This window comes from Gopherus flavomarginatus, chromosome 4, assembly GCF_025201925.1.
Source record: "Gopherus flavomarginatus isolate rGopFla2 chromosome 4, rGopFla2.mat.asm, whole genome shotgun sequence".
Classification (NCBI taxonomy): Eukaryota; Metazoa; Chordata; order Testudines; family Testudinidae; genus Gopherus; species Gopherus flavomarginatus.
The window spans coordinates 190629605-190701693 of NC_066620.1; positions in this window are offsets into that span (position 1 = coordinate 190629605).

The window sequence follows — 72089 nt, forward strand, 5'->3', positions numbered from 1 at the left end:
CAAAAATAGTCATAATGTTAGTGAATAAGGACTCCTAATTTGGTTTGCAATGATTGTACACTTTAAGTGAAAATATTAATAAACTTTTGGGGGAAGCCCAAACACTGTATAAATGTGGCTTCCATCCTGGATGTGGTACTTCAGATGTGATCTTTGCATGCTGGCAAATTCAGGAGATATATTTGAACAGAATCAGGACCTATATTTCAACTGCCTGAAAGGGGATTCCAAAGAGGATAGATCTAGACAGTTCTCAGTGGTACCAGATGACAGAACAAGGAGTAACTGTCACAAGTTGCAGTGGAGAGATGTAGGTTTGGATTTGGGGAGGGGAGGGGAGATTTTCAATAGGAAGGTGGTGAAGCACTGGAATGGGTTACCCAGGGAGGTGGTGGAATCTTCTTCTTAGAGATTTTTAAGGTCGGGCTTGACAAAAGCTATGGCTGGTATGCTTTAGTTGGGAATTGGTCCTGCTTTTAGCAGGGGGCTGTGACCACACACACACACTCTTACAAAGGCCTTTGACTGTGTAAATTGAGATGGCCCGTGGACACTATCCACATGATTGATTGCTCTGATAAGTTTGTCAACATTATTAAATCTTTTTATGCAGGAATGCTGGTTTATGGCCTTACCAAGGCTATTTCTCATCTCCTTTTGTTGTCACCAGTGGAGTAAAACAAAGCTGTGTTCTTGTTCTGACACTCTCTTCAGAATCCTGTTTATAGTTTTAATAGATTGTGGCATTTATATGTAGTACCATATGGACAGAGGTGTCTTGAATCTACATTGTTTGCAGGAGAAAACAAATTATGAAGCCAGTTATTCATGCATTACTGTTCACTGACAGTGCTTTATTTGCCCATAACCTCAGGGGCATTCAGTTGCTCACTGATTGCTTTGAGTGTGCAGCAAAGTGCTTTGGCTTCACTATCAGCCTAAAGAAAAGTCATTGTTCAACCTCAACCAGAAAAGACTATAGTTAGTCCAGTTGTCTGTCAACAATGTACCATTCAAGGTTGCAAACCAATTTTGCTACCTAGGCAGTGCTAACTCGGCAGTGCTAACTCAGGAGATGCAGTGATTGACGAAAACATTGATGTGCATTGGTGCAGCCAACAATTCCTTTGGAAAACTTCAGCATAATTTCTGTAATAAACACAGCACAAAAATGCAAACAAACATTGGTGTTTATCAATCCATCACAACATTTCTCTATTGCTGTGATATATGGACTACTACTCAACACCACATCAAATGCTTGGACCAATTCCACCTATATGTCTACGGAGGATAATGGAAATTAAATGACAAGACTTGGTGCCAAACACTGAGATCTTTGAGTGCTGCAACTTCAGGCAAGCGTTAATAGTGAGAGCTCCTATGAGATGGTGCAGTCACATGGTCAGTGGATCTGACAGTAGAATACTGATGGCTGACTTTTATAGCAAATTGCAGACTGGAACTCTGGAACTCATTTTAGGGGCTGTAACTTTTATGTTGAAATGTTTCCACTTAGTGCTCCCTTAAAGTTTAACAATTTAGTATTAACACCCAACAAGTTGTCAAGTTCAGGACTTTAAATTGGTTATAGAAAACGTATGTGGTAGAAGGCTAGTAGGTGACCCTCTGAATGATAAAAACAAACTTTCTATTAGAAATGATTTCTTAAGCAAAGAGGCATGCGATTACCACTTCCACAATACTATTACACTATTTCATCTTTGAGTGCAAGTATATCAATGGGTGATCAGTCCACTGACAACTGAGTGAGTACATCCTTATAATCCAGGAACCTAATAGTATCATTTTTATGTTAACTGTAGTGTCCCAATAATTTAGCAAGGCCACTCCTTTTATGATCCATTAAAATCCTAACATTAAACAACACTTACCAAATTAAATTTCTACCACATTATTATCTCTTTACTTAAATTATGTACATTATTAAAATGTCTGTATCAATGTCCTTCCCATACTATCAATAGAGAATTCTCAAACGCTCATTAAAAACATTGCCAATTATAACCACAACATAACCTTGGCTCATGTCCTTCATAACTTCACTTTTAAAGTCTCCAGCTTATCTTTATCTTTCTCAAACCTAGCAACATCAATTTTCCCATACACTTTGGCTAATTTAGGCCCAAATCGTAATTTAAATTTAACATAGGCTTCAGTGCAGACTAAGCAAATGCTGAAAAGACACTTTCAAGGCCAACTTCCAATCTTGCAATGTTGACCTCAATACCTGAGAGCTCTTAGCTCATGACATCATCTGGTGACAGCAGCTCTGCTACCTCAGACTGAAAGATTTTGAGAGCTTGCAAATTGCTGCAAACAGGGAGAGACATGGGGTATAAAGCTAGAAGTAGAACTCTTGGATGAGGCTGAAGGACCAAAATTTGTCTAGGGACCCATCTCAGGGTCCACAATAAATTACTGTGGCTCATCTGTCAAACTCAACAGGAGACTCCAATATCTTTTAACTAGCTAGCTATACGTTCAGAGGACTCCTATAATACTCCAGCTGAGGCTGAATCAGTGCAGACTAGAGCAGAAGAATTACTACTTGTGCCTTGCTTACAACACTCCTGCTAATACAGCCCAGAAGGATGTCTGCTTTTTTCACAACAGCATTACACGGTTGACTCATATTTAACTTGTGGTCCACTATGACCCCCTGATCCCTTTCTGCAATATTCATTCCTAGGCAGCAGTCACTTCCCATTTTGTATGTGTGCAACTGATTACTCCACTTAAGAAGGAACACTTTGCATTTGTCCTTATTGAATTCCATCTTATTTAGTTCAGATCATTTTGAATTATAATCCTATCCTCCAGAGCACTTGCAACCCCCCCTAGGTTGATATCATCCATAAACTTTATAAGTACACTCTCTCTAAATCATTGATGAAAATATTAAACAGAACCAGACCCGAACTGATCCCTGTGGGACCCCTACTCATTATGCCCTTCCAGCATGACTGACTGAACCACTGACAACTACTCTCTGGGAATGGTTTTCCAACCAATTATGCACCCACCTTATAGTAGCTCCATCTAGATTGCATTGCCCTAGTTTTAAGGTCCAGCTTGACAAAGCCCTGAGTGGGATGATTTAGTTGGAGATTGGCCCTGCTTTGAGCAGGGGGTTGGGCTAGATGACCTCCTGAGGTCCCTTCCAACCCTCATAGTCTAGGATTCTAAGACAGTGTCAAAAGCCTTACTAAAGTCATGATTTACCATATCGACTACATCCCTCTTATCCACAAGGCTTGTTATCCTATCAAAGAAAGCTATTATGTTGGTTTGACATAAGTTGTTGTTGACAAATCCATGCTGACTGTTACTAGTCACTGTTACTTACTACTAATCAAGTGTGGAAAATTTTAAGACTTCCCAATCCAAACTGTGAACATGAGCCCTAAGAAAAATTGAAAAACCTCCAACCACCCTCTTTCCCCCACCATAACCCCTAATCCTGAACAGACTTGGATTTCTTGTTAGATGTAAATTGGGTGGGTTGGTTCTTTTTAGTGTGGATTTTTTCCCAGGAGATGTTGTAAACAGGAGGGCGTTAATGCAAAATACCAAGCTAGGGAGGTAGGTGGGGAGAGAATGATTCTGATGGCATTAGTATGAGGAATTTACCAGATAAAGGAACTAATAAACTGCAAATTCCACTTTTCATTAGCACTTAGCATTGGTTGTAGGATTAGCCCAAAACAGTTTTAACTTCTGTTGATGAAGTTGGAGATGATTTTTCGCATAAACAAAGTGAAATCCTGTTGAATATTTGTCCTGAAACCATACTGCTGTCTGTATAGCGACAAAAAGAGGCTAAAATAGGGAAAACAAGTCAAAAATTACTTAGATATATTACACGTCTTCAAGTCACCAGAGCCTGATGAAATGCATCCTAGAATACTCAAGGAGCTGGCTGAGAGAGGTCCTCAGTTATTAGCAATTACCTTTGAAAAGTCATGGAAGATGGGACATTCCAGAAGACTGGGAAAAGGGAAAATATAGTGCCCATCTATAAAAAGGGAAATAAGGACAACCCAGGAATTTACAGACTAGTCAGCTTAACTTCTGTACCTGGAAAGATAATGGAGCAAATAATTAAGCAACCAATTTGCAAACATCAAAAAGATAAGGTGATCAGTAACAATCAGCATGGATTTGTCAAAAACAGATCTTGTTAAACCAACATAATAGCTTTCTTTGACAGGGTAACAAGCCTTGTTGATAGGAGGGAGGTGGTAAATCTGGTATATCATGATTTTTGATATTGTCTTACATGACCTTCTCATAAACTAGGGCAATGCAATCTAGATGGAGCTACTATAAGGTGGATGCATAACTGGTTGGTGGGAAAACCATTCCCAGGGAGTAGTTATCAGTGGTTCATAGTCAAGGTTGAAGGCCATGTCAAGTGAGTTCCAGAAGGATTGGTTCTGTTCAATATCTTCATCATTGTTTTAGATAATGGAATAGAGAGTACACTTATAAAGTTTGTGGAAGACACCCACATCTGGGTGCCACATTTCAGGAAAGATGTGGACAAATTGGAGAGAGTCTGGAGAAGAGCAACAAAAATGATTCAATGTCTAGAAAACATGACCTATGAGGGAAGACTGCAAAAAATTGGGTTTGTTTAGTCTGGAAAAGAGAAGACTGAGAGAGAACACAACAGTTTAAGTATGTAAAAGACTGTTACCAAGAGGAGGAAGAAAAACATTTTTTCCTATCTTCTGGAGATGCTACAAGAAGAAATGGGCTTAAATTGCAACAAGGGTGGTTTAGGTTGGACATTAGGAAAAACTTCTTGTCAGGGTGGTTAAGCGCTGGAATAAATTGCCTAGGGAGGTTGAGGAATCTCCCTAGACAAACACCTGTCAGGAATGGTCTAGATCAGGGTGTCACAAGATTATTACATGGGGGCAGGGTTGCAAGCTGCCAGCCTTCACCTCCACCATCTATAATGGTAAATATAAAGAAATGGCTTTAATTTATGAGGGGGGAGGTCATACTCAGATGCTTGCTGTGTGAAAGGGGTCACCAGTACAAGGTTTGAGAGAGTCTAGATAATACTTAGTTTTGCCAGGAGTGCAGGGGACTGGACTAAATGACCTCTCAAGGTCTTTCCAGTCCTATGATACTATGAAATCAGAACAGTGACAAAAACTTTTGACTGCCTAGATTTAGTATTGTATTGCAGCAGAATGAAGCTGTGTATAGTAGTTTCTTCTGCCACTGCTGCGCCTTCTGTCTTATTTTCCTAGGTCTAATCAAGTGGAAATTCTAAGAGCCCATAGATTTCTACAAAATGAGTAGAGAATAACCCAGTGTTCTCTCCATTCACACTCTCAATACAAAAACACATTCTAATTCTAAGCCTGTGTGTGAACTATTCTAGAAACATAATAGCATCACTGTTTATCTACAGGGCTACTGCACTACCTCTGTTTAACTCATTATTTTGTAAAGCCCTTGGTAATACCCAGAGTTTAAAAAGCCCCAGGAACCATTTAATGTTGTTGCAGTGAATGTGAAAAAATGATACACAATTCCAGACATGTTAATTTTTCTTCCTCACTTTTGTCATTCTAGGTTATGGGATACCTAAATTAACTAGAAAAACAGTGATCAGGGGATAACTGAAAACTGTCACCATTTTGGACACTCGAGTAGTATGGATACAGTAGCTCTGAAGACTTTTGTCCCCAAGTGGTGTGATTAGTCATTGACACACATCTAGCTGGAGATCCCATGTATGCTACAGACATGCAGCAGTAAACCAAATAGTGTGGGTGGCTTTGTGTTTGTGGTTTTTTTGTTTGGAGGGAGGGGGCAGGGGGATATTATTTACAATACCAGCACCAAAGAAGAATGCAGTTTAGAGCACAATCGATCGGTTACCTTGCATTAGAGCTCCTGTGCTGCATCTGTATTCAGCTTTGGGCACTGAAATCACCATAGTAATATGTATGGGTCTTTTGCAGACATTATGAACAAATGCATAGTCCTTCACTCTAATCTAAGTGAGACCAATAGGGGGAATGATGATGACCAAGATGGAGGAAGAAGAAGAGCAGCAGATGGATTACAACAAAGCTAATGGGATACAAGTTTCAAAAGTGATTAATGGTTTTGGGTGCCTAGATTTTTTTTTAAAGTTATCTCAAACTAAGCATCTTAAGAGACTTCTCAGAATTGTTACCCTTCTAGATATCTCAAGTTGGGCACCTAAATATCCAGGCTGCCAAAGTCATTAGTAATTTTTGAAAATGCTGGGCACTATGATTCACATTAGGTGATGTAGAAAGTTTGCACCTTCCAGATGTTTTGTTTTAATTCATTTGCATTTGTTTTCATTTTGATCTGAGAATGAGGTAGGACTAAGTAGGTGGAGGTCCTTAGTGAGAATTAAGGTGAAAGGAGTGGGTTTAGAGTAGGGTGACCAGATGTCCCAATTTTTATAGGGACAGGGCTGATATTGGGCTTTTTCTTATATAGGTGCCTATTTACTCCCCCTGCACACACACCCTACCCCACCCCGTCTGGATTTTTCACACTTGCTATCTGGTCACTCTAGTTTACAGAGGGAATTTGAGGGACGTGAAGGATGCTTGGGAAAGTGAGAACTTGATCCCCAAAGCACATTGAAATCAATAGGAGTATTTTTAACTGCCTTCAGCAGGCTTTGAATTAAAGTCCAAGGAACGAGCAAGCTTAGAAAAGTGGGGAGTTTGCCAGGTCCAAGATGTGAAGTAGGAAGTAATAAAGACAGAGATGAAGGCTGTTCATTTTAACTTTCTCCTTACATTTCCCTCCATACTTATTTTTGCATATTCTGTGCTTCTGGAGAATGCAAAAAGTGAAGAAGGGTTGTTGTGGCAATATTTTGAGCCCATTCTAAAACAAGAAAGCACCAGATATATCATGAGGGAGTCTCTCAAGAATAGGCTATCAGCTTGGTTTTCCAGATCCCATGCACTTGGATATCTCAAATATGCATCCAGACTTGAAGGTGACTAACCCAACTGAACCTTCAAGCCTTTAGCTCACAAAAAATCCAGGTGACAACGCAGGAATGAAGCACTATATGTAAATGACCCCATAGAGTTTGATATTGATCTCATGAATGACAGTATAAATCAGGATTAACTCCCATGAAGTCATTGGAGTTACACTAATGTAAAAGATGGATGATCAGACGTGTGTGTGTGTGTGTGTGTATGTATGTGTGTGTGTGTGTGTATATATATATATATATATATATATATATATATATATATATATATATATATATATATATATATATAATGGCACATCTAGATGGAAACAATGCACAGCCAGCTAAGGTGTGAATCTACAGTGCATTAGCCTGCTGTCCACTACCCATCCCTGCAGACCCTGCTGTACGCCACAAGTGGAGCAGTTAAAATCACACTGGGGAACTGTTAGTGTGCGATAGCAGCGTCCACACAGCCTGCTGCATGTGTGTGGATGGTGAGTGCACTGTAGATTTACAGGCCAGCTTGCCGTGAACTGTCCAGACAAGGCCATACTCTACCAGCTTCATTTGCATTTCTCAAACTTAAAATGGAAAGTTGGGTGGATGTTTGTTTCCAAAGCATGTACAACATTTGATAATTATTAGTGCAACTCCAAGTAACTCACCTTACATTTATCCCTTTGATTCCTTTTTCAATCTCATCAACTCAAGGTTTATCAGAGCTGTGTGCTTTCAATGCTTCTTTAAAGTGCAGAATGCTGGGCGATGAGAGAGCATGACCTATCCAAACTGCCTTCATTCCATACAACCTGCCTCAGAAAAATCCTCTATTTTTTGTCCCAGAACAATCTCAAACCAAGATCTATTGACTCAGCGCAGCCGAGAGGATCTGAGCACAATCATTGCCAGGAAGCGTTGGAGATGGATCGGTCATGTGCTTTGGATGGAAACTGATTCCATCAGCAGAGTAGCAATAAGGTGGACACCTAAAGGCAAGCAAAAATAAGGCCACCCGAAACCAACGTGAACACCCATGGAACCCAAGCTGAAAAACCTGGGGCACAGCCTGGGAACCACTGAAAGACTTGCCAGAAACAGACAGGAGTGGAGGAGCTGCTTCACCACCCTAAATGTCAGAGGCATAATAGAAACATGATGATGATTTTCTTTTTCACTGTTAACCTGCTGTCCTCTCCCCATTTATCGGAAGCTGCATCCTATCAATTCCTTGAAGGAAAGGTTGCCAAAACCATACCACTCATTTTGGAGAAATTAGGGTAGACAGTGTTCAAAATTAGGCTAGCTTGAATCATAGGTGCCAACTCCATGAGTGCTCCAGGGCTGGAGCATGCACAGAAAAAAAACTAGTGGGTGCTTAGCACCCACTGGCAGCCAGCTTCTCTTTCTTACCCCCACCTCAGCTTCTCCATATGCCACAGATCAGCTGTTCCATGGTGGTAGGAGGCTCTGGGGGCAGGGGGAGTAGTGGAGATGGGGTGCTCTCAAGGGAGGGGGCAAAATGGAGTAGGAAGAGGTGTGGTGGAGGGAGGTTGGGAAGAGATGGGGGCTTGGAGGAAGAGGGTGGAGGTGGAGACCAGAGCAGGGTTTGAGCACCCCTGAAGCAAGGAGGAAGCTGGCAGTTGTGGTTTGAACCCTAATTATGGAGTAGCTACCACTGCTCCAGAATACAGTATAATTTCCTCTTTAGTTAGTACTTCATGCCAACTAAATTTCATTACATGAGCCAAATCATATATGTGTAGGCCATATGCCCTATCAATTTTGTGTCCAGATTGCATGATTTAATAATTTCACTGGGAGATGTGGATGGTTAAATGAAGGTCAGCCTTTTTACACCATCAGTTTCTAACAGAAAAGCACCAGCTTTACTCTAATTTCTCAGAATTATCATAATCAGATTATTCCACGAATTTACATGGTTGACTTTGTTGCTTTAATTGGTCTAGGTTACTAAATCTAACCATATAGACATCAATACTGGATATTTATTATGAAACGAAGTAAAAATAAATACTAAACTTCAGCATTGTTTTTCCTACTGTGGCTGCAGAACCTGTCTGCCCATTCAGTGATGCAATATATGTGCTAAGGTACATTGTATTGTTACTTGGCCACTGGGATTGCACTTGGACTGAAAAATGTGAAACCATATGCATTTAGTGGGTATAATAGACTGCTTTGTGTGTAAATTACATGTATTTGGCTGCAACCTGCCAGATAGAACGCTTAATCTAAAAAAAAAAAACCTAATAATCGCAAACCAGAAATTCATCACTGTAACTCATTTATGTGGTGTATATTATGAATTAAAAAATGAACACTGTAGGAAACTATATATAAAAATCCCCCTAGGTTAAAAAAGCTATCCAGTGGTTCATAAATTAACAGCTGAACAACTGTGATATTGATGGATTGTATGCACAAGTTGCAACTGCCCCGATAAAGTGTGTGTGTGTGTGTGTGTGTGTGTGTGTGTGTGTGTGTGTAACAAATGATGGAAACCCAGTTTAAAAAAGCATGTGGCTATTGAAATTCATTTTTTCAGCTTGGGAATCTTGCGTTCCTTTCTATAAGGAAAAGTGAGCACAATTAAACATCAGTAATTTTCAGTTTGTAAGGTCTGAACCTCCTTTTACTGAAGTTAGTAGCAAAATTCTGCTCTGCTTGTATGGCAGCATGAGCTGGCCCTGATAGTAAATTCTAAAGCATAATTTGTAGCTTACTTATACAGACGAGGCTATGCTATTTGATGGCATTGGCTAAGAGCTCCAGCCTAACATAAGACCCAGTAGCTTATTGAAAGAAGTTAATTCCAAAGTGGGGGAGGGATAGCTCAGTGGTTTGAGCATAGGTCTCCTGAACCCAGAGGTTGTGAGTTCAGTCCTTGATAGGACCGCTTAGGGATTTGAGGCAAAGCCAGTACTTGGTCACTGGCTGTACTCAATGACCTTTCAGGGTCCTTTTTAGTTCTCTAAGATAGGTATATCTCCATATAAAAAAGCAACAAATAAATTAATATAAACAGGCATCATTCTATGCAAATAGTTTGTGGGGCTAAAAGAGATGGGAGTTAGGCAGCTATGTACCTTTTGTGAATCCCACCCCAAATCCTAAAACTCAGCTGGCTTGGGTGTTGCTAAAACTAGTTTCTGAGTCTGGACAGGAGTAATGATCCACACTGCTCCTACATGAGGTTTAGCTCCAGCAAGTCACACTATTTGTTGCCCTACTGGGCATAGCTATCCCAACTAGAGCTAGTCAGAAAAAAATTGGCCAAGCAGTTTTTCATCAGAACTTGGTTTTGTGAAAAATTTCAAAATTTTTGTTTTTCATCTTGATTTGGGATGGAAAAATTTCAGCATTTTGAAATTTGTTTGCAGGTTGGAAAATCTGTTTTCTGACCAGCTCTAATTCCAACCCCTGAACCCATCCCTGGCCACGTCTAGGCATTCTAGTTCAGAGACTTCACAGAATACAGGGTTGAGTGCACAAGTTTTCTCTACAGCCTGCTTTCCCCTGAGCAAAGATAACTTGTTAGGGCCTTGCATACCCGTGCAATAAGCCACAAGACTTTCATATACATTTTCACCTCCAATGTTTAACTTTTTTTCAAAGATAATGCCCTATGCATACTACTAAAAGCTGAACTGAGAGAATGATTGCACATACTTGATCTTACAAACCTGCACATACTTAATTTTACATGTGATTAGTCCCATTAATCAAAATTGGATTATTCATGTGTGTAATGTTACCCACCTCTATAAGTGAGTGCAAGATCAGGGCCTAAAAATCTGTCATATGAAAGCTCTAACCCTCGCAGAAAGGTCATGCTGCTTTTGATAAACAGAAGTGAATGATATCAAGAAACCTGAGCTAATCCAATTCATGGACATCTGGGGGGGACAACTGACAAGTCAAGTGAGGATTTAACAGAATTAAAACTGTCTCATTCCTAAGACTATTACACTTGACACTTTCTCCCTTCATTCTGAAGTCCATGTGACAATTCTGATGGCGGTTTCTCTTTGGATGTGCGAGTAGTGTGTACAGCAGATAATTCTAGTGACATTTAAATATCCCTGTGAATTTTTGCCAGGCTCTAGATATATGAAAGGCATGTAAATAGCCTCACAGTATCAAAGAAGTCAGGATACAATATCAAACCATAGGTTCATCTATTCTAGCACATTACTCCCAGCAGTAGCCAAGGTCTACAACCTCTGGAACCTACCTGCCACTGAGTCTTAAAACCCCCAATGAGCTATCACTTATCTAGGTACTTACATTCCCTAGGCTCCTATATTTCCACTCGTGAGAAGTGAAAAATTGCCTAGATCCTGATGCCAAGCTGCTTGTAGTCCTAGCCTCAGTACTATTCTTGAACTGGGTGTTTCCCCACCTCTTCCCCTAGCAGGGCCTAATCTGGGATGCATTCTCAGACCATACCTACCAGTTCAAGTCTTGCACAAAAGACAGCCAGGATGACCAGATCTAGAATTTTGGGGGTTGGCTGGCTGCATGTATCCCAGAAAACACAATAACCCAGTATTTAGAGAGCTTCCTTGGGCTGTGGGAGACCTGGATTTCAATCTCCATTCTGTGTGGTTTGGAGCAAGGAGTCCAAGTTGGCTCTCCCATATTCCAAGTGACTGCCATAATACCCAGACTACTGGTTATACTGGGGAGGGGCTTCTGCAGAAGCTGTTCCACTTTGTATAACTAGCTAGATAAGCATTAAGAACAAATGTTCACAGAGAGAAATTGACTGTATAGCCAGGTTGTTGCAGTGCTCACCTGGTAGGTAGGAGACTCAGGTCCATGCATTTGAAAACAAGTGTCCTACATTCCTGGTGAGTGCCCTGCCCACTGCGCTATTAGTTACAATAGGGTCGTTGCTCTCTCTCTGTGTGTGTGTGTGTGTGTGTGTGTGTGTGTGAGAGAGAGAGAGAGAAAGAAAGAAAGGATTGACACTTTAAGGAGCAGGGCTTAGGTTATGCCTCTGTCCTTGGTGGCCTCCCCACTCAGCCTGCTGACTTCTATGAACTCCGTTCCTAGGCACCTAACTCCTACCCATGCATTGTATATGGAACTTAGGCATCTAATTTGGGGACGAGGATTCCAGTGGGGTAGCAGGGCATTTAAAAATGTAAGTGCTGCAATGCTGAGTAATACTCCTAAGTGCTGTTGTGGCTCTAGTCCCAATATTTCATGCTTCAGTAGGTCTCTCACATATATATGTGCTGCAGTTAGACAGATTTGCAGTTACTGTATTATCCTTAAATAGAAAATTACTTCCTGACTCCTGCAGGTGATTGCATTACATTTATCTAGAAATTATTTGCTCTTTTCTAAAAATCCATCCCCAGTTTTGGTTTGTTGTATACAACTCAACCAGAGGTTGGTAGGGAAAGAGTTAACTCTGAGTACAGATGCAAGATTTCAGGGCTTTTTCCAGCAGCAAGGAATTAATTTCCTCAGAATCACTTAAGAGGGATGTGCTGTGAAAAAGCTGGATGTTTTGACTTGGAGACAATGGAGTATGGTCTCGTAAGAGGTTGTGAGATGGGGAAAAATCTAGTAGGGTGGTTTCTGCTTCCTTCCACCTCAAAAGATGACTGGAGTGAGTCAAACTGAGTCCTCTGCTTTGGTCCTGGCTACAGCAAGCCAAAACCTCATGGTTAATAGTTTCAAAGAGAACTAGTGATTTTGGGCGTCTTCAATGTTTGGATGCCCAAGATGAGGGCCCTTCAAGGGACCTAATTATCAAAACGACTATTAAAATAGCCCACTGACAGTGACTATTAAAAATACTTTACAAAATTTCCTTCTGTTGACTTCAAGTGCCCTTTAAGTTCATTGATTTTCTTTTGTTCTTTATAGAATGGTGATGCAATGCATAAAAAGGGAGGATTGATCACTTCTCACTATGCTGTTTAAATGACTTATGCCCTTTCTCTTTTCCTTTCTATACAACTATAAGTAATTCATATTTAGCAAGTCAGTGTGTTAGATAAAACTTTCAATAAGACTTAGGTATCTAAAGTCACTTTTAAAATGGGAGTTAGGAGCTTAAGTCACATAATGACTTTTGAAAATGTTACCATTGTGTCTCAAAATGCACATCGCAACTAAATGGTCTGTTAAACAGAGGATAAATGATCAGGCAACAAGAAAAATATGGGTCCATTTTGTAAAAGATGGGGGCAGACAGACTTATCTGCAGCTAAGTTTTATAGTTCAATTGTTCTGTGACATGCAATATTGATAAGTGGAACTTATGTTGGATGTCACAATGGTCTTTAATGTATTAGACACCACTGATGCATTTCTATAAGACTTTTGTCTTATGGCTATGTGATGGAAAATTCTAAAAGACTCTTTAAAATGAAATGGGTGCTCTACTCAGTTGTGAACACCATACTAATTCAGATTCTCCTCCCCATGTAAGAAATAAACCCTCCCGATTTCTTCTTTCTCCTCCCTCTCCCAACCAAAACCAAAAAAAGTGAGAGAGTGAGAGATGGACTAGAACAGGTTCACTGACAGGTTCAAACCTTTGTGGTAGTACATTCACCAGCAGTAACTTTAGTAGTTACACCATGTTACAGGGCTGAATTTAGCTCATAGTGTTTGTCAGATACAATTAAATTATAGGAGATTACTACAGCTTTGGTTATATGTTCATATTTTTATTTTAATAATGCCATTGGTGTGTTTAAATGCTTTAAAGACAGGAACAGACCTGCAAATTACTCTTTATCAAATGCCTGAACCATACCAAGCGCAACTGCTTTCAGTGAGGCTCTGTGTAAGAGAAGGAGTCTGCATGTGCGAATTAACTTGTAAGTCCATTCTAACTAGACAACACGCTCGCACAAGGAAAGAGAATGGGATGCAACAAAAAAGGGACTGGGTGGAGCTGTTTGTCTTGTTAGTGCCATGAACTTTTATTTAGATTAGTTTATAAGGCTATGTCTACCTCACACAAGACTGGAAGGGATTAAATTGGCTAGGTGGCCAATAACTCCAAAGGCTTTATTGGGAGGAGGAGCCAGGGAGCAGGGAATTGATTGAAAAGAGGCTCAGCTGGGCAGGAATGTGGAGGAGGGGAATTCATAAATCCATGGAGCAGACAGCAGAAAGGAGCTTTAGGGGAGTCGTCAACAGTCACTGTCTGAGAGGAGGAAGCTTGGGTTGGCAAACCAGGTAGGGAGAGCCAGGAGATAGAACTGCAAAGTAGGCAGGAGTACAGGAGAAGAGCAACATGGTCTGGGAGTGAGCAGGCCACTGTTGCTAGAAAGAGGATCTGTGGACTGGAACCCCCTGTAGAGCGCCTGGCCCAGGTTCCCCTTCCAGCCACCGGAAGAGTGGCATGGTCAGAGTAGTGAAGAGAAGACTGCCATTTTGTTTAGTGGGACTTTGATACTCTTGGAAGTGGAAAATGTATGTGACTTGTGTGGAGGGCAGTCTCAAAAAGAAGGCTGCAGTTCCTGGAGTGAGAGGGGCCATTGGGCAAGACTGGACAGGGGAAGACACTCCCAGAAGGTGGTGCAACACTTGTCAGAGCTAATTTTCAGGGTGGCCTGGCCAGGAAGAGTCTCCACTAATTGTAAGTAGACACCATGATGGTATACTTTAGGGAACAGGAAAGAGAATCTGTTATCTACCTTGTTAATATTTATTTCAAGAAATAGGAATAATGAGGTGTAAAGGACTTGATGTGAAAATACTCATTTTCAAGTCCTCTATTAACTATAAAACTTAATTTGAACTGATTATTAGCAAGTTCTGAATGTTTTCTGCATTGCCTAGGGTTTCTAGGGCCTCTTCATAAATAATTGTCTTCTCAAAGAAATCCTTGAGCTCTGCTGAAGTTCAGTACCAGGGAGGATAGTTTTACGTTGTATTAAAAGATAAAATAGAATGAAGATTGGAAACATGCAGACTAATGATGGGTGTGTGAACATTCAGAATAGTTGAGATGCATGTGCTTCATGGGCAGGTGAACATAGAGCTTTGGACTGATATATATTCTAAAATTGATAGCACTTGGAAAAGTAGCATTTCTGGCCAGGGGAGGAGAGGAAATGGGAAATTTTGATGATTTTCATTTTTATTCTAGGATGTCCTGCTTCTTGAAATTTATCTTCACCAGAATAAAAAAAATCCAATATTGGATCTTTTGCTAAAAATGAAAGTGAAATGGATATTTTCCACTCAGAAATACTATTCTTTTCAAGTGGAATATCAACAAAAATGTGCAGGCTTAAAAAAAACAAAACAAAAAAATCCCCCTAGTTTTGCAGAATTGAGGAGGAGGAAACGAGTACCTCAGCGTTCTGAGATTTTCAGTTTTATGGGAAATACTTTTGCATAGACCTAATCTTGAAGAAACTGACTCTGCCCTACGTCCACCAACCCACGGCACTCTGGAAGTCTAGGGGTCTACATGTGAGTACTGATGTTTCCTTCCATAGGATTCCTTGTATTATCATAAGACCGGCCATACTGGGTCAGACCAAAGCTCCATCTAGCCCAGTATCCTGTCTTCGAACGGTGGCCAATGCCAGGTGCTCTAGAGAACATTTAATCACCAGATGATCCATTCCCTGTTGCCTATTCCCAGCTTCTGACAAACAGAGGCTAGGAACACAATCCCTCCCCATCCTGGCTAATATCTATCAGGATCTATAATCCATTCTTATGTACCAGTTCAGGTTTATGAGAAACAAGGCCAGTATTTAGGGCTTGATCCAATTACACTGAAGTCAGTGAGAGTCTTTCAATTGCTTTCATTATTTGTTGGATCAGGCCCCTTGAGGTTTATCAAATCCCAAATATTTCATTATTCAGTCCAGTGATCAAAATCTGAGAGCTTAGTTTAAACTGATGGTGAGGATGTTGTAATACATTCTCAAGGACATTGCACTCTTGGACAGGCTCTGCAGATAAATCTCTCTTGCTGGGGAACGTCTATGTATGAAAGCTAATAAGGAAATTGGAAATGCCAACAGAAAATGTTTAGTTACTACCTACTGAAATGTAGACTTTTTTCTATACTGAAAGAGCACACTTATAACCAGCTGATCATATTCACCATCTGGTTCCAAAAAGGTGCCAAGCTAAGGGAGATCTGCACTTCAAACATCTTTCAGAATGGAAGTTGTTCATGCATAAATTAATATAATCCTCGCTTTTAGAATTGAGAACATTCTATTTGCCATGCTCTGAGAACTCATTCTGATTTCGCTTGCCTTGAACTGCAAACCAGGTAAAAATATAGATAATAAACAGAAGACATTTCCTACTCTTTTCATGAAATGCCATTAGCACTTCCTAATCAGCAGGGCTTTTGCTTAAACTGGTTAGGATTTTTTCATGAAATGTATTTTTCCATCAGAGAATTCTGTTTAATAAAACAGAAACTTTTTTGTGGAAGCTTAACATTTGTTGGGAAGGTTTCCTCATGTCCAGGATGGAATTCAGGTCACAGAGAGAGACCCATCACAGAACAGTCAATGGCCCAGTAGAGAGAAGGGGCTATGGAGCAAGTCTCTGTCTGGCCCAATGAATATTTAATTATGTATACAAAGTGGAACAGGTCCAACAGGAGAACTGACTTTATAGTCCAGTGGTCAATGCACTCACATGGGATATGGAAGACCTAAATTATAGTCCCTCTTCTGCCTGATTGAGTAACGTGCCCTCATCACTGGACTATTGATTATTTTGGTGTCTTTGTATCTCGCTTTTTTTACACACACAAATTAGAATGCCACAGTTTCATCCCCATGCAGAACAAAAACAAATGCTAAAACTTCATATTTTTGTTTTTGAAAATGGAATTATTGCTTTCCAGACAGCTCTGGTCTCCACTGTCATAAATCTGAGGTACTATATGGGTGCAAGAAGTGACTGGAAATTAGTCTATAAATTTTTATTCTTGTGCAAATGATCTTACATTTATTGGTAGCTTCCTACATGTATTATACAGTAGGTGGAGAAAACAGTTCTTCACAAATAGATACAACGAGGAAGTGCAAAACCCACTGTGTTGTAGCAGAAGTGAATTCAGAGATTCTTGTCTTCTTCCTTTAGGATCACAATGTGATTTCTTTCCGCCCACTCTGTTAAAAGTGGGATGTGGCTGGAGGCAGAATCCAAATGTCTGAGCCAAAGTCAGAAATCAGAGCTGGGTTATGTGGAGTGAGGTAAGGCAGGAACAAGGCTCGGTCCGGAGCAGGGCTGGGAATAAACACTTGATATCACAGCCATGGACAAATGCTCTGAGCAGCTTCCAAAATGCTGCTGCTGGGCTTAAGAGCTGGTCTGCTGACTCTTCCAACCAATCAGGTGGGGCGTAGCCAATTAGGCATCCCACTAGTGGCCAGCTGTGCACTTTCTGTTGCCTGGAGACTGGCTCTGCTGCCAGCCACGCTTCCTGACACTTTCATAGGAATCCAGTGTTGTCTGTTCTGAGAATTGTCTGAAAGGCAGCATCTCTCTGATAGCTAACACAAAGAACATTAGCTAGTGGAATTTCTTAATATTTAAGATTCATTTATGTAGCATTGTTCATAAATTTCTAGGTTCAATAAAGATGTTTTTTTTGTTATGCATTGCAAATAGCTTCCTGATTTAGCAGATCTTAACACTGTCCTAATACTATCAATCAGTGTTATGTTAATCCAGCAATTATAGCCTTATCTATTTCAGTGTATGGCCATAAACTAAACTGGAATGTAAGTGAGCAACTTTTGGCTACAAGTGCTTGGACTCAATGAAAGGGAAATCCTCCGAACACTTATGCACACCAGTAACTTCATTCATCTGAGATAAATTGTACACACGTTTACAGGATTAGAGCCTGGGATTGTTTGAAGGATGATGCAGAGAGCTGCTTTTAAAATGACGAAGAGAGAGCTGCTAGAGAGAGTGCTATTCTGATCCCTACTAGTCCTTGGAAACCTTTTCTTTTATTTCATAAAATAGCATTTTTTAAGAAAGTCCAAAAGGATTAGATGCGGTTCTTCAGTCATAACCCATTTCAATACAACATCCCAGCAAGTCATACTTTTATAAAAGCAACATCTTCATCCATGAAATCTTAAACTTTCTTCCTACTGGATGCATGTTGCTTTACAAAGTGTGCAATTATGCCCATTCATCAAAGCTAATTGACAAGTCCCAGGGCTACTATACATTTGCTGCTTGTTCCCTTGTATTGTTAACTGAGATTCTTAGTGTTGGTGGACTCAGTCAGTAAAACAACAAGCAAAGGGGAAAAAAAACCATCAAAAAAGTGATGCCAACTCTTAAAAGCTTTGTGATGTTGAGTGTTTTGTCTTAAAGCCCCAGCTCCTGGAGTGTCAGCTTTTTCTTTCTTTTTTTTTAAGTTTCTAGCCTTTAGAGTTTGCTGGAAAAAAAAAATTCGGTTCACTGGGTGTCATGTTTTAAAGGCTTAACATCCAAAATCAAATAAAACTTAAATGTTAACCAAAAAAAACAAACCCTCATGGTACTCTGTGGCCTGACTCATGATCTTTGGATGCTCAGGATCAGTAATGCTAAAAAAAGTTCTCAACTCTATACTTAAGAATCATTTTCGATAGCAGTCATGGAGTACCAGAACCTTCAGGAGGAATGGAGAGGTTTCTTTTTTTCATAAAATGACTGTTTAAAGTACATTTACTTTATACTATCTTTAAAAATTAGGAATCAAATTACTGGTAAGAGAGTGACTATGCAAAGGAGATTACACAATGTTAATATGGGAGTGATTATTCTAGTCATTGTGACATGTTTCTGAGCATGCCCAGTGTGAAGGTAGGTGTTTCCAAAAACCTATACTGACTGACAGTTGAGTACTCATGCATTTGATAGATTTGCAATACCTTTTTCCCTGTCAACCTGGCTTCTAGCTCCTAAACTCTGCATAGTTTAAAATGTTATCTTGAACTCAAGATGGAAAAATTATTGAAAAGGAAACTACAGGTAAATGGATCAATGACTGTTTTTAAGTAACAGCCTGAAATGTTTCCAATTTCCCCACAGACTACATAAAAATAATCTACAGCAGAAGCAATGAGATTCTTCCATGTCATAGTCCAAAGGACTTGTAGGTATAGAATGCCTTTGTATGGGAAGAGGGGAAAAAAAGGATTTGCCACAGTTTCTGGACAGGTCTGAGAAAGATTGTGATCCCATTCAAATGTTGTTGATGACACACAATTTTTCTTGTACTCCATATGAGCTAGTGCACAATGGACTGACTTAGAACACAAATATGTGAATTTGGGGAACTCTTGTGGTTTTTAATATGAAAGGCTTCTACATGGAGTGTATATTAACTAAGTAAGACGAAAACAACTGTGGGAATCCCTACCAAAATGCAGGATGGGTAAAGAAATAGAAGGTGATTATCTGTATTACATTGTGTGGGGATAAAGTAAAAGACAACTAGATTTTTCTGGTAGCGTGTGCCAGGTAAATGTGGGGGGAAATGCCCAGAACAGGTAGAGTACAATCCAAATGATGCCCTGAAGCAGATTAAACTAGATGCATCTGTAAGCAAGTAGAGCTACTGTGTAAATCATAACTTGAGCTTTATTTTACAAATATTGATCTAAATATTTATATATCACAAATTATAACCTAGGCATTAGAAAGCCATCGAGCAAGGCGTTAAGTATCAGCCAGCCATAAAATGTGCTGTTAGCGTATCATATATACTAAGGAAATGCAGAAAACATTCAGAACTTGCTAATAATAGGTTCAAATGAAGCTTTCTAGTTAATAGATGACTTGAAAATGAGTATTTTCACATCTCAATACCTTTACACCTCATTATTCCTATTTCTTGAAATAAATGCCAGAAAAGTATTTTACCTACATCAGTCTTACCAAGAGACCTTTCCATATAGCTAAAGTAGAGATAGTGACCTTTCTCTATGTTAATGCCCGGTGCTCTGGCAGTTTTATGGTATTTATCCCTATTGCACAGACTAATAATGACAAGTCAGGCTGGCAACAAGCTTTGGAACTAAGTGGACAAAATTGTTTATGTATCATTAGTGCAAATGCAATATATGACCATTTTGTACACTATATCACCAAAATTGTAAGAAACAACATTATGGGGATATTTCTTCAAGACACATATGGGCTATCTCAGAGATACCCATTCAAGCAAATCTAGATATTTGCAACAGAATGCTGTTTTTTGTCTAGTATTTTTCAGAAATAAAACAAATATTTATATTCCTCTTGCTATTTAATAATACATGTTAACTTAAAGTAATCAAGTTCAAGGCCAGCAGGGAGTACTAGATCATCTAATCCAGAGGTTCCCAAACTTGGTTCATGGCTTGTTCAGGGTAAGCCCCTGGCGAGCCGTGAGACACTTTGTTTACCTGAGGCCTGGTCTACACTACATGTTTAAACCGAATTTAGCAGCGTTAAACCGATTTAACCCTGCACCCGTCCACACAACGAGGCCCATTATATTGATATAAATGGCTCTTTAAACCGGTTTCTGTACTCCTCCCCGACAAGAGGAGTAGCACTGAAATCGGTATTGCCATGTTGGATTAGGGTTAGTGTGGCCGCAAATCGACAGTATTGGCCTCTGGGCGGTATCTCACAGTGCACCATTGTGACTGCCCTGGAAAGCAGTCTGAACTTGGATGCACTGGCCAGGTAGACAGGAAAAGCCTCGTGAACTTTTGAATTGCATTTCCTGTTTGCCCAACATGGAGCGCTGATCAGCACGGGTGGCGATGCAGAGCCAAATCCAAAAAGAGCTCCAGCATGGACCATATGGGAGTTACTGGATCTGATCGCTGTATGGGGAGACAAATCTGTTCTGTCAGAGCTCTGTTACAGAAGACTAAATGACAAAGCATTTGAAAAAAATCTCCAGGCTATGATAGACAGAGGCCACAGCACAGTGCTGTGTGACTAGCGTAATGGAAAGCCAAATAATCAAATGGACACTCGTGGAGGGAGGGAGGGGGTACTGAGGACTCCAGCTATCCCACGGTCCCCGCAGTCTCCAAAAAGCATTTGCATTCTTGGCTGAGCTCCCAATGCCTAAAGGGTCAAAAACATTGTCCCGAGTGGTTCAGGGTATATGTCGTCAATTTACACCCTCCCCCCACCCCCCGAAAGAAAAGAGGGGGGAAAAAAGTTTCTCGCTTTTTTCAATATCACCCTATATCTACTGCATGCTGCTGGTAGACGGAGTGCTGAACACCAGCATCCCCTTCCTGGTGGATAGCAGTCATATTGTACCGTCTGCCATTATAATCATCAGCCCGTGAGTGCTCCTGGCTGGCCTCGGTAAAAATGGGAATGATTCCCGGTCATTCCTGGCAGATGGTACAGAACAGCTGGTAACCGTCCTCATCATAGCAACTGGAAGCTGAGCTCTATCAGCCCTCGCCCTTTCATGTCTAAAGAGAAAGTCCAGGCAGTACAGAATCATCATAGCAGCTGGAGGCTGCCTCCCCCTCATTTTATCTCACTAAAAAGTCAGTGTTCCTTATTCCTGCATTCTTTATTACTTCATCACACAAATGGGGGGACACTGCCACGGCAGCCCAGGAGGGTTGGGGGAAGAGGGAAGTAACGAGTGGGGTTGTTGCAGGGGTACCCCTTAGAATGGCACGCTGCTCATCATTTTTGTGGGATCTCTGGGGCTCTGACACGGAGTGGCTGTGCTCTCTGGTTCTCTAGTACACTTGCCCCATATTCTAGGCAGGACTGACACTATTTTTAGACAAAACATAAAGAAGGGAATGACCTGGGGCGTCATTCCCATTTTTGTCCATGTGTCCCCCGCCGACCTCAGTGAGGCCAGCCAAGAGCACCCATGACAGCAGCAGATGGTATAGAACGACTGATAACCATCATCTCATCGCCAATTTACAATGGCATGGCAGACGGTGCAATAGGGATGGTAACTGTCTGCTACCTTGCAAAGGCAAATAAATGCTACTGTGTAGCACTGCAGTACCGCGTCTGTTAGCAGCATCCAGTACACATACGGTGACAGTGACAAAAGGCAAAATGGGCTCAATGGTTGCCATGCTATGGCATTTGCCAGGGCAATCCAGGGAAAAAGGGCGCGAAATGACTGCCGTTGCTTTCACGGAGGAAGGATTGAGTGACGACATTTACCCAGAATCACCCGCGACACTGTTTTTGCATTGGGATCTCAACCCAGAATTCAAATGGGCGGGGGAGACTGCGGGAACTATGGGATAGCTACAGGATAGCTACCCACAGTGCAACGCTCCAGAAATCGACGCTAGCCTCGGTACACGGACGCACACCGCCGAATTACAAAACCGGTTTATGTAAAATCAGAATAATCCCATAGTGTAGACATACCCTGAGCGTCTGCAGTTACAGCTGCTTGCTGCTCCCAGTGGCCATGGTTTGCCATTCCTGTCCAATGGGAGCTGCGGGAAGCGGTGGCCCGTCCCATGCCGCTGCTTCCTGCAGCTCCCATTGGACAGGAATGGCAAACCACAGCTGCTGTGAACAGCCGTACCTGTGGATGCTCAGATAAACTAAGCATATTGCGGTCCGCCAGGGGCTCACCCTGAACAAGCCATGAACGAAGTTTGGGAACCCCTGAATCTGACCTCATGAAGATCACAGTCCATCACCACCACACACGCACTAACTCCAACAGTGGAACAACTTTTAAATAGCCTTTTTTTTCAAAGCATGTTGTTATGATGAACATTTTTACCCTCACTTTACATATGAAGAAACCAAAACACAAACAGGAGAAATTACTTGCCTAAGGTCCCTCAACCAGCAGCTAATAGAACTGGAACTATTCTTGCTCTCCTAACTCTGTGGGGTGCCTACAAAGGCTGAATCTATTTAGCCAATTTCTCCTCTCTTAATTTAGAGGGTTGGAGAAGGCAGGACCCATATCTAGGAAGGATAGTCTTGCGCTGGCCTGCATTGTTCTGCCACAGACTTCCTGTATGACCTTCCAGAATTCACTTTGTCTCTCTGTGCCTCCATTTTCCATCTATAAAATGTAGAAAAGTGCCATTTACTCACCTCACAGAGGTGTTGAAGATAAGCACATTAAAGTTTGTGAGGTGCTCAGGTGGTAATGAGGGCCTGATAAGTACCTATGATGCAGAGAGTGAAATCACCTCTGGTTATGCCATTGTAAATCCTGTAAGGAGCTTTTGTATATCTTTAGAATAAATACCAGATATTAACACAGTCAGCAGTATGAATCTTCTCTGTAAAGCACCTAGCATGTGGATGGAGCTATATAAATTAGTTGTCATCAACCTCATCACACAAAATAAAGTATATTTGTGAAATGTTGTTACAGTGGTTACAGTGTAGCAAATGAATGGTATTTTTTTGTGGGTAAACAGTATTAAATTGAAACCCATAATACCATAGAACTTGGTTGTCAGAGTAATATATTTTGGAAAAGACTCCTGTAGAAATGAGGAAGGTTGATACTGCATGATACAGGCTTCTGTGCCATTTATCAGTGAGGTTAGTGAATTTTATAATGATTTAATGTAGGATATGTCAGCACTGGGCACTGGGGGTGTGATTCTCAGATCAAGATGATATATTAGCACTAGCTTTCATCAAACTAGTGGGTTAAAATAGAATGTAGTCACAGCAGCACGAACACAGGCTAGCCACCTCGATTACATACTCCTCTGAGACCCTAATCACATACTTGGGCAGCTAGCTTGCCTGCTGCTTGTGCTGCTGTGGCTAGGTGCTGGTTTTTAGTATGTTAGCTCAATGAGTGCTAGTGTGAGTGTCTACTCAAATTGGGAGTCACACTCTTAGCTCCAAGTGTCACTAGACCCCACAATGCAATGGTTCTTTGTTATAAAATATACTAACCGCTTGAAGTATAGAGTATGAAAAGTAAGATCTCAGTGTTTTCTGAAAGGTCCTGACGTCCGTTAGCTGGTGGTAAAATGTAGGGTATTGTTGTGTATTTGGTTGTCATGGTTTTTGTTCCTATGGCAACTGTGTTAGATTATTAGGGGATAGCCCAGCCAGCTTCGGCCAGTTAGGCGAGCTCTGTGTCTGTAAATAAATGGTAGTTTTGTTAGCTGTCTGCTGTCTGACCTCAAGTGATTTCTTCCTAAACCGGCTGTCCCCAAGGATATAACAAGTGGCGACGACAGATGGGATTCCGGTGCTGCTCCAGTAACAGAAGGAAGTAGAAGTCAAGGTAAAGAACAAACAAACAAACAAAATAACTTCTTGTTTGCACTGACTGTGAAAGTAAAACTAAAAATCATGGCTACTCTGACCAGGCCACTGGAACCTTTTGTGAGAATATAGTGCAGTGGCATGTGTATACTGAGTGTTTTGAGCTTTTTGTTATTGCAAATGACATTACAGAAGAGAAGAAGGTGCCAATATTCTTAAGAGTTGTAGGGGCTAAAACCTACTCTCTGCTATGCAGCTTACTACACCTGTTAAGCCTGAGACTAAATCTTACAGTGACATCGTGGAAATCCTGGGGACCCATTTTTCCCCAAAACCACTGGTAATTGCTGAAAGATATCGGTTCCACAAAACAGACCAAAAAGAAGGTGAAACAGTTGTACAATTTGTAGCAATTTTAAAAAAGCTAGCAGAACACTGTGAATTTAAAGCGATGTTAAATGATGCCCTGCCTAACAGGTTAGTGTGTGGCCTTTATAGTGAAGCTATACGGAAGCGCCTACTGACAGAGGCTCAGCTTACATTACAGAAGGCTGTTGATATTGCTGTCTCCATGGAACTGGCTACAAGGGAGGCGCAATACATTGGTGCATCCCCTAGGGTGCAAAAAGTGTCACAAGAATCTACTCAGAAAACTGTGCAGTCAAGAATGTTACCGCTGTGGTAAGCCAGGTCACCAGGCATCAGAATGCTAGTGTAAGGACCTGGTGTATCGACACTGTGGCAAAAAGGGACACATTGAGTGTGCCTGTAAACAAAAGAAAAAGAGGCCTGTGGTCTGGCCGACAAAAAGAGGAACCCTGCAAACCCTAGAGCAGACCCAGGATGATCAAAGTGACACTTCTTCGCAAGAGGAAGTGCCACTGCATGTTTTGTCTTTGGCGGTGGGCTCACATGAATACTGGGTAATCCCGTTGTTGGATGGCAAACCTATACGCATGGAACTGGACACCGGTGCAGCCATCTCGCTGGTCTCCCAGACTGTGTATAAAGAAAAGCTACAGCATCTTCCGCTTAAGGCAACAAGAACTGTTCTGAAGACGTATATGGGAGAAGCTGTGCCCATGTTGGGCACTATTGTTGTTAAGGTGGAGGTCAATGGACAGGCTGCTAAATTGCCTCTGTTTTGTGGTGAGAGGTAACTACTCAGCCTTAATGGGTAGGACTTGGCTTGGGAAAATTCAGCTGAACTGGGCAGAAGTGCACCAGATGACTAAAGAAGAAACCCGTCTAACCTCTATACTAAGGAAACATGCTGCTGTTTTTGGAGATGATTTGGGAAGTATGAAGGGAATCACTGTGACATTGAACATTAAACCTGATAGTCCACCAAAATATCTGAAATCCCAAACTGTTCCATATGCCATCAGGCCAAAAGTTGAAGCAGACATGGAGCGCCTGGTCACCAATGGAGTCGTAATACCAGTTACCCATAGCTCATAGGCCAGTCCTATCCTTCCAATAGTGAAGAAAGATGGCTCTCTCTGGGTTTGCAGTGATTTTAAAGTCACTGTCAACCCAGTGTTGTGTGCAGAGCAATATCCGCTTCCCTGCATCGATGACCTCTTCGCAAGCCTGGCTGGGGGACAAAAGTTCAGTAAGATTGATCTGAGTCAAGCATATTTACAGATGCACGTCGATGAAAAGTCCCAAGAGCTGTTGACTATTGTGACTCAGAAGGGGCTTTATCGATACTGTCACTTACCCTTCGGAATAACGTCTGCTCCCGCCCTGTTCCAGAGGGCTATGGACCAGATCTTCTGTGGCTTGTCAAGAGTTCAGTGCTATCTGGATGATATCCTGGTCACTGGAAGGAATGAAGAGGATCACTTAAAGAATTTAGAGGCTACCTTACAAAGACTGGAAGAGTATGACCTACGAGTTCGCAAAGACAAGTGTAAATTCTTCAAGCCCTCTGTTGAATATTTGGGACACATCATTGATTCTGTAGGTCTTCATAAGGCCCCTGCAAAAGTTAAAGCTATTGTGGAGGCTCCCCCACCTCGAAATGTAAGCCAGCTGCGCTCGTCTCTAGAACTACTGAACTATTATGGAAAGTTCATCTCACAGTCAGCCACACTGCTAAAACCACTTCATGAGATCCTGGGGCAGAACAAGGCCTGGAAGTGGACTGAAGCCTGTGATGTTGCATTTAACAAAGCTAAAGATGGCTTGCTAAATTCTGAAGTTCTAACTCACTTTGATCCACCCTTACCCCTACAATTGGCCTGCGATGCCTCCCCTTATGGAGTGGGAGCAGTTGTGTCACACATTATGCCTTCAGGAGAAGAGAGACCTATTGCTTTTGCTTCACGCACTCTAAGCAAAGCAGAAACTAACTACGCCCAAATCAAATGTGAGGCATTAGGAATTGTTTTTGGAATTCGAAAGTTTTTATCATTATCTGTTTGGGCGGAAGTTTACTCTTCTCACAGACTATCGACCTCTAACATCAATTTTTGGACCCTACACAGGCATTCCCCCATTAGCTGCTAGTCGTATGCAATGCTGGGCATTGTTACTTTCAGCACACACATATGAAATCAAATATCAGAAATCCACTCTGCACGGCAATGCAGATGGCCTCTCAAGGTTGCCTTTGCCGGTCAAACATCAAGATAGTGCCCAAAAGGAAATCTTCTACTTTGAACAGGTAGAGAATACACCCATCACTGCTACTCAAATAAAGAAGGCAACTCGCGTTGACTCAGTATTGTCCCAAGTTATGGACCTGGTGATGCATGGAAAATCTCGACAAACCTCTCCGGTCTCACCTGACCTTGTTACTTATGTGTCCAGGAGGACGGAGTTATCGGTCCAATCTGGTTGTGGGGGAGATGTGTCATTATTCCACCACCACTGAGATCACAGATGTTAGAATAGCTACATTCCGGTCATTGTGGAATAGTGCGCATGAAGGAAATTGCACAAAGCTATTTTTGGTGGCCTGGATTGGACAGTGCTATTGAAGAGGAGGCAAAAGCTTGTATGTCATGTCAGAGTGTGAGGAATGTACCCCAGTGGGCACCCCTACACCCATGGGACTGGCCTGAAAACCAGTGGCAACGTATTCACATTGACTTTGCTGGCTCCCTTGAAGGAAGCATGTTCTTGGTGGCAGTAGATGCCCATTCTAAATGGCCAGAAGTCTCTATAATGCAGTCCACTACTGCAGAGAATACTATCCAAAAACTACGGGGACTCTTTAGTCATTTCGGTCTGCCAGAACAACTTGTGAGCGACAACGGACCGCAGTTCGTCTCTCCGGAGTTTCAAAATTTTATGAAGGCAAATGGGATACATCACATCACGTCAGCACCATATCATCCATCCACCAACGGATTAGCTGAAAGATTTGTGCAGACAATGAAACACGCTTTGAAATCAGCAAGGGGACAACACTCCATTCAAAAGTGTCTGGATACCTTCTTACTTTCCTACAGAAACACACCTCATGCTACGACCCAGGCATCCCCGGCCTTTCTAATGATGGGACGACAGCTGTCACTTGCTTTGATCTGCTGAAACCTTCTGAACCCCGACAAATTGTGCAACATCAGCAGCAATATCAAGTCATCAGACGGGCACCCAGAGCAAAAGACCGAACCTTTAGCCCAGGACTGCCAGTTTTGGCTCAGAATTATACTTCCAGAGCTAAATGGGACCCTGCAATGATCATCACTCAGACAGGACCTGTTTCCTACACAGTCCGGACTGCAGAGAATCTTATCTGGCAGCGACATGTAGATCAGCTGTTGCCAGGTCATGCCAGTCCTCAGGACACATCTGCAGTTGAGTGGTCTGACTTCACCTCTTCCGATGAGACACTGAATCACGAATTACCTGTTCCTGACTGTTCTCCTCCATTACTGCTGGCAGCTGAGATACCCCTTTGCCCAGCACGAGCTGATACCACCTTCTCACCTGTTCGTGCTGCGGACCCTGAGCCCATGGAAATTTTGGGTACAACAACACCAGAAGTTCGCCGTAATCCACCTAGAGACAGGTCTCCTCATCGACTGGATCTTTAGCTAGGGCGAACCCACGGTTATGGGGCAAAATAATCTCCAGGGTTTAGCCGGGAATGGAGGCAGTCCACCCTCCTTCTCTAGTCTAGTGTGTGTTTTAGTTAGGGGATGTTCTTATTAGGAGGGGAGGAATATGTTGTGTATTTGGTTGTCATGGTTTTTGTTCCTATGGCAACTGAGTTAGATTATTAGGGGATAGCCCAGCCAGCTTCGGCTGGTTAGGCGAGCTCTGTAAATAAATGGTAGTTTTGTTAGCTGTCTGCTGTCTGGCCTCAAGTGATTTCTTCCTAAACTGGCTGCCCCCAAGGATATAACAGGTATCATCTGTTTTTGGGGGGGAATAGAAATACTTTTACACTGTTCAGGAATGTTCAGGATAGAAACAAAGACTGAGGTGCTCAGATCCTGTGGTGACGAAGGCCATAGAAGTACCAGAGATGATGACTTAAACAACAAACCAAGTTTGACTCTGAGCAGGATATTTTTGCTGCTGTTCCACATGAGTAAGGATTGCAGAACTGGGCCCTTAATAAAGTATTTTTAAAACATGATTGAACTATTTTAACTTTTTTCTTTGACCAAGAGTTGTATTCTTTTAGCAACTTGACAATGTTGTGTGTGTATATAACAGCTAAAGAAAATTTCTTTTGTATGTTTAAGCAGACTTTTCAAGCCATAGATGATATTTGTCCATTTAAAATTTAGATGAGTAATACCAAAAAAGACATACTTTTTGCACATCTAGTAGAGTATATTGGCTCTTTAAGGCTATTTCTGGCTTCCCTGTTCCAAAAGTTTTGGAGTGGACCTGGTCATGTGAATGGCAGAGGCAGATGCTGTGAGAAAGGAGGTTGTCCTGAGATAATAATTAGGAGGCAAGAAAACAGGCTACTGTTTCTTTAAGAGCCCAGGACCAGGAGCCTTGTCATGCAAGCTAGGACAAGCCTCGCAACCAACCAGGACTAGCGAAGCAGGGCGGCATTTAATCTGTTTTTTTTTTCCTTATAATGAGGGAGACACTAGCAGGAGAAGGACTGTTTGCTTGCAGACCTCTCCTGGGCAAGGGGAGAAAGGACTGAAGTGTTTTGACCTGGCCTCCTAGGGTATGTCTACATGGGGTACATGGTATACACAGTAGATAGAAACCTGCAACTGGTCCATGCCATCCAACTGACTCACGGGGCTCAAGCTGTCTGATTGCTGTGTAGAATTCCAGGCTCAGGCAGGAGTCCAAGCTTTAGTACCCTGCAAGGTGGGAGGGTCTCAGAGCTCAGTTTCCATCCTGAACCCAGAAATCTACACAGCCATGTTGACTGACAGAGGCCAGCCATGGCTTTTTCTTTGTTGTGTAGACACTGTACCCCAGAGGAGATGTCTGAGAGGAAAGAAGCTTATTATAAAGATGCCATTTTGAGTTCTGTTTGCTTTGAAAAACTTTGTTGCCAGTCTCGGTAAACTCAGGCAAGGTTAATTTAAATGGGCCAGCTGGGAGAAGCTCACTTAAGGGCCGCAGTCCACTTTAAAATATTTGACACCATGCAGTAGTGCATCTATCTGGTTTAAAACATACCACACACCTAGTGTGGTTGTTTATCCCTGTGCACAGGGAGTGTAAAATGCTCTGACTCTAGTTTGATAATGGAGAAGTCAACATTCTTGTACTTGCTAGACTACAGCAGTACTTAAACTCAGAGCACAAAGACCACTATTTTCCATGCCCCCTACTCTGCGTAGAAGAGAGAGAGAGCTCCTCCTGGCCTCGACCCCACTCCTTGCAGACCCAGGCAAATTACTTCTATATGTATATTCTGTTTTGCCATGGTTTATCCTAAACTGACAGTTGTTATATTTATATTTTCCATAAATAATACATTCTGATTTCAGAGCCTATTATTGTTTCTGAAGAAATGTTAAATGAGAGTATTAGAGGTTTGGAATTACTGAGCTATGAGACCCTCAGGACCTCTACAATGCAGTCTTACAAAGCTAATCCTATACAGCATTAAATTGCTCTAGTGTCCTTGAGAACTTTGAATTTCAAGTAAGCTAATTCATGACCCTCATTTAAGTGCACAGATCTGCTACTTTTCTGATTTAATATAGCTGTCTTATTACCAGAAATGGGCACATTTCCTTTATTTTACGTTAAAGACATCAATATCTATATTAAAATGGATTGTTATTACACTCCATTAATCTAAAATCAATGTGATATATACCAGACTGACATTGTTTGGTTACAACATGGCCTCCTTCCAAGTGTATTTCTGCCGGCTAGAATGTTTTTCAGGATATTTTTTTTTAAGCAGAATAGATGGATCTGGGTCTCAGAACAGCAAGGATTGTTTCTTTGATATTTGTTGTTTCCTTGTGCACCACGCTAAAAAGTCAGTCATAAGCCAAAAATGCTTCTTTACTGCTATATTTACTATAAACATCAGAAAGTTGAGTTTGATATTGATTAGTTAGTGTTATGCTTTTACATCTTGGAAACTTATTTTCTCAACAACCAATAATAATAATTTGTATTACTGTAGCACCTGAAGGCCTTTAGAGCTTTATTACTATTAGGTGCTTTACAGACATATAGCATCATGAGATGGTTCTTACTGTAAAGATCAGAATTTGGCATACCTTTTCATTGGAAGGCCCTGTGGCCTAGAATGCTTGTTTCCATATAATTATTTGTACTGTAGTAGCAACTAGGGAACCTAATCAGGATTAGCATCCATTTCTGTGAGGATCTCTGAAAAAAATATAGAATGAGAATGTCGTTGCCCTGAAGAGTTTACAGTCTAAATAGAAAAGAAATACAAAAGTGTATGGCAAGGGGGTGATTCAAGCATATATCTTAATCTCACCATCATTCCTTAGAAATAAATCTTGGTTTTTCAAACTTCTTTTAGTTTTTGTTAGTCTGCCCCAGTTCAACAAGGTACAGCCCAGTTCTAGCCGTGTCAGTCCCAGGATATTAGAGAAAAAAGGTAGGTGAGATAATATCTTTTATTGGACCAACTTCTGTTGGTGAGAGAGACAAGCTTTCAAGCCACATAAAGCTGCTTCTGGTCTGGGAGAAGTGTCATAGCAAAATGCAATGTGGACCAGATTGCTTTGCATCAGCAGTTAGAACATATTATAAGAGACTATTCAAGGTAATGGTCAGTTAACATCTCTGCAGTCATAGGACAAAAGAGGGGGTTAGAGGGTTACAGATAGTTTGTAATAAAACAAACATGTATTGAGTCCATGATTTTTAGGCTATGTCATGCCAACAAATCCTGGTTGTCAGCAGGGAGGATCAAACTGGGGATCTCTAGAGCTTAGTGCATAAGCCTGTACAGCATGAGCTGAAAGCCAACTGGCTATTAGCTAAGGCTGTAGAGCAGACTCATTTACCTCTAAGTGGTCTCGGTGCCACTATATGGGACAGAACACCACATCCAGGAGGTGTGTGGGTTACATCTACACTAGCAATTTTGTCTGTAAAACTTGTCAGTTGGAGGGGTGGAGGGCATGTTTATACTTTAAAAAAAAAAAAAACCACCACAGACAACATATATGTTTTATCACAAGACGCTCCGGTGTGGACAGTGCTATGTCCGCTGGAGAGCTCTCTTCCATTGGCATAGAGCGGCTACACAGCAGACCTTACAGTGACGCAGTTGTAGTGCATTGGCTGTGCTGCTGTAAGGTTTCTAGTGTAGACATAGACTTAGTGTCTAGAAGAATTATGAATTTAAACTCCCAGGCTCATCTTTTGAAAGTGTTATGCAGGTTTCCTTTGAGGATGAGAACTGATAGGTCAGATATAGAGTGACTGCTTTGTGAAAAGTGTACACCCACAGGTGATAGGAGGTTTCTGGCTTATTATCCTGTGTGAATTCATTCAAGAGCCTAGTGATTTGTCTGGTTGTTGGGGCATTTAGTGCATCAGATGAGATACACCACATGTTTTGATAGGCATGTTTAGGACCTATGGATCTTGAAAAGTGTGTTTTTGGGAGGTGGGGGAGTATTGGGCAGTGGGGAGATATCTGTAGGTTTTGCATCCGTTCTGACAGGATCTGGTGCTGCTGTGAGTTGGTGTGTCTTGGTCTATGGAGAACTTACTTTTGTTAATGAGTTTGGAGAGGTTGGCAGAGGTTTGTTTTGAAGGCCAGAAGCAGGGGTTCAGGAAAGATTTTTTTTTTTTCAGAATGGGGTCCGCACTGAATATTGGTTGTAGTTGTTGTTTGATAACCCCAATGGGATTCAGTGTGGAGTAATAGGTGACAACAAGGGTTGTGAGGTCAGAGCGGGGGCGTTATTAGTAGTCCAAATTATTTTGATGCAACTATTCAGCTGCTTAAACAGGGGTGTTCTAGAGTATATGTATACCATGCTAACCCAGCAACCAAAGAGTTTATACAGGCACTACCCACCGCTGCTGATTTTGCAGCCTCACAACAGCTATAAGGATTAAAAGCACAGGAAAACAGAAGGGCGGAGTGATTACCAGACAAGTAAGCAGGCTGAAAAAACAAGCTTCTTCCAGCCAACTACTGAAGAGCCACCCAGACACACTAGCCCAGAAGGGGATGAACTGACCAACAGGCTGGAAAGCCTGCAGAGAGATCCAAGGGAAGGTAGGAAGGAACACAGGGTATTATCAGAGTTCAAGAACCCTGATCCTACTTATCTAGTCATGGGCCCTGGGCTGGATCCCAGTGGAGTGGGTGGGTCTGAGTTCTGCTACTAACCCCTTGTTGGACTTGGGACTGAAGAAAGGGTTTCCAGACTCTTGGGCACCAGGAATAGACTGACAGCCCTGCTAGTCTGTGAGCCCAGGGGTATACCATGCTTGGCCAGAAGGGGCATCATGGCTTTGACATACCAGCCTAGGCCCATTTATCTTAAGGTATGTAGAAGCCCACCTCCCCTTGAAATCAGTGGAATCTGGACCTCAATCTTTCTTTTTCCTCTGCCAACAGCCATAGTACCTTGTGCTGTGATCTTGCAAGAGTTCTTTTTGTCAGATTGAGCTGGGTCAGTGACTTCCAATATGTAGGCAGAAGTTAAGGAAAGTGGTGTTGGAAGATTAGTAGTTGGCAGCAATCTTTCCTTGGAGTTGATTCTGAGCCATCATTTTTAGCATGATATTACAGAATGCTGTGCTGATGTAGGTTCTGTCTTCCACGTAAGCTGAATGCTGAGCCTCCTTACTACTTGTGGTAAATAAATATCCCATTGTGCTTTCTTTTAAGCAGAGTTAAAGTTTAGTTTGGCCATAGTATAGCTTGAGTAATTCCATTCTGCCAAGCTATACTCCCTCTGCAGCTTCAGGAGATATGTTGTTCTTCAGCTGCATGAGTATTGGTGCTAATAATACCCTATTAAACAACGACCACATTCCACCCAAGAGAGAGCTACATTTCAGTAGAGGTTGATGTGATCCCTCCCTGTGTACACTTTGCTCAGTGCTTGAGATGCTCTTAATATTATAAGATTATTTAAACATGAAAAATAGCTTCCAATTGTTTTTGTTTTTTAATTTGATTACCAGTAACTCAATATATTTCCTTTGGCTATTTGCCAAGACACATACTGTACACTGAAATGTAATCCTTCTGTTATGTTGTGGAGAGATTTATTTTTTCTAGTGACGGATGAATCCGTGTGTTAATGCAAAAGTAGGAATAAGAGCAATACACTGTAATCTTATACATTTTATTTCTCTCTGGAGAGACAGGTATGGTGATGTACCTTTGGTAAAATATGGGGCCTTGCAGGATTGTGTCCATTAAAATAAAAGATTGGTGATGTGAGTCAAGTATATTCTTGATATGATCTTGTTTACAAGAAATGTACATAAAGTGGGGTTTTAGAATCCGCATTGCAACATCTAACCTTTAGGTACCCTGTCACCAAATGGAATCCAAAGTCCTGAGTTAGACTTTTATGCATTGTATAAGGAGCCTGGACTCCTAAGAATTGGATTCACAGAAACCAGTAAGCTGAATAAGGAGCTGCCGAACTGGCCAATAGGGAATGCTGAGGAGTGGTTCTGAGCTTTGCCCTTTGAAGGGAGCTAGGTGGGAGTCTCAGCCATGAGCAATCTTCTGGAGTTAGGCATCAAAGCCAGGTCAGTCCTTTCTTGCCCCCCCACCTCCCAAAAGAGAGGAGCAGTTGCCATCTCTCCCTATATTCCAGTGGATATAGAATGTGAGAGATCCCCTTCTGCTTGATGTAAAGTGGGGAGTTGGACCCAGATCTCAAATATCCCAGGAGAGTGCTCTCATTACTGAGCTGTAGGGTATTCTGGGGTGGGTGTCTCTGTCTCTCCAGTTGAAGCTGTTCCACTATATATTAAATACTTAAATATTCAATGGGTCAGACATAGTGAGAACAACTCTGTAGCTGATGGCTGGGGTACTCATCTGGGGCGGGAGCCTGGGTATGAGTCCCTATGACATGTCAGGCAAAGGAGGGATTTGAATCCAGAGTCTCCACTATCCTGGATGAGTGTCTAGCTACTGGGCTGTTGGATAAAAGGGGGCAGTAGCATTATTAGCGGCTATGTTTTGTGCAGTGACTGCTCTGGTAGGTCTGCTCTAAGCATGCCTACCAGAGCAGGCCTGGCTGGGGAACACCTAGCTTGAGGATCTTGCTGGGGTTTCAGCATGAGCTAGATGCTATGTGTCAAGACTGAGAAAACTTTGTGCATGCCCACTGGCAGAAATTCAGGTGACTCTATCACTGTGAACTTAAGCCTGTGGTGTGACTTAACAGCCGTGTGGGAGTTAAGGATTTAATTTTTTTGATTTTAGGGCATAAACTGGCAGTTAAGCACCTAAATCCCTTTGTGGATCTTCCAACAAACAGCAGCTTTCAGTTTACTTGCTCAGAAATCCCTAAATCTGCCACCCCAGTACATTTTGTGGCCAAATATAAGCCTCTCTGCTGCCTCTCAGGGTAATTCATAATCTTTTTGTTGCTGTTCTCCCACTTCTACACAGGGGTGAGGTTGGCATAACTATGTCTCTCACAGGGGTGGATTGTTCACATCCCTGAGAGATGTCAGTTTTCAGTGTAGACCAGCCCACAATCTCTTGCTGCACTGCAGATTAGGATGACTCACAGGTCCCACAATTTTAAACAAGTCAAATGGAATAAAAGGGACTTAGCTGTTACAAGTCTTATTGTCACGGCACCGAACTATTAGGCATCTAGAAAATCACAGGAATAATAGTGTAATCCACTATTGAGCTATGAGCTAGGCACCTACTCTCCGTATACAATGACTGGGGAGAGAGAGGTGTCTTAAGGTATGTCTATACTACCCACCGGATCGGCTGGCAGCAATCAATCCAGCAGGGATCAATTTATCATGTCCAGTCTAGATGCGATAAATCGATCCCCAAGCACTCTCCCGTCGACTCCTGTACTCCACCAACCCAAGAGGCGCGGCCAGAGTCAATGAGGGAGCGGCAGCAGTCAACCTACCGTAGTGAAGACACTGCAGTAAGTAGATCTAAATACGTTGACTTCAGCTACATGTAGACCAGGGCTTAGAGCGTGAGTACACATGCCATTGCAGCAAGCCTCCTAGCCTGCTTCAACAGATGTGGGCTTGTGGGACTCATGCCAAGTGCTCTAAAAATTGCTGTGTAGACAGTGCTTTGAAGTTGCAGCTCAGCCTCTGGAGCCTAAGGAAAGGAGTGGGCTTGTGGGCTGGGCTGGCGCTTGGGACTCTAAAGCACTGTCCATACAGCTATTTTTAGAACACCATGGTGAGCCATGCAAAACCATATCCATCTGCCAGGACTGGGAGGATCACATACAACCAGACCATTATCCATAAAGCCAGCAAGGGAACTGCCTACCATGGCCAATGGGGGACACAGCCCAGAGAGATGTGCGCTAAGCCCTGACCTTCTCTGAGAGAGGTGTCCAAATCCAGGTAGCAGGAAAGAGAACTGGTTGTGTTCTTGATCCATGAACTGAGGAAAAATAGGCACTTGGTTGTCTAAGTTGTGTGGGACCCAAAACAAAACAGTTGGGCGGGGTGAGAGAGGAGGTGAAGGGAACCTCTTACAACCCTTAACCCAGAGGGTAGGGTACTCTCACAAGATGTGGGTGCCCCATAGTTCAAGTTCCCATTCCAACTGAGGTGAGTGCCCTATCCACGAGGCCAGTGGTGCCCAAACTTTTCCTGTCATGCCTCCCCTTATCACTAATGGAATCTGTCTGTGTCCCCCTTCCATTACTGCACAGACCAGGCTTGCTCAGCAGATGAGCTTGGGCTAATGGCAGAGCTGGGGGCAGAACTGGGGATGGAGGAGGAGCTGGGACTAGAGGCAGAGATGGCCTGGGGATCAGATAGGGAATGAGGCCAGAGCTGTGGCTGGGGGCAGAGCAGAGAAGAGGTAGGTGACGCTCCCTCCCTGCCTGCTGTAGGGGCTGGCTTGGGCACTGCTGCCCCCGTCCCTGAATGTTCCTCTGTTCCCTGCTGGGGGGGACACACCTCACAGTTTGGGGACCACTACACTAGGCTATGGAATGTTCTGATGTGGGGCTCCCTCCAACTCTCCTGTTGAACTTGTTGAACTTTAATAAAACCATGGAATACTGAAATATGACTTGGGCCAGCAAAAGAATTAAAATTACCTAGTACCTTAGGTCATCATCCTCCTCCCCCTACACCCTCCAGAGGGTTTGTGTTAACTTGAGAAGCCTGATCTGATAGATGTGCATAAGGCTGCATTGCACATGCTTAGAGGGAAAAAACTTAAGTGCTGATTAAGTTTGGGCCCAGGATTAGGTGGCAGCCAAGTAGATTTGTCAATCACAGTGGTGCCTAAAATGTCACTTAGACACCTAAGTACGTTAATGGATCTGTGTTTGGGCCACATCCACACTTGATGTAAATCAACATAGCCTGGTTTACAGAAGCTGAGGATCTAGCTGTCTGGGTTAGGGGATGATTGGGTTAGGGGATGATTAGAGAATTTAGCAAATATTTGATTTAAAATAAATAACATCTAATTACATTCCTGCATATTAAAGTTGTGTGTGTGTGTGTGTTGAGTTTAGTCCTCACAGAATTTAGCACTGGCTTGAGCCATGCTTAGTGTGGACAGGAGCTGTGCCAAAACCCCTCCCTCCTGACCTGCAATAATTGTTCTATTCCAGACTTCATTGAGAACAATGGCAAAATCCCACTAACGATGCAGCCAGGATTAAACTGCTAGTATTTAGCAAAAATGGGTACAACGCACAGAGTAACTAATATAATCCAAGCTTTTTCCTATAGCTCAAAGGTATGTAGATCTCACATGTTGGTTTGGGCCATTCTCCACTATTTGATGTCTCCCCCTCCCCCCACTCCATGAATATTTACTTGTATTTCTCTAGGCTTCCAAGTAAGAGTTTGGCAATATTCTTCTCAACTTGCTTGCCTTGTCTTTTACATTTATTCTTATTGAAGTGCAAGAATTATATATAAATAAATGAGTGGATGTCTAAACAGTTAGGCTGCATTTACTGCATATGTATTACAGTAATCAGACAGAGGCTTTACACTGAAATACAAAAGAGGTGTATTTGTTGTAATGGGGGGAGAGAATAAAATATTAAATCCATGCTTGCATATCCATGCTCAAAACAAACAAAATATGTCTGTCTGTCCTTTCCACAAGTAGAGGCAAGAGCCTCTCATTTTATCTGGGATAATTTTTTAACCAGACTAGAATCAGTTTTTTGCCTGTTGGCAATGCTTTGTAGTTTGTTTATAATCAGCTAAATTTTCCAGAGTGTGTTGTGTTGAATTAATAATTCTACTTAATAATAAATACTCAGCATGCAGATAACATGCTTCAATACTTAACAAAAGTGGGTAAACATTATTGGCCCACATTTTAAAATGGCCTCAAATCTTAAATGCTTTGCTTTATACATCTAGGACCTGAGTTTTCAGTGATGCTCAGGACCCAGGTGGAAAACTGCTTGAGATAAGCACTCTGGATTTGACTTGTGGGTTATTGGTAAATTCCATTAGATGCTGATGCCCAGAAAAAGTCCGTTTTTATACTAGAATCTGGCCTATACGAGTTGAAGGTTGTATCTTTTGGATTAATTGATTCAGGGGCTACCTTTCAGAGGCTTGTCAATGAGAAGCTGCAGGGTTTACAGACCATCAGGGGCCATGTACATGGCTTGTCTATCCTTAGTGACTCCTGGCAAGGCTACTTGAACTATATGGAAACTGTATTGCAGAAGCTTAGAGAAGCCAACCTCACTGTCAAGGTGTCCAAATACAAGATGGGTGCTGCAAAGGTACCTTATTTAGGACATGACACGGTGGGAAATGGGTTTCTTTGACCCAATTCTTTAAAACTAGAAGCCATTCAGAATTGGCCTGTCCCACAAACCAAGAAGCAAGTCCAATCCTTTATCAGTCTTGCCAACTATTACCAGAGGTTAGTAGAGGGGTTTAGTGACATTGTTGTCCCCATAACAGACCTTACAAAAAAGGACAAGCCAGGCCAGGTGATGTGGCCTGAAGCCTGTGAGAGAGGCCTCAGGGACATTAAAACTGGGTCTGTAGACAAAGCTGCTTTTGTCAGCTGCAATTTCAGCAAACCCTTTGTGCTATGTACTGATGCTTCTAATATTGGGCTTGGGGCAGTGCTAATACAGGATGTGGTTCTTTGGTAATCCTTGAAGCACTAGATGCATGAACTGGTAGAGTCTGTCCCTAATGAGCCCAATGAAGTCTGCAGCTTGTAGAATTCTTTTTTGTTCACTTATTCCTGGTTATTAATCTACTCTACATAATTTAGGCACTGCAGATCTTTATAGCCTTTTTTAGATATTTCAGATGATTAAATAACACAGCAGTGAGCATGGAATTAAAGCCTAGTCAGTTATATGTTTGTCTACATAATTATCTCTGAAGTTATTAGTAAAAATATACTGTTTGAGATACTGAAAATATGGGTTTAGAATTCAAACCCTTCTTAGCCTCATTATTCACATCAGAAACACTGTAAAAACAGCTTCACTTTTGGATTAACATATTGTGCATTCAGCTCTCATTGCTCCCTGTGCAGTCAAATTATCACATGCACCAATGACTCATTACCAGTACAGATGATTGCACCCAATACATTAAATTCATAAATTTGCCAAATGTGTGTCTTGTTGGTGCTTTTTGTTGTTGTTGTTTGTTTTTTTTTTCATTTGATTAGCACCAGGAACTCCTGAGTTCTAATCCTGGCTTTGACACATTCTGTCCTTGGGTGAGTCAGTTAAAGAACTATATCTGCCTCCGTTTCCTCTTCTGTTAAATGTGGATTATAATAATACTTATCTAACTCACGGGCACAATTAGTTAACATCTGCAAAGCACTTTGAAGATGAAAAACACCTATATAAATATTATTATTTTTAATTGCACTTAAATTGATGTTTGGAGAAAAAAGTAACCTCTATCACATCTAGGTTTTTTTTTTTTACTGAACTGTTAATTGTGTTTAGCAGCTGATACACTTTTACACTTTTTCATGCTATAATTTGACAGCTACTTGGCCTTTTAAAATATTTTAGGGGGAAATTTTTATAACAGGAAATTAACTACAAAGCTTTAATTAGCATATATGTACAACTTATTTTTGCAAATGGGCTTTGTGTTGTAATTTATGCATCTTGAATTTTCAATATATTACCAGCAGAGAACCATTTAGCACCTGCTGAATAGTATTTAGCTTGAACAGAATCAAATTATAAATAACAATGAGCAAAAAAAAAAAAGAATTATAGAACCTTTCGTTCAATCAAGATGGAGAGCTGAACTCACAGTCCAGTCCAACCCCATCTGAAACAGTTGACATTGAGCAGTTGAAACCATGGCTGGCCCCCAAATGTATCATTATTTATTTATTTATTTGTGTTTGTAATCACAGCACCTAGTAATCTGTCATGGACCAGGACCCCATTGTGCTAGATTTAACCTGTGTCGTGGGCAGGGAGAGAAACACAGAAATCTTGGTTTCATCCAAAATATAGACCGAGTGTATTCATTGGTGACTGCCTCATCTGCACTTGGCATAAACATACCCTATCTCCAACCTGCAGATGCTGAAATCTCAGCACTGAGATTGAAGTGTGGAAGTAAGGGAGAAATGTGAGCTTGTACGTCACAAACTGCATTGGGCTTTGTAGGTGAAATTTCAACACTTTGAAGCACACCTTGAAATGAATGTGTGACTGGGCTCTCAGGAGGGCCACACTGGGATTGTTCAATTAGGGCAAACTGCAAAGAATGGGGCAGACAATCCCCAAAGCTAATGGTTATTCTAATACTTCTAATACAAAATGTTTTTTAAGTACATCAGAAGCAGGAAGCCTGCTAACCAACCAGTGGGGGCCCCTTGACGATCGAAATACGAAAGGAGCGCTTAAAGACGATAAAGTCATTGCGAAGAAACTCAATGGATTCTTTGCTTCAGTCTTCACGGCTGAGGATGTTAGGGAGATTCCCAAACCTGAGCCGGCTTTTGTAGGTGACAAATCTGAGGAACTGTCACAGATTGAAGTGTCACTAGAGGAGGTTTTGGAATTAATTGATAAATTCAACATTAACAAGTCACCGGGACCAGATGGCTTTCACCCAAGAGTTCTGAAAGAACTCAAATGTGAAGTTGCAGAACTATTAACTAAGGTTTGTAACCTGTCCTTTAAATCAGCTTCGGTACCCAATTACTGGAAGTTAGCTAATGTAACACCAATATTTAAAAAGGGCTCTAGAGGTGATCCCAGCAATTACAGACCGGTAAGTCTAACGTCGGTACTGGGCAAATTAGTGGAGACAATAGTAAAGAATAAAATTGTCGGACACGTAGAAGAACATAAACTGTTGAGCAATAGTCAACATGGTTTCTGTAAAGGGAAATCGTATCTTACTAATCTATTAGAGTTCTTTGAAGGGGTCAACAAACATGTGGACAAGGGAGATCCAGTGGACATAGTGTACTTAGATTTCTAGAAAGCCTTTGACAAGGTCCCTCACCAAAGGCTCATACATAAATTAAGCTGTCATGGGATAAAAGGGAAGGTCCTTTCATGGATTCAGAACTGGTTAAAAGACAGGGAACAAAGGGTAGGAATTAATGGTAAATTCTCAGAATGGAGAGGGGTAACTAGTGGTGTTCCCCAAAGGTCAGTCCTCGGACCAATCCTATTCAACTTATTCATAAAATGATCTGGAGAAAGAGGTAAACAGTGAGGTGGCAAAGTTTGCAAATGATACTGAACTGCTCAAGATAGTTAAGACCAAAGCAGACTGTGAAGAACTTCAAAAAGATCTCACAAAACTAAGTGATTGGGCAACAAAATGGCAAATGAAATTTAATGTGGATAAATGTAAAGTAATGCACATTGGAAAAAATAACCCCAACTATACATACAATATGATGGGGACTAATTTAGCTACAATGAGTCAGGAAAAAGATCTTGGCGTCATCGTGGATAGTTCTCTGAAGATGTCCACGCAGTGTGAAGAGGCGGTCAAAAAAGCAAACAGGATATTAGAAATTATTTAAAAGGGGATAGAGAATAAGACTGAGAATATCTTATTGCCCTTATATAAATCGATGGTACTCCCACATCTCAAAGACAGATGTGGTCTCTTCATCTCAAAAAAGATATGCTGGTACTAGAAAAGGTTCAGAAAAGGGCAACTAAAATTATTAGGGATTTGGAGAGGGTCCCATATGAGGAAAGATTAAAGAGGCTAGGACTCTTCAGCTTGGAAAAGAGGAGACTAAGTGGGGATATGATAGAGGTATATAAAATCATGAGTGATGTGGAGAAAGTGGATAAGAAAATTATTTACTTATTCCCGTAATACAAGAACTAGGGGTCACCAAATGAAATTAATAGGCAGCAGATTTAAAACAAATAAGAGGAAGTTCTTCTTCACACAGCGCACAGTCAACTTGTGGAACTCCTTACCTGAGGAGATTGTGAAGGCTAGGACTATAACAGCATTTAAAAGGGAACTGGATAAATTCATGGTAGTTAAGTCCATAAATGGCTATTAGCCAGGATGGGTAAGGAATGGTGTCTCTAGCTTCTGTTTGTCAAAGGATGGAGACGGATGGCAGGAGAGAGATCACTTGATCATTGCCTGTTAGGTTCACTCCCTCTGGGGCACCTGGCATTGGCCACTGTCAGTAGACAGGATACTGGGCTAGATGGACCTTTAGTCTGACCCGGTATGGTTGTTCTTATGTACTTATCCACCAAGCTAGCCACAAAACAGCTTTTATAATACTTTACTGGTTACCCAGAAGCCAAAACACCGTTCCCTTAAAGTAAGCTAGCCTATAGGCTCCCTCTCAGACAGCCAAGTGAAATATGATGAAGATTATTGAAAATCTTGTTCATCATATAAAAAGTTCTACCAATCCCAGTGGATTGGACACATTACCCACCAAGTTAAAGAACACTTCAGATCTTACCCAAATACATGCTTACAGCCTATCTGTTAGTGTCTAAAGGTTTGATGAAAACTAAAATGATTAGGAGACTGGAGTTATTTAGTCTGCAGAAGAGAAGAGTGAGGGGGGATTTGACAGCAGCGTTCAACTATCTGAAGGGAGGTTCCAAAGAGGATGGAGCTAGGCTGGTCTCAGTGGTGGCAGATGACAGAACAAGAAGCAATGGTCTCAAGTTGCAGTGGGGAAGGTCTAGGTTGGATTATTAGCGAAACACTATTTCACTAGGAGAGTGATGAAGCACTGGAATGGGTTATCTAGGGAGGTGGTGGAATCTCCATCCTTAATGGTTTTTAAGGCCCTGCTTGACAAAACCCTGGCTGGGATGATTTAGTTGGTGTTGGCCTTGCTTTGAGCAGGGGCTTGGACTAGATGACCTCCTGAGGTCTCTTCCAACCCTAATATTCTATGATTCGAAGATTTATTTATTTAAAAAAAAAGAGAGAAAAAGGTGAGAGTTAAAATTGGTTAAAAGAATCAAATACATGTAATTGAAAAGTTCTTGGATCAGGCTTAAAGCAGTGATGATAGGAAGGTCTATCAGGTAGGGATAAGCCTCTTTTATGGTCCATTGTGAGTGAAGTGTTCTCTGGTGAGTCATTCAACTTGAATAGTCCCTTTGCAATGTGCTAGAAATAAGATGTGTTCTGGGTGTGACCACAGGAGTGAACACATTTGAAATTCAGGTACATAGTCAATAGTCAGAATTTCAGACAAATTATACAATCATACAAATAGGATAATCAGATTCCACAAACCATAACTTTTTCAAAGTCCCCTTCCATGACATACTTTGCACAGGCTTTGTTGCAATTGTATAACAGTGGTAGCAACAATGAGCTACATTGTCATATTTTAATCTTGTAATGTCACAGAACAGAAAACCAATTTGCAATCTAGTGTAATATGCACTAACTGACCTGCAAAGCAGGTTGCTGCTTTCTATGATAGCTCTAGTTTCTGAGTGGTCCTTAGGATAACTCTAGATTGCATTCAGTGACCCACTGTAAAGAACACAAAAGGACTAGTGCCAATGGCAACCAAAATCCTCTGTCCACAGAATATGTGCAGCAGGGCACAGCGCGCTACATAAGTCTTTCTGTTCTGAGGGTTGATGACTACACTTCAAGTTGAACAATGCAGTTTTCATACTTATCTTTGCTGAGGCTGCTAACAGGGATGTTAGGATATTTTTTGAGCAGCCCTTCATTAATGAATGGAGGGCTCCAATTTGGCTCACATATGCTATTTTCTTCCTTTATTCCTAAAACTTTAGATAGTTTTCAGTAGTGCATTTTAGTTACAATCCACTTTTTTCATATTTTCTCTAGTGAAATATTTAGGGACTTAAAATAATGTGAATGAATTGATAGATTCATAGAATTAAAGGTAGAAGAGATCATTAGATCTAGGCTGACCTGTATGACACAGGCCATAGAACTTAATCCAGTTATTCCTGTATTAAGACCAGTACTTTGGATGTGATTAAAACATATCGTCCAGAAAAGCATCCAGTCTTGATTTGAAGACTTCAAGAGAGGGAGCATCCTTGAGAGTTTGAGTGGTTAATCCCACTTACTGTTAAATGTGTGTGCCTTTGAATTTGCCTGTCTTTAACTTCCAGCCACTGTTTCATGTTATTCCTTAAACTATAAAATAGTGTATTAATTATCATTATTATTACTATAAAACAAAGGTCGGCAACCTTTCAGAAGTGTTGTGCCGAGTCTTCACTTATTCACTTTAACTTAAGGTTTTGTGTGCCGGTAATACATGTTAATGTTTTTTTAGGTCTCTCTCTATAAGTCTATATTATATAACTAAACTATTGTATGTAAAGTAAACAAGGTTTTCAAAATGTTTAAGAAGCTTAATTTAAAATTAAATTAAAATGCTGATGTTACGCTGCTGAGCGGGGCCTGCGTGACCCTGGCTGACAAGGGGCCGGCAGCTGGGACCCCAGACCAGGGGTGCAGGTGGGAATGTGTGGGGGGGTGTGCAGGAGCTCCCGTTTGGTGCTCAGAATGGGGATGTGTGGGGGTGTATGTGCAAGAGTCGGGGCATGGGGTGTGGGGTGTGCAGGAATCAGAATGGGGACTGGAGGTGTGTGAGGGGCTGCAAGAGTCAGGGTGTGGGATGGCTGGGTATGTGTGGGGGGTGAAGAAGTCAGGGCTGAGTGTGTGGGGGGGTGCAGGTGTCAGGGCAGAGGGCTGGGGTGCTCCCAGCACCCTGCCATGAGTGGCTCACAGTAGGGGGCTGGAAGGGATATGCCTGATTCCACCCCTTTCCCCAGGGCCACATCTGTCCCCACCTCTTCTCTGCCTCCTCCCCAGAGCAGTGAGTATGCTGCGGCTCCACTCCCCCTTCCCCTCGCAAGGGTGATCAGCTGATTGTCATAGGGAAGGAGAGGAGGGGGGCAGGAAAGCAGCAGGACCAAGCTTCTGCCCCCTACTCCTGCAGAAGAGAGCGATGGGCAGAGGGGCTGAGTGGGGGCGGGGCCCTGGCAGGTAGCAGCATGCCATTAAAAACCAGCTCGCATGCTGTCTTTGGCATGCATGCCGCACGTTGCCGACCCCTGCTATAAAACATACACAGGATTTTTGCACAGTGTAGATCAGACCTGTCCTCTATGCAGAGGTACTTACTGGGCAAATAAGGCAAGAAAAACAAAACTAAAAATTCCATTTCCTCTCCTCTTTGTATGTCTGCCTTGATCATCACAATCTAATGGGATCCTGTTCTTGTGCTCTTGCCCCAGTATTATTTTACTGCAAGAACAGGCTTCATTGTTATACACTATTGTTAAACTGGTGTGAGTGTTCTCTGTGCCAGTCTTCAGCAGCCTGATTCTCAGTCAATGTAGCTTGACTGGATTGTATCTTAAAAGAATTCACTTCAGGGTGCCTCTGAAATGTGTGCTACTAAAGAACACTTATTAGTGGTGGATCTGTTTGGTGCAGATTAGCCAGGACAAATTGCAAAGCGTTTGAGCTGTAGCCCCAGTCTCTGAGGGCTTGCCTTCTTTAAACTTCAAGACAAGCCAGAGTTTGCAATGTTGTAGTGTAGTGTAACCTTGGGTATCCTTTAGGGGCTTCAGGCTGTCATATGAAGTAACTCTTAGAAATGCTAAATATTTTAAGATCTACGCAAGATCTAGTCATCAACCTGACCTTGAGCTTCTTACGGCCTTATTGACAACCTGTCAGTTGCTGCTATTTATTTATTCCTGATGTCGTTTTCTGCTGCTAGCCCTCAGCAACAAATCATCTATGGGGAAAATTCAGTTCTGGTTTCTTCACTTTCTTGCCTGAAGAGATTCTTTGTTCCTTTAATTTATTTTATTCTCCTTATACCCACTCCTTTTCCTTATGGGCAGTTTCTCTCTTGATCTGTCAACTTTCTGCCTGTCTTACCTTTTGTGTGTGATGCTCAGACTACTGCTGTTTCACTCTTGGTGTTGTGGCACCCACCCCAGCATCCAGGGTCATGCATGTTCACTGGCTTGATTTCAGCATTCTACCAGAAGCTCCCTTTGTGCAGCCATCTCACCAAATACATGTATTTACACAATGTATTAGAGTTGTCCCCTAGTGAGCTCTTCTCCAAAAGGCTTCAACATTTTCAAACACAAAGCATACAATTCTCATCCAAGCTGGCCTGTTCTCATTCACGTTATACACACTCCACAACAGAACATAAATAAAATAAGGAAATACTGGAAGCAAATCTGGAAGGAGGTCAGGGCGTGCAATGCTGTAAATATGCAGAGAACAGCAGTTTTATATTAGTGTTTAAACTGACATTGACTGTCCTGGTAAGAAATGCAATCACAAGTTATTGGGCTTGATGGTGTTCACTTACAGAGCAGGGAAGAAAAATTCCCACAACTTCAGGAATCACTCTGAAATTCTATGGTCTATTGTTATGCATGAGTTCAGAGTAGGGTGACCAGATGTCTCAATTTTATAGGGACAGTCCTGATTTTGAAGTCTTTTTCTTACATAGTCTCCTATTATCCCCCACCCCCATCTCAATTTTTCACACTTGCTGTCTGGTCACCCTAGTTCAGAGAGTTAATAATAGTGGTCCTTTCTTACTTTAAAATCTAGAACTCTATGGAGGTTCTCATTCAAAGTGGAAAAACAAATTAGGTGGAAATATTTAACTCCCTTTAAAACAAAAGAACTGACTTTTAGAAATTTGATCACTTGAGAAAAGTTCCACTACATAGTCTTGTCATATTTTACATTAAAACATTGCATACTCTGGACCGTTGGCAGTTGCAAATACAAAGATGCACAAGGCACAGCCAGTGGTACATCAGCACAGTGAGCAGCAGTTTGCGGCAGCAAGTCTTGGCACCTGAGTCAACATACTCGAGCTTACGCTGTGGCACTACTCATAGCTGTGTAGATGTTGCAGCTCAGGCTCTGAAGCCCACTCAGTCCTTAGGCTCCTGAGCTGGAGTTGTACGGTCTACACAGCTGTTTTTAAGCACAGCAGTGTGAGCCCCATGAGTCTGAGTCTGTCAGCCCAGGCTCTGAGACTCTGACATGGACTGCCACCCTCTGCGCAGATGTAACCCTGACTTCAAGGAACTAAATAAACACATTCTTGAGTCTGATTACTCATAGAAGGGACCATTATGATCATCTAGTCTGACCTCCTGCGCAACGCAGGCCACAGAATCTCACCCACTCACTCCTGTAACAAACCCTTGACCTATGTCTGAGCTATTGAAGTCCTCAATTAGTGGCTTAAAGACTTCAAAGTGCAGAGAATCCTCCAGCAAGTGACCCATGCCCGATGCTGCAGAGTAAGGCGAAAAAACCCAGGGCCTCTGCCAATCTGCCCTGGAGGAAAATTCCTTCCCTACCCTAAATATGACAGTCAGCTAAACCCTGAGCATGTGGACAAAGCCAGCCATACACCCAGGAAAGAATTCTCTGATTAACTTGATGTATGTGGAAGAATCCTTTAAGTTTCATTTGTAGCAACAGTCCAGGGATGCCTTCCTTGTAAGCCGCTTCACAGCGACTCACCCTTAGGACACAAAGCTGCTGGGCTCCCCAAGATATCTAAAATTATGTCAGTTGATGTTTAAAACTATTTTGCCAGGTCCTCCTTAGAAACAGATGTGCTGATCTAGTCATTATCTTTGACACACCTGCAAATGAATTACCAAAACATGCTTATTTCAGATTTGCAGTTTCAGAGGGGCTAGTCAAGTTCTTGTTTCTATAAAACACATGGCCTAGAACCTGGAGAAGTAGTCAGAAAGCTGAATTACATTCAAAATTAGAATTCCAGCAATGTTACCAAAACTCTGGAACATGCCAGACAGTCATCAAAGCTAGAGAACTGCTTATTTTGTATTATTAATGAGGTTCACTGGGTTAAACTAATTATATTTATGTACTGTATTACAATATCCAAAGTTCTCAAATTACCCGCAAGTAATTTAATATAGCTGAATCATATGTCTACAAGCACTGATTGTTAAATTTGCATTTTCCTCATTGAATATGAGGTTACACAGTGTGATGTGATGGAAATAGACTTTAAAATAAAATATCATTGGAATGTCAAGTAGATGCACACAAGGGTAATGTATTGCCTCAGTGCTTCACATGAAAGATTCAAAACTCTGGTACACCAGTGTCCCAAAAATACCCATATCACAGATGGAATAGGTAACATCAAATGGCCTGCCTTGTAAGCCACTTCACAGCAACTCATACCTAGAACATGAAGGTGCTGCACATACTAAGATACCTAAAATTATCTCAGTGGAGGTTTTAAAACTATTTTGCCCAGATCTTTCTTAGAACAAGGACCAGTTCAATGAGAGCAGTTATCTCCATCCCCTTCTATCCCAGAGGGGGGGTCCACAGGAAAGTCTGTCTATGAGAGGCAGATCTTAGAATTTTCCAGCACACAGAGGGAGCACATCAAGTTCTGTGGCCCATCAAGGGGGTATAGCGTGCTCCTACCTGTGCACCTGACCAGTATTTATCATGAGGAAGCTACCATCTTAAGCCTTGATGTTCCTTGATCATTTAAACTCCCTACCTAATTACATCAAATTACAGTTTGTTAAGGAGGGATGGAGTGGTGTTGATGAAATTGTCACTAAAATGTTTCCTGGTTTTTGACCACTATAATAATTATGCAATTGTATAGATATCTTTGTTTGGGGAGACTTTGGCAAACCGGTAAAGTGCCTAAAACCACTATGGCTTGTTGTTAAAAAGCAACCTAGTCAGCAAGCTATAAATTGATCATTCAGCAATCTCGGCTTGAAGAAGGCAGGAGGGGAGGGGGTTTTGGGTGCCATGGAAAGGGCAGCTTGACCCCGAGTCCCTCCTGTTAAGAATTGTGTTGAAGTTGCTGCTACATGCATTTTAAAAAGAGCAGGAATGTTTATTGGAGTCTCAGAGCTGCAGACTCTAGAAAACCCACACCTGATTAATCAATAGTGAGAAGGAACCTCTTGCTTGAAACTGCTTACTTAACAAGGTTTCATTAAGGGACATGTCATTCTATGAGTAATGTATAAATAAGAGGAAAAAGCTTGAGATAGTTGGACTTGTTTGGGGACTCTTTTGGACTCTCCCTCTGGATACATCTTGCAGTCCCCACCAGCAGACGGAAGATTTGGCCACTGGAAGCCTTCCGCTGTGTCACTCAAGAGCCACACTCAACTTTGGTAATTATCAAGAGTTGGGGGTGTTTTACTAATTTGTTGCGAACGTGTGTAAGTGCTTGAGACTAAGTAAAGCTTAGCTTTAAGTGAAAGCACTCTTGTGTTGTCCTGTTTGTGCCAGCCATCTATCAGTCGGACGGCCGTGTCTCCCCTGATTTATTTCCTGACACCACCTCGCACAGAGTAAAGTTACCAAGAACTTTGGGTTGACAGAACCCCGGATAACGTGTTAATGACAAGACAAATATAGGGCTGAAAGACTAGTGGGAAAGAGTCCCATTGACATCAGTGATCTTTGGTTTACTGCCGTAACAATTTATACATGAACTGTTTAAACCTTTGCCATATTCCTCCTTCTTGGATCTGTATAACTCTGATCCTCTCATGCTAAAGCCATTCTTGCCCTCCCACCAAGTTATGCGTAACTCCCTACTTTTCACTAGCAATGCCAGCCTCAATAGTGGAACTGATTGATCAATCAGTAAATTGTTGAAACAGTTTTCTATTGGAAAATGCCATTTTGATTGGAACCATTTTTTTTCCACAAAATTGTCTAAACTGTAGTGAAATTTGTTTTAGAAAAAAATTCGAAAAATACAGTTTTGAAAATGGCCCATTTCAATATTTTTGCAAAAGAATTTAACAAAATTTCAACTCATTTTGACACACATCAAAAAATATAAAAAAGTTCAAAATGAAATGTTTTGATTGGCCCCAAAAAGTTTTGTAAGAGGAATTTCATTTTTCAAAAACAATTCAAAATTGTGGCTTTTGTCCAAGCAATCTCTTTCCTTCCTCACCATTCTTTATATGTGGCTCTTATTTCCTAAGCTGTCCTGCAAGGCTACTACCCTCTGAAACCCTTCTTGAAGATCCTTCTCTTTCTCACCCAAACACACTTTTAAAATCAGAAGGGAAAAAATAAGAGAACAAAAAACTGCAGCAATTGTAAAAAGAAAAAAGCACAAAAAAGGACTCATTTCTTGTGGGCATCCTGTTGGAATTTCCTCTTGGAAAGAATGTTTATTCTTTGTATATGAGCAGCTGTTAGTACTCCTTTCTTGCATGGGTGTCCATACTAGTTCTTGTTTTTAACCAATGCCAAAGGAGCAATAGCTTGGTGAATTTCTAGCCTGTAAAGCTGTGATTAATGATACTTAGTGTTAATATTGTGCTCTTATGTTTGAGGTGCACTCTAGACATTGGACCGTATATTGTTCCCATTGAAGTCCATGGCAAAATTGACCTCAATATATTTGGCATTGAATGATAAAAATTAGGGCTGTTAAGTGCTTAAAAAATAATTTTGATTAATCGCACTGTTAAACAGTAATAGAATGTCATTTATTTCAATATATTTTTGGATGTTTTCTACATTTTCAAATCTATTGATTTCCCCTACAACACAGGGTACAAAATGTACAGTACTCACTTTATATTTTTATTACAAATATTTGCACTGTAAAAATAAAAGGAGATAGTGTTTTTCAATTCACCTTATACAAGTACTGTAGTGCAATCTCTTTACCATTAAAGTTGAACTTACAAATTTAGAATTATGATTTCCTCCCCCCCCCCTTTCTGTCTTGTCTCTCTCTTATCCCTGCTATAATAGCCCATGCTCCCCCTGCAAATTCCAACCCTTCTCCCAGGTCTCCATGTTTTTGACTTACCTGTGGGCTTTGGTCACCTGCCGCCTTCGAACTTAGTTTAAAGCCTTCCTCACTAGGTTAGCCAGTCTATCCAAATATCTCTTTCCCTTCCTCGATAGGTGGACCCCATCTGTTTACAATCTTAGAATATCAGGGTTGGAAGGGACCTCAAAATGTCATCTAGTCCAACTCCCTGCTCAAAGCAGGACCAATTCCCAACTAAATCATCCCAGCCAGGGCTTTGTCAAGTCTAACCTTAAAAACCTCTAAGGAAGGAGATTCCACCACCTCCCTGGGTAACCCATTCCAGTGCTTCACCACTCTCTGAGTGAAAAGTTTTTCCTAATATCCAACCTAGACCTTCCCCACTGCAACTTGAGACCATTACTCCTCGTTCTGTCATCGGGTACCACTGAGAGCAGTCTAGATCCATCCTCTTTGGAACCCCCTTTCAGGTAGTTGAAAGGAGCTATCAAATTCCCCCTCATCCTTCTCTTCTGCAGACTAAACAATCCCAGTTCCCTCAGCTTCTCCTCATAAGTCATGTACTCCAGCCCCCCTAATCATTTTTGTTGCCCTCCGCTGGACTCTTTCCAACTTTTACACGTCCTTCTTGTAGTGTGGGGCCCAAAACTGGACACAGTGCTCCAGATGAGGCCTCACTAATGTCAAATAGAGGGGAATGATCACATCCCTCGATCTGCTGGCAATGCCCCTACTTATACAGCCCAAAATGCCATTAGCCTTCTTGGCAACAAGGGCACAATGTTGACTCATATCCAGCTTCTCATCCACTGTAACCCCTAGGTCCTTTTCTGCAGAACTGCTTCCTAGCCATTTGGTCCCTAGTCTGTAACAGTGCATGGGATTCTTCCGTCCTAAGTGCAGGACTCTGTACTTGTCCTTGTTGAACCTCATCAGGTTTCTTTTGGCCCAGTCCTCTAATTTGTCTAGGTCCCTCTGCAGCCTATCCCTACCCTCCAGCGTATCTACCACTCCTCCAAGTTTAGTGTCATCTGCAAACTTGCTGAGTGCAGTCCACGCCATCCTCCAGATCATTAATGAAGATATTGAACAAAACCGGCCCCAGGACCGACCCTTGGGGCACTCCACTTGAAACCAGCTGCCAACTAGACATGAAGCCATTGATCATTACCCGTTGAGATGACTATCTAGGCAGCTTTCTATCCACCTTATAGTCCAATCATCCAGCCCATACTTCTTTAACTTACTGGCAAGAATACTGTGGGAGACCATGTCAAAAGCTTTGCAAAAGTCAAGGAATAACACATCCACTTCTTTCCCCTCATCCACAGAGCCAGTTATCTCCTCATAGAAGGCAATTAGGTTAGTCAGGCATGACTTACCCTTGGTGAATTCATGCTGACTGTTCCTGATCACTTTCCTCTCCTCTAAGTTCTTCAGAATTGATTCCTTGAGGACCTGCTCCATGATTTTTCCAGGGATTGAGGTGAGGCTGACTGGCCTGTAGTTCCCCGGATCCTCCTTCTTCCCTTTTTTAAAGATGGGCACTACATTAGCCTTTTTCCAGTCATCCGGGACCTCCCCCATTCGCCATGCGTTTTCAAAGATAGTGGCCAATGGCTCTGCAATCACAGTAGTCCTTCTTTCTGGAACAGCATCGCATGGTCAAGAAAGCAGAAGCCCTCTTGGCAAAACCATCCTCGCAGCCAGACATTCATCTGCAGGATGCCTCTGTCTCTGCCTGGGTCCCTACCCTTGACCAGAGGATTGAAGAGACCACCACCTGCACTCCCAACTCCTTCACCCTTACTCCCAGAGCCCTGTAGTCACTTCTGATCCACTGAGAGTCATACCTCGCAGTATCATTAGTGCCCACATGGATGAGTAGCATGGGGTAGTAGCCAGAGGGCTGGATGATCCTCGACATTCGCTCTGTAACATCTCAGATATGGGCCTCTGTCAGGCAGCATACTTCCCGCGATGCCATGTGAGGGCGACAGATGGGTGCCTCCATTCCCCTCAGAAGAGAGTCACCAACCACCACTACCCTATGTTTCCTCCTGGGATTGATGATGGCGATCCTCCCAGCCTTGGGAGTACATGGCTTCTCCTCTTCCATCTTTGGAGGTGATTCATCATCACTCGTTGCCAGGGCAGCATAACGGTTTTGCATGACCATGGTGGATGGGTTCAGAGCAGGATTGAAGCACTGCCTGCTGCCAGAAGTAACCAGCAACTAGTGTCCTCCCTGTGACAGAGCCATATCCTCCTCCCTCAGTGGCGTGACAGCAATCCTCTGTAGTTTGATAGCTTCCTCAGCCTTGGCTGTCTCCATATGAATATCCTCAATAAATTCTTCATGGGCATGGATGCTGCTCAGCCTAGCTACCTCCTCCTGTAGCTCTCCCACCTGCTTCCTGAGAGATTCCACCAGCAGGCACCTTTCACACTGTATACCCCCCCGCCCTGGCTTTCTGTAATGGGAAATACAGGCCACAGTCTCTGCAAATCCACAACAGGAGCTGGATGGAGGCATTCCTCATTATGTTATCTGTCTGGATACAGGCACAGGTGGAGTAGACAGGAGTAGAGTTGGCAGTGGCAATACAGCCCTTCTTAACAATAGTGATTATATTACATCTCCCTTCCACAATCTTCCTGTCAGACTCCCATGTTTGTGGTCCCCTGATTGCTAGCTGCCCTTGGCGATTGGCTGAACAAGAAGTAGGACTGAGTGGACTTGTAGGCTGAGCGCAGTTACTAACAAAAAAAAATCTCCCCTTGTAAATTGCACTTTCACAATAAAGAGATTGCACTACAGTGCTTGTATGAAGTGAATTGAAAAATACTATTTCTTGTTGATCATTTTTACAGTGCAAATATTTGTCAGAAAAATAATATAAAGTGAGCAATGTACACTTTGTAGTCTGTGTTGTAATTAAAATCAATATATTTGAAAATGTAGAAAAACATCCAAGAATATTTTATAAATTTCAATTGGTATTCTATTGTTTACCAGTGTGATTTAAAACTGAGATTAAGCACGAGTAATTTTTTTGAGTTGGTCATGTGAGTTAACTGTAATTAATCAAAAGCGCTAATGAAAATATGAACCCCATCCTTTCACTTCTAACATTATTAAAACAACTAGACAAGAGAACCTGAGTCAGACAGATTAAGTCTATATTTGTAGGAGTGTATATAGTACAGAAACTGCACACCCAGGTAGCGCAGATATAAATAGCAGAGTAGATGGTGGAGCACAGCTTAGGTGAGGAGAGAAGAGTGCTCTACATACCTGAACCCTAGGGTATGTACCCTTCATGGCTCTCTACACGCCAAGTAGCGCCTCTAGTCTCTACACTGATATTTGTAGTAGTGTCTCACTGCCTCCGCCTTTCCCTGCTGCAGGGGAAGACTGGTTGAGGGGCGGCAGCAGGGAAAGCTCTGGCAGCAGGGAACCTTTCCACACTGTCTTGTCTTACCAGAGCCTTTCACTGCCACGTGCAGCTACGTACCACAGTGAGTGTGGGCACAGCCAGCTTTTCACTGCAGTGAACAGCTATAGATACCCTGCATACCTCTGCGAGGGTAGAGAAGGTCTAAGTGAGTTGTCCAAGGCCAGAGATGTCATATCATAACCAGGATTACAGTTCTGGTACTTAATCCTCTGTTTAGACTGTACCTCTTGGGTGAATGAATGTTTTATTCTTTTCATATTAATAAAATGACAGATGAAAAATCTCATATGAGGATGTGAGTGAACAGTAGGTTTTCTGCTTAGTTTTGGTGCGGCTACTTGATTGAAATAGTCCTGAAGTACATCTCAAGGCTTAAGGAAAATAAATTCAGGACACTTTTAGATAAAAAATACATTTTTTTTCCATTTCAAAACTGAACAGAGGTCCAGGATCACTGTCAAGATTTGTTTGTTTATTAAAATTCAGGTTCATGAGCTATCCTGCACCTTTCTGCCTGACTCATGAGTCATGTTGTATGTTATGTTAAATAAACAAAATGGCATCGTTGAGACCTGGGGTGAAATCCAGTTGAAGCCAATGGGAGTTTTACCATTGACTTCATCCCAGTTCTTCTACAGGATTGCATATGCAGACTTCTATGAGCTGTTTTACAGTGAGGGCTTAACTAAGTCCTTGATTTTGGATGTTGTACTGTAAGAACAGGAAAGGTCCTTCTAATACATTGAGTTATTATTTGAATTCCATCATGTATGGTCTATATACCGCTACGAAAGGTACAGAGAAGGCCTTCCTTTAACTCTTAATTATATATGCAATTGTTACCTCTGTGTTTCTGAAGATGAGATCTGGACACATATGCTTGAAGGTTTCAAAAAACCCAAAACACTATGGCAGATCTAGTCTTTGCTAGGGCCTTTGCCTTTATTTTATCAGATTTTGAGTTACTTTTAGAAAAAGCCCAAGGGAATCAAAGGCTCCTTCTGTTAGAGCTTGGAAATTTTTTTCTGCAAATAGTTTCTCACACTGTGTCTGGAGTGGCTCATGACTGTGAAGGTCTACCTCTGGGTGGCCTATCAAAAACAGAGCAGACACCCCAAACTGGTAGTATGTTAGTGGGACTCAAGTCAAGTGACTCTAGATTATCGAGCCCAGAGTTTGAGCGTATACTGATTGTTAATCCTATGTTAAGAATTTTCTAAACTGGGCTGGAACCTTGGGCTCTGGCATCCACATTACAGAACACAGACCTGAGTCAAACCAACAATATCCCAGACTCCCTATTGCCCACCTGAAATGTGGCCACTCAAGCCTGTTGACTATAGTGAACTGTGGGGGAAAACTTGAATGTCCACCCTGCACTTTATAGGAAGTTTGAACAGCTCACCAACAACTCCTGCCAAGTAGTCACTTTGGTCTGTGCACCCCCAACTACCAGAGCCAGCAACATGGAGGAGGCAGCTTTTGAAGAACTTCTCTGCCTTGCACTTTCACTCCTGTATCAGGAAATGAGGAGAGCTTCTGTGAGATGCTGGTAGTCATTTTGGCCGCATTTTCTGATTCACCGACGGCACCTGACAGAACTTGTGTTGGAGGAGGAGGTGAAGAAGGACACGGACATGGCAAACTCAAACTGGCTAATGCGGCTCATGACACTCAGTGTGGATGCTGATACCCCCATGTAGACCCGCACTTCTGGAGCAGGCCCACAAGCACAGACTGATAGGATCACATAATCATGCAGGCCTGGGATGACTAGCAGTGGGTCCAGAATTTTCTCCTGAAGAAAGGTATGTTTTTGGAGCTTAGTGAGCAGCTTGCCCTGACCCTCCAACTTAAGGATACATGCATAAGGGTGGCCTTGCCAGTCCAGAGTGCTCTAACTGTCTGGAAGCTGGCTTATCCAGAATGCTACAAGCCCATTGCCAACAAGTTTGGTGTTGGAAATTTGACTGTGGGTAAAGTGGTGGAGGAGTTTTCTGAAGCAATCAGCCTTGGACTTTCATTACAGTGTAGACATACCCAAATTGGATAACAGAATGAGTTACTCCTTAAGCACTTGGCTGTCATGGGTGGAAAGAAAAAAATGTGTTAGGGGAACTTCAGTTTGGGAGAAATATATTCAGTCACAAAAATCATTAGAGTTAATTAAAAACATTATTTTCAAAAAAAAAGGTATTGTGCCCAACATAAGAATTATCAATCTCATTATGGCAGATAAATTATTATTGTATTTATTATTTGTATTGCAACTGTGCCCAGGAGCCCTAATCATGGACCAGCACCCCATTGTGCTAGGTGTATAAATAACAGAAAGATGGATCCTATCCTGAAGAGCCTATAATCTAAAGATAAATGAAAAGACAATAGGTGGAATACAGACCATTGAGGGAGTACAAGGAAACAATGAGACAACATGGGTCAGTAAGATAGCTAGTGGGCTTAGCCTACTAGCAGCCTAACCATTGTCAAGATTTATGTAGGCATCATGAAACGACAGTTTTCTGAGGAGGGATTTGAAGGATAATAGTGGAATAGCTTTGTGTATATTTACAGAGAGCTCATCCAAAGCGTAATGGGAAACATGGGATAAAGAATGAAGGTGCTTGTTTGAAAATTTGACAAGGGGTGAGGGAGGCTGGCATCATGTGCCAGCCAGAGATGAAAGAGATGATCGGTAGGAAGGGCCTTGAGACTGAAAACAAGCAGTTCATTTTTGATGCAACAGAGAAAGATGAGTCAGTGGAAGGATGCAAAGCAACAGGTGACATGTCCAAAGTGAAAGGCTAGGTAAATGATCTTTGTAGCAGCATTCTGATTGGTTATGAGTGGAACAAGATTACATTTGTCAAGTCTAGAGGAGAGGATGTTGTTGTAATTGTATTGTGAAATGATGAAAGCTTGGAAGAGTTTTAGCTATGTAGGTGGATATATTTTAAAGATGTTATTCAGAAAGGATCAGAAGAATGTAGCCATAGCCCTGATGTGAGGTGCTGGAAAAAGGTTTGAATTGAAGATGATGCCCAGGACACAGGGCTGAGTGACAGGCAGGATGGTGGTGTTGTGTATAAAGACTGAGAAATGAAGTAGAGGAGAAGGCTGGGAAGATTAAGAACTCTCTTTTAGCTATGTTGAGATTGAGCTGATGGCTAGGTATCCCTGAAGAGAGAGAAAAAAGATAGGCCAAGATGGATGAAGAGCATGAATTCTTCCGTGGACTGGAAATTTGGTTACCTAGCAACCAGTGGTTGTGACCTGATTTACATTCAATGTAGACAAACAAAGGACAATCCCACCAATAATGTATTTACTTTGTGCTTCAAAAGGGTTAATCTGCCAAAGCTGAGAAAAGCTATGTATGAACCAAACTGATTGATTGGGAGGGAAAATTTAGATAGAAAGATCTGAATGAAAATTTGGAGTTCTTTAAGAAGGGTTTTTAAGTTGGCCAAAAAGTTGTCATTCCACGATCAAGAAAGATGACAACTTTGGTTCATCCTGGTCCAATGAGGAAGTAAAGGTAATTAGAAATAAAAGAGAACATAAAGAAAAAGTTAGTAAAAATTAGAAATTATGAAATGTAGAAAATGGATAAGAGAAGCTAAAGATATCAGGGAAAAATCCATGGCTGGAAAGCATAAGGATAATAAGGAGTTTAAGTATATTAGGATCAAAAGATATCCTAGTAATGATATATACCCATTAGTAAATGGAGATGATAAAATTGTTGTTGATGCAGACAAGGCAGAAGTGTTCAATAAACATTTCTGTTCTCTATTTGGGAAAAAATCAGGGAGATGTACTTATTACATTAAGATGAAGTACTTTTCAGTCCATTAGTAACTAAAGAGGTTGTTAAACAGCACCCATTAGGGACATAATTTTAAAATCATCAAGGCCAGATAATTTGCTTCAAGAGCCCTACAAGAGTTGGCTGAGAAGATTTCTGGCCCATTGATAATTTTTATTCAACCTTGGATGTTGTGTAAATTCCATGAGACTGGAGAAGTGTTCATGTTTTTCCAATATTCAAAAAAGGCAAGCAGGGTAACTTATAGGCTAGTTAGCCTGACATCAATCCTGGAAAAAAACTCATGGGAAAAACTGGTATGGGATTCAATTGATAAAGAATTAAGGGATAGGAATATCATTAACATCAATCAACAATTCATGGAAAAGTCGTGTCAAACCTGATTTCATTCTCTGATGGGGTTACAAATTTGTTTGATAAAGCTACGTGCAGAGATGTTGTATACTTAGATTTTTGTAAAGTGTTTGATTTAGCATTGCATGACATTTTGATTAAAAATTAGCACTATACAATATTATTAAAGCACACATTCACTGAATTTTGAACTGGTTAACTGACGAAGCTCAAAGAAATTATTAATGAGGAATCATCGTCAAATGAGGGTATTTCTAGTGGGATTCTTCAGGGAGCAGTATGGAGCCCAACACTATTCAGTATTTTAATCAATAAACTGGAAGTAAATTTAAAAAATCACACATGATAAAGTTTTGTGGATGACACAGAGCTGTCACACAGAGTGATCTGGATCACTTGATAAATTGGGCCCATTAAAATAAAATGTGTTTTAATACAACCCAATATAAGGTCATGCATCTAGGAGAAAGAATGCAGGCCATACCTACAAAATGGGAAACTGTATCCTGGAAACCAATAGCTCTGATTTAGGGATCACAGTGCATAAGCAACCGAATATGAGTTCTTAGTGCAATACTTTGGCATTCCTTGGCTGTGTAAATAGGAAAGTAGTGAGTAGAAGTAAGGATATGATTTTACCTTTTAGTACAACGTTGCTGTGGCCAATACAAGGACAGAGGAGTTACTGGGCTCAGTGCTAGGGTAACTAGGTGAAATGTAATGCTGTGTGATATACAGGTCAGACTAGATGATCTAATGGTCCCTTCTGGCCTTAAACCCCAAATCTGTGAATGAAAATTCTATCTGCCTGTTGTTGCTAAGAAGACAATAGCATACATAGTTTTTTTACCCACAGATCTTTAGTATACAAGCATCCATTTTGTTCAGCCAATGGAGAACTTTGTAGCATTGTACATTTTAAGGGTTACATTTCAGAGAGGATTTTGAAAGTACTTTGGAAATATTCCTACACTCAAAGGCTGCCTCCCTCTCTGCCTGATATTGAGGTCAAACACTTCAGGGGAAGCACTTACAAATTAAATTCTGTAATTTGTAAGGGGAGGTATGAACAAACAACCTGTGACATTTATCCCAGACCAAGAGATCAGCCAGACTCTATAGAACAGGAGAAGTATTTGCCTTTTCTTACAAAAACATCAACCTTTTAAAACAACAAACATGCACAGGAGTTCTGTTCTTCTGCCTATATGTGATGTATTAGCACTGGTAGTTTCAATTAGTGCCAATGGGCAATGAGCATATAACCTACCATGGACTATATTTATGGAATTATAAGACCCTCTGTGAATCTTGCATCCATTAGTTGTTCTTCACTTTATGAGTTTCCCTTGCCAGCACACAAAGACGACTTTGGATGAAATTAAGAACTACAGAGCTTTCTATTTCATTTAAACCATCACATTTTTCTCTACTTTTTATGTGAAACTTCTTGTAAATGTACTTGATAGCAGTACAGGCAAGGTCTAACCATAAACATTTAACAAGGAGAACATGTCTTCCTTTCTATCCAACCCTCCTATTAATAAATCAAGTCACTCACTCTTTAATTCTGATCCATCTAGAGATGGAAAAGACCTGACAAATTAGTCCATCCCCTTGCCAGGACAGATTATCATTCATCAGTAGAGAATGTATGGATGTCAGCTGTTAAAATGCTACTTTACTTGCTAATTAACAGGACTACCCCATTGTCACTAATCACTGCTGCTCAGAATGGGCTTCATGTAATGTCTAGTCCTCAATGGGGGTGTCATAAACAGATGGTTAAGGGTTAATGCCCCTTTTACATGTAAAGGGTTAAAAAGTTCACCTAGCCTAGCTAACACTTGACCAGAGGGACCAATGGGGGAACAAGATGTTTCAAAAGGAAGGAGGGAAGTTTTTCCTTTGTTTAGAGTTTCAGTTTCAGCCGGAGTAAAAAAAGATCAAGGAACCAGCCTCTTATCAGAGTAGTAAGTTTTAGAAAGGAATAAATAGGTTTATGTTTATTCTTTGTAAACTGTCATGCAATTAGAGGTAGAATCAAATTGGGTATTTGGGTATTATTTTTTTGTGTGTGTGTGTAACTTAATTTATGCCTAGGGGAACGTCCTCTGTGTTTGAAATCCGTTGTCTGTGAGAGTAGCTGGTATGCTAATCTCTCTGAGGGTTTTCTTTTACCTTTCTTTTCTTTAATTAAAAGCCTTTTTTCTTAATACCTGATTGATTTTTCCTTGTTTTTAGATCCAAGGGAATTGGATCTGGATTCACCAGGGATTGGTGGGGGGAAAGGAGGGGGGATGGTTAATTTCTCCTTGTTTTAAGATCCAAGGGGTTTGGATCTGTGTTCACCAGGGAATTGGTGAAGTCCCTCAAGGCTACCTAGGGAGGGGAAGGTTTTGAGGGGACAGGGAGTGATCCAGACACTGAAAATTCTGGATGGTGGCAGTGATACCAGATCTAAGCTGGTAATTAAGCTTAGACTCGTCCATGTAGGTCCCCACATCTGTACCCTAAAGTTCAGAGTGGGGAAGGAACCTTGACAGGGGGTCTTTCCAATGACTTCCATAGAAGTTGTTTTAGGGTCACTGCTGGTGCCCAGTTGTCCTTTTAAGTAGACCCCCACTTCTAACTAACCTGCTTTTACTCTGTTTTCGGGAAAACAGAAAATTCCACTTTGGGGGCAGTAACTCTTGCAGTCTTGAGATGAGAAGTGCGGAAACATTTAAAATTTAATTACAGTCTTTAACAAGGGAAATTTAATTTCCCTCTGTTCCACCACACTTTGAGACTCATACAGGAGATTTCATGCTGAAAGGTAATATTAAAAACCTGTCTAACCCTGTTAAAAATGGGGGAGGAAGGGAAATACAAACATCAAGGAACACAGTGGCCCACAGGCACAGAGCTTCAAAGACTAGCAGCAAAGCAGCCCTTAACTAGACCATGTACTGCACAGGTGATGAGATTTGGCTAGCTATTCTTAAATTATTTTTTGGCCTTCCTAATTATATTTTTACACTTCATTTGCCAGAATTTATGCTCCTTTCTATTTTCCTCAATAGGATTTAACTTCTACTTTTTAAAGGATGCCTTTTTGCATCTCACTGTTTTTTTTACTTTGTTGTATGGGAGCATTTTTTTGGTTCTCTTACTATGTTTTTTAATTTGGGATATACATTTAAACTGAGCCTCTATTAGGTTGTCTTTAAAAAGTTTCCATGCAGCTTGCAGTGATTTCACCTTTGGCGCCGTACCTTTTAATTTCTGTTTCACTAACTTCCTCATTTTTGTGTAGTTGCCCTTTCTGAAATTAAATGCTATCGAAAAAATATTAAGCACCATGAGAGTTTCAGCACTTACAGTGTTAGTCAGCAGCTAGGCGGGAGTTTTGTGTGAAACTATAGTAAAGAACAAAATTATCAGACACATAGATGAACATAATTTGTTGGAGAAGAGTCAACATGGTTTTTGTAAAGGGAAATCATGCCTCACCAATCTGCTAGAATTCTTTGAGGGGGTCAACAAACATGTGGACAAGGGGGATCCAGTGGATATAGTGTACTTAGATTTTCAGAAAGTCTTTGACAAGGTCCCTCACCGAAGGCTCTTAAGCAGAGTAAGCGGTCATGCAATAAGAGGGAAGGTCCTCTCATGGATTGGTAACTGGTTAAAAGATAGGAAACAAAGGGTAGGAATAAATGATCAGTTTTCAGAATGATGAGAGGTAAATAGTGGTGTCCTCCAGGGGTCTGTATTGGGACCAGTCCTGTTCAACATATGCATACATGATCTGGAAAAAGGGGTAAACAGGTATGTAGCAAAATTTGCAGATGATACAAAACTACTCAAGATAGTTAAGTTCCAGGCAAACTGTGAAGAGCTACAAAAGGGTCTCTCAAAACTGGGTGACTGGGCAACAACATGGCAGAGGAAATTCAATGTTGATAAATGCAAATTAATGCACATTGGAAAACATAATCCCAACTATACGTATAAAATGATGGGGTCTAAATTAGCTGCTACCAGTCAAGAAAGAGATCTTGGAGTCCTTGTGGATAGTTCTCTAAAACTACCCACTGACTGTACAGCAGCAATCAAAAAAGCAAACAGAATGTTGGGAATTATTAAAAAAGGATGATAAGACCAGAAAATATCATGCTGCCTCTATTTAAATCCATCTTATGCCCACATCTTAAATACTGCATGCAGATGTGGTCACCCCATCTCAAAAAAGATATATTAGAATTGGAAAAGGTTCAGCAAAGGTCAACAAAAATTTTAGGGGTATGGAATGGCTTCCGTATGAGGAGAGAGTAATAAGACTGGGACTTTTCAGCTTGGAAAATAGATGATTAAGGGGGGATATGATAGTGGTCTATAAAATCATGACTGATGTTGAGAAAGTAAATAAGGAAGTGTTATTTACTTCTTCTCATAACACAAGGGGTCACCAAATGAAATTAATAGGCAGCAGGATTAAAACAAACAAAAGGAAGTGTTTCTTCACACAACACACAACCTGTGGAACTCATTGCCAGAGGATATTGTGAAGGCCAAGACTACAACACGGTTCAAAAAAGAACTAGATAAATTCATGGAGGATAGATCCATCAATGTCTGTTAGCGAGGATGGGCAAGGATAGTGTCCCTAGTCTCTGTTTGCTGGAAGCTGGGAATGAGCGATAGGGAATGGATCACTTGATGATTACACTGGTCTACAATTTTTGAGAAGTCCTCTGCTTCAGAGATAAAATGTGATATTTATTATGTATTTTGATGTGCTCAATTTAAATATGACAATTAAAACAACTGGCTATTGTTTCTAAGATATTTAAGTTTTTACATTTTATGTCTATGTATATTGTGTAGATAGTAGAGTTATAATCATAAATTGTAAACCGAGGTATTTTCATGTGTTTATGATTGCTTTACATGATAATATTTCACCTGTCCTGTTTATGTAACACTTTAAAAATCAGCAAAAGTGTTATATAAATAAAATTTATTATAAATCAAAAGACAAAAAACTATTATGTACATAGTTTAGTCCTATTCAGTGTCTACTCGGCGCTTCTTGGCTTGTCTCTTGTATTCATTAAATGGAGCATCTCTTATCACTGTCCAGCAATAGTTTGCAAGCATTGATGGGCTCCATTTGCCCTGATAGCCTGCCAGGAGATTCCACTGCTGTAGTCTGGAGCCCAACAGCTCTGCCTTACTCTTGGGTAGTTCCAAATCCCTGACAAGGTCATTCAGTTCACCTTGTGTTATGAAGTGTGGTTCAGAGGAGGAGGAGGAGGATGGAGAAAATGTGGGTCCTGTGACATTGATGGTTCAGGACCAGAAGTTTCATCCTCTTCCTCTTTCTCGTCTGACTCAAGTGAGAATGATTCTGGTGCATCAGGAACCGGCAGTCCTTCTCCGTGGGGTACTGGGCATATAGCTGATGGAATGTTTGGATAATGCACAGTCCACTTTTTCTTCTTTGACACAACTTTTCCAACTGGAGGCACCATGCAGAAGTAACAATGGCTGGTATGATCTGTTGGCTCTCTCCAAATCATTGGCACTGCAAAAGGCATAGATTTCCTTTTTCTCTTCAACCACTGGCCAAGATTTGTTGCACAAGTGTTGCAGCATATGTGTGGGGCCCACCTCTTGTCCTGATCTCCAGTTTTGCAGCCAAAATAAAGGTAATAGGCTTTCTTAACCATAGTGATTATTCTGTGCTTTTGTGATGCAAAAGTCACTTCACCACAAACATAGCAGAAGTTATCTGCACTGTTCACACAAGTACGAGGCATCACCACTCACTTTGGCTAAACAGAAATGTGTCCCTTTGAAAAAACCAAACACTGACAAATAAGAGAGCATGACACTGTATGATTTCTAGAGCTGATATAGGGCAATTTGTTCAGCAGAGTGATCTAAGCTTCGTTATGATTGCATCATCCATGACTTCTAGGAATAACATGATGCAATTCATATCATGTATGATGCAATACCAGCTTCAGATTGCATCATTCATTGTTTTGCCTAAAAAGCAAGTACTGTCCAAACCCAGTCATAGATTTATTCATAGATCCAGTCAAAGATGTATTTTAGTCATTTCTGGTTTAAATTGAGATCCTTTCCCTTTATAACTCACTTATCCTCCGCCATTCCCAAGTCAAGGGTCGTATATCCTGACCCAATAGCATATCTTGATAACTAGAACCAATCAACAATTTTAAGCATCATTTTCATTCTCAGTGACCCAGAATTAGTAAAGTTGGATTACATTTATTTCAGAAGCATTTTGGCTGTAGAGCAGTGTTACCTGTTCTGTTCATTCCCTCTGGGGCACCTGGCATTGGCCACTGTCGGAAGACAGGATACTGGGTTAGATGGACCTTTTGGTCTGACTCAGTATGACGTTCTGATGGTCTTATGTTCTTAAAAGTTCTTTAGACACCTAAGTTTTTGCCTCTGGGCATGTGCACATTGCCTCACTCTAGGAGTCTGGACACCTAGCTCATGAATCCCTCCCACCCCCAACTCCTTCCTCTCTGTCTGGTCTAGTGACTGTTCCACTGAGGATAAATATTTAAATAGTCATTGGATCAGAGAGTTTGAATGATTTTATAGTCCAGTGGTTTGGACACCCACCTCAGAGGTGGGAGAGCCAGGATCCAATCCTCTGATCCCGTCATTATTTATCCACAGGGGAAAAGCTTCAGCAAGAGAGACTGACGGAGCCCCACATCAGAATATCCCAGAACTCAGTGGTTAGAGCACTTTCCTGAGATATATGGGAGCCCCCTGATAACATCCTTTGTCCACATTTGGCAGAGGTGGGAATTGAATCTGGGTCTCCTACTTTCCAAGTGATTTCTTTAACCGGGGACTAAACATTACAAGGTAGACACCAAATCCTCTGGCAGGATTTTGAATGGGACCTGAGCAAGTAGGTGGCCCTCTGGATCAGGCCTGCATGCAACTAAGGCAGATGAATGCTTATCTTTCTCCAGTTTGTGAAGTGTGCGGGGGTTTGGGTGAGTGATGTCTGGATGCCCAAAATGAGGCAGCAGTGTCCATGCACGGAGGCAGAAATTTAGGCACCAAGGAAACTTTTTCCCTCAAAACTTAGGCACTAAGTGAGTATAGGTGCTTACAGGATTCAACAGGAGTTTTGAGAATCTCAGTGAAGCCAAAACTGGGATTTAGGCACCTCATCTCAGATTTAGTCTTGGCTGTAGGGACCTAAGCAACTTTGTGGATCTGGGCCAAAGTGCTTCCCTTATCACTTTTAGCCCAGTGGTTAGATTACTTATCTACAATGTGGAAGACCCACATTCAATTTCCCTCTCTGCTTGTGCAGAGATTATTTGCACCAGAGTCTCCTTCCTCTCAGGTCTGGGCCCTAACCACTGAGCTATTAGATTTTTCTGTTATGGAGTGTCCTCAATCTTTATTGTTGAAGCTGTTCCACTTTAGATAAATAATTAAAGAGCCCTTAGAGTTTGGGGACTGTAACCTGAGTCTCTCACCTCCAGGAGGATGCACAAGCCACCATGCTATAGAGTCATTCTCACTCTTGCTCTGGCCTAATGACTCTTTAAGTTGTTGCACAAAGTAGAATGGTCTCAAAAGGAGAGATTGAGGGAAACCCACTTCAAAATATCCACAGTCCAGTGATCAGGATCTCCCATCTCACAGGATCCTTGTTCAAATCCTTTCACCATGTCAGGCACAGTGGTCTGTTGAAGCCAGGCCTCCATCATTCCAGATGAGTGCTCTAACCAGAGAGATAAAAGTTGTAAGTGAGTTGCCACCACCTCCTCTCCCCCTCCCACTTCTGTGTTTCTTGGAAGAAACAGCTTAGGTGCCTATGCAGCCTGCAAGCAGAGATCGGTGCCTGCTAGCAGCTTGGACTTAGGTGTGTCACTCTGTGAATAGGACAGAGTTTAGGACATACTCCTTTCCTTGGCATCTCTCATTGACTACCTTAGGTAGCATTCTCCTTGCATGCTGGCATTTGTGAATTCCATTCTTAGCCTGCATTGTGATCAGTGGAACTGGAGTCAGAGAGCCAATATTCTCTGAAGGGCCTGTTATTGACAGGACAGCAGTGGGACAGGGAATAGGGAGAGTTGGGCTGGAAGCACTCAGCAGCAGGGACATCAGTGCACAGGATTAAATAAAGCTTCATTTGTTCAACTTAAACTGCTTCAGTTTCACTCTTTGTGAGTGACACAGTGCATATCTGTCCCCATGCACTGGACAGGGAGCTTAGGTGCTACCCAGGGTTTGATTTTCTAGGTGCCTAAATGTTAGAACTTGCAATGCTGAGCATTGTAAGGCCAAAGTCTCTCTTTGTGGATCCAGGTGTAGGTCACATGGTTAACTAGGTACGACTTTTATAAACATGTTGTGTTATATACTTCCACCTTTTGGCATCAGGTGGACACATTCATCAACACAGTAAATGGGTACAGCTTCCATTGATCTCCATGAGAAGCTGTTGATGTGGGCTGTTTCTGTAATATTCCACCAGGAAGACAGGCAATCAAAGGAATGAAGGGCACTGGGGAAGTTTCTACAGAGAAGCTCTTCAGTGAAGCAGAGAGAGCATATGGGCGCCTCTACACTAGAAAGGCAAGTCGACTTATGTTAGGTTGACTTCATATCCACACTACCGTCCTTCTGTCGGTGGTGCATGTCCTCACCAGGAGCACTTCCACCGACTTAAGAGGGACAGTATGTGGGGGGGCTTAGAGCCCCAGTTCTCAGCTCTGTATGCAGCTCCCCACCAGGAGCATGGCTGCCCCCAGACTCTCTGCTCTCTGCCCCCGGGAGCCTGGCTGCCGCCCCCCAGGCTCTCAGCTTCGTGCTGCATCCAGTCTCCTAGCTGTGAACTCCCTGCAGCTGCTGGGCTCCCCATGTGGAGCAGGGTGTCGGGAGCCTTTGGCAGCTGCGGGGGACACCCGCCCCAGCTCCTAGCCGGGTTGCACCCACCTTGCTTCCAGCTAGGCTGCACCCTAGGCTCTCCACTCCCCATGAGAAGACTGGAGGCTGCCCGATATCTCCTGGCTCCCCACTTCCCTTTAAGCTGCCTTAAATCAACCCAACTCTGTAGTGTAGACCACGCTTATGTCTCCAGTGCCTTCGAGGGGTTAGTACTGTTTCCCTTTTGAGTAAAATTAATTATTTAACATTAGAAGAAATCAACTCTCTCTTAGAGAGAAGGCAGTGTGTGGCACCATGGCTCTTTAACATTAACAGAAAAATGAGATGTACTAATAGACTGTGGCCGTGAAAACATTTTTTTTTTTTAAAAATCAAGGACCTGAAACCATGAGACATATTGAAGACTAGATAATAGGGATTATGTTTGCTTTTTTCAGGTGTTCAGACCATTCTATAGAATAGTAAAATAGTCAAGAATGGTTCATAATCTAGTAGCAGGAAAAAAACATAGGAGCGTATTCAGTAAATGAGGTTTGAAAAAAGAGGCATGAAAGGAAAATGAAACTCACTTTTTAGCTAATCTCAGTCTGTTTCACCTTAACATCTGCATGTGATGCCTGAAGCACACCTTGAGCTGTTAGTCTGTCACTACTTAAAAAAGTCTCATTGTGGACATGACCCTATTATCTCCCTCTGCTGACAGAATCTGCAGTATGGAAATGTCAACATTGTTATCATAGGTCTCTTTTTCCTCTGCCTTTAATTTAGAAGAATGTAAATGTATATCAACAGGGTTGACTATGAACTGTCAGGGGTTAGCAATGCCAACAATGCAGCTGAAAAATAACTGTTGGTACCTTCCACTGAACACATACTACAGCTTGCTCCAAGGAGTCATGTAAAGCTAATAATTATCTACTTATCCTGCTGTTTCTTTCTGCATGCCTGCCTCTGCTTTCTCTTGAAAGAATGCCTAAGCAAATAGGGAGAAACAATACAAAGTTTCTTGCCATTTAACACTCCCTTTCCCTAAAAACATACCCATGTATACCCTATTTTTCTCTTCTTTCTTCTATTAGCATGAAATTTCCTAGATTAAAATCCATAGCTAGAACATATTATCTCATCCATCATAGCATTGTGACAAAATGTGGATGTACTGTACTGTATTACTGCTTAAGCTGCTACAAGCCTTAAGACTTGTGGAATATATTCTTGACTTACACTGCTTGGTTTTAAGTGTAATTAAATGGGATGCAGATAACTGCATGTGTTGACTGAAAATTAATATTTTATATCAATTTTGTGTTTTAGAAGAATGGAGATATATTAAATATTGATTACAGTGGGCATTAAATAACAAATTTTCTCTGCTGAAATGAAAGTTTTATGGTAAAGAATGTAATATACCCAAAGACTAGTATCAGAGGGGTAGCCGTGTTAGTCTGGATCTGTAAAAGCAGCAAAGAATCCTGTGGCACCTTATAGACTAACAGACGTTTTGGAGCATGAGCTTTTGTGGGTGAATACCCACTTCGTCAGGTGCAGCCTAGCTGGGAGCCAGGTGGGTGCAACCCAGCTAGAACCTATGATAACAATGTTGACATTTCCATACTGCAAGTTCTGTCAGCAGAGGGAGATAATAGGGTCATGTCCACAATGTGACTTCTTTAACTAGTGACAGACTAACAGCTCAAGGTGTGCTTCAGGCATGACATGCAGATGCATCTGAGGAAGTGGGTATTCATCCACGAAAGCTCATGCTCCAAAAGGTCTGTTAGTCTATAAGGTGCCACAGGATTCTTTGCTGCTTATACCAAAGACTGAATTTGCTTTGTAGGAAATAGGCATATTGAGAGCCAAATGCTAGCTTTTTCAAAGCAGATGGTGGGAGAGGTAGTAGGAAAGGAGGGAGGGGAGGTTCCACCTCCATTGCACCTATGTAAGGGAAATCGCAGATCTGCCTCTAGGTCTATGGGGCAGCACAGCAGGGAGAGGTGATATCTTGGTGGGATATAGAAAGGAAAACATTTGACCACACATGTTCCCCAGGTTAGCAAGAAGCACCTCTCACTGCACAGTCAAGGAGATATTATAAATGTATATTATCTCCCGGCACCTCTGCATTTGCATGGAGCTTCCTCATTCTCCCTAGTTGTATTGCTTCACGTCATATACTGTCTATTCCGTCTCTGGAATAGTAAGTGTAGCAGCACTTGTATTGATAGAAATAACAAGGGGCAGGGGAAGGATACATTTTTTTCCGTTTTGCATCACAGGTTACAATTTTTGTTCTATGACACTGGTGTCAGACATCAATTATACCACCACTGTTAGACCAATGCATCCATCAGCAAAATCTCATCCAACTGGAAAATGGAAGGAAAATTATACTTGATCAGCAGCCCTCCTCTACTGTAGTGAACACTGGCTATTAGTCACTCTTTGATCACAATAAGCCTTGCTATTTCCTCCCAGCAGAATGTTCTTCATCTCTGTGTCTAATAATTGAGGTAGTCTAGTTATCAAAGGAGTCATTTTTATTCTGATAGGCAAAAGACACTTTTACCATTTAATATGTGAAGAAGCAGCCAAATTGTTGCAGATTTTTTCCTCTTAGAGCATACTGGGTTGGCTTTGAGCCAGAAAGAGAAGACTATTTAGATCTAGCATAGCTTCTGAACTTAGGCATCAGCACTTCTGCCATCCCTGCTAAACACTAGCAGCAGCATGTAGTTATTCCCATCAAACTCACAGAGCTGGAAACATCCAGCTGGTTTTGGAAGGAGTACTAGGTGTTTTGATCTCAAATGATCAGATGTGGCTTCTTCATAATAATCATTTGGTAGCAATACATAACTTAACAACTCGGGGATTATGGGCTCATGTTATCTCCAGTGCTTCAGCTTTTGGTTAATGTGCTTTCGTGGAAATTTCTTGATGATGAGTAGGAGGTTACAGCCATGCCTGGGTAGTGTTTGCTAGTCTGGAATCTGAATCCTGTTTGACTACTTAATGAAGGTTTGTGAGAGTCTCACATGAATCCAGCAAAGTTACATCTGTGAATGCAACTGACCACTCAGGATGTATGAACCAGCTGGTGAGCAACGTGGTTTGACTAAAGGTAGAATGCTGATATTAAGAAAAAGAAACTTAAGGGTGTGAATGTCAGGAAAATTATACTAAAATGTAGTACTGAACTGTGGAATTTTGTCCAGGTGAAATATTTCATTGCATGAGTAGCTTAAAGTAAACTATGAATATAAAGTAGAGAATAGTCTGGCAAATAAATCCTTGACTCTATATTTTTAGGCCTACATTATCTTCTATATAGCCAACTCTGATGTGGTAAACTGGAAACTCCAATAGATTTCCCCCAGTATAATTGCCTTTGGATCACTCCCTTGAGTGAGCAGAACAAATGGGGAGTTCAGTTCTTAAGCACCAGAGGACATATCCTAGTGCCTTGGCAATTCAGCTTCAGCAGAGATGGAGTGTGGGGAAGGTGACAGATGCCAATTAGTTCCCCAGAGAAAGATGATTGAGGTTATTATCTAATTTGGCTGGATGAGATGAAGAGCCAAGAAATGCACCAACCCAAATCTGATAAAGAGGCACAGGAACGAATTGTGAGGGGAGGGGCAGGAGAGGGGAACAGGGCTAGCTGAGTCCAGTCACACCTCAAGTAAGGAAGATCTCTGTTCCTCTCAAATCCTAATGAGAGGGCCAAAGAAACAAAAGATATTATACACACTGTTGCATTAGGACTTTAGTGATATTGATGGAGGGACTCAAGATAAATGGTACTGTGAATGCACAACTAGTGAATCCTGCAAGAAGACAGGAGCAAAGGCATACCCTGTTACAGAGAGCAATACTACAAAGGTGCCACTCCTATAATCTTTAATCCTATGTGAGGATTCACCAGTGGATAGATGGTGTGATTTGTCACTTAACCCAATGGAAGATTCCAAGTTTCCACTCTATTACCTTGCAGAACTCAGAATACCAGGGGTATATACTCTGTCTTCCTGACCATGCCAGAATGTGTTGTTTTCTCAAGAGCATGGCTCCTAGAGAAGCAATACTTCTGAGATCTCCCCTTACCATGGCTGCTACTCCAACCTTGCCAAATGGTTCTACAGCATGGGTGGGAATGTAGCAAACCTGAAAATGTTTAAGCTTGTACTGCTTCCTTACACTTCACAGGCTGGAGCTCAATCAGCTCCCACTCCCTGCCTCTTGTGACATCAGGCTGCCCCAACCAGATCCACAAAGTTAGAACCATGTGGA